At 43.2% G+C, this 71,526-nt stretch overlaps 2 protein-coding genes and 1 long non-coding RNA gene across 3 annotated transcripts; 1 reads left to right on the top strand and 2 right to left on the bottom strand.

Moving 5' to 3' along the window:
- Positions 1-6,152: 6,152 nt before the first annotated feature.
- LOC139155160 (uncharacterized) lies at positions 6,153-42,027 on the bottom strand. Its single transcript, XR_011557037.1, has 3 exons — positions 41,954-42,027; positions 7,531-7,614; positions 6,153-6,213 (listed from the first exon to the last, which is right to left on the bottom strand). It is a non-coding gene; the product is annotated as an uncharacterized lncRNA (long non-coding RNA).
- Positions 15,322-37,297, top strand: LOC139155159 (vomeronasal type-2 receptor 26-like). Its single transcript, XM_070730242.1, has 7 exons — positions 15,322-15,548; positions 15,985-16,281; positions 26,610-26,623; positions 27,245-28,017; positions 32,859-33,071; positions 34,580-34,706; positions 36,079-37,297. Exons 1-7 carry the CDS (start codon positions 15,322-15,324, stop codon positions 36,987-36,989), a joined length of 2,562 nt encoding a protein of 853 aa, XP_070586343.1. The 3' UTR covers positions 36,990-37,297.
- A 6,956-nt stretch (positions 42,028-48,983) lies between the features above and the next one.
- On the bottom strand, positions 48,984-58,592 carry LOC139155165 (vomeronasal type-2 receptor 26-like). The gene is made up of 4 exons (XM_070730249.1): positions 57,864-58,592; positions 52,925-53,137; positions 51,986-52,112; positions 48,984-49,894 (listed from the first exon to the last, which is right to left on the bottom strand). Exons 1-4 carry the CDS (start codon positions 58,590-58,592, stop codon positions 48,984-48,986), a joined length of 1,980 nt encoding a protein of 659 aa, XP_070586350.1.
- Positions 58,593-71,526: the final 12,934 nt, after the last annotated feature.

The following is a 71,526-nucleotide window of genomic DNA, read 5'->3' on the forward strand; positions in this document are numbered from 1 at the left end:
CGAGAAACCCCCATTGTCAAAGCCAACAACCGGGACCTCTCCTACATCCTCCTGGTCTCCCTCCTGCTTTGCTTCTTGTCTTCTTCTCTCTTCATTGGTCAACCAAGGAAAGCCACCTGCCTTCTCCGACAAATGGTTTTCAGCATCATCTTCTCAGTTGCTGTTTCTTCTCTCTTGGCCAAAACCATCATGGTGGTGCTGGCTTTCCTGGCCACAAAACCAGGAAACCGAGTGAAGAGATGGTTGGGGAAAAGCTTGGCCAACTCCATCATCCTTTCTTCTTCTACTGTACAAATTATCATCTGCTCCATCTGGCTGGGAGTTTCTCCCCCATTCCCTGAGCCTGACACCCACTCCCAACATGGAGAGATCATCCTGCAATGCAACGAAGGGGCTGTTGTCATGTTCTACGTCACCCTCAGCTACATGGGCTTCCTGGCTGCCATCTGCTTCACGGTGGCTTTCCTGGCCAGGAATCTGCCTGGGGCCTTCAACGAAGCCAAGCTGATCACCTTCAGCATGCTGGTCTTCTGCAGTGTCTGGGTGACTTTTGTGCCCACCTACCTGAGCACCAAAGGGAAATACATGGTGGCTGTTCAGGTGTTTTCCATCCTGGCCTCCAGTGCTGGTCTGCTAGGTTGCATCTTCATCCCCAAGTGCTACATTATCCTTCTAAGACCAGACCTGAACACAAAGGAGCATCTCACAGCCAGAACAAATGTAAAAACATGATATATAACACCATTGTGATGTTGGAAAAAATGTTAACATGACTTTTATTTGATTTCCATTTAGATAGTATGCAGGAGTCAAAGAAAGCCATATCTATATGTTTCAAAGAGGGAAATTGTTGAGCGATGAGAATTTTTGTAGTTCCGTCCACTTTCAATAAATCTTGCTAAAGTGATCTTTGTAAAATTTAGAGGAATTCAGCTGTTCAACAACACTACTGAATGTGAAAGCTTATAAAAATAATGTGAGCACTTATTCCTATTGACAGCAGCTAAATGTGTTTGTGAGAGAGAATGAGTAGGAAAAGAGTTCAGGACAAAGCTGTTGTAACCAAGTACCAGCCTGCTTGCCTGATCCTCTCTGTGAGAATGCCAGAATGATGTGAGTGCCATGTTTGATTGGTTCTCAACTTGGAAGGGAAATCTTCATCCCTCTTATATAGTTCTTTCTTTTCAAAAAAGTTTTTTCATTTTAATATAATTCTTCCTTAATTTTCTGATAAAACCTCCTTTGCAGAAAGTGTTCAGTAGAACAGCTGCTTGGAATTTCAGTTTCAGATTATTATTATTTTTGTTTCTGTACTTCGCACCAATTTTTTTTAAAAATAAAGTAAATTAAAAAAGCAATGTTTCTAATGAAATTTTCACTTTTTTTTCTTTCAAGCAGAGAAATAAAATAGCAGTTTTCAGGCCCTTTAATTTTCCACTCTACAATTTATGCCTAAAGCCTTTTCTCTGCTCCTCTTCCAAGCTTGTCTTGTCTGTGAAGGGCTGGAGAAGATGTCCAGAGAAAAAGGACCTTGAGACTCTTCCCAGGAGGAGATTGAAGGGATCCTGTCTAAAGGCAGATCACAAAAGTTCAATGCTGCATAATATTCATCCAGATCCAAGAAAGGGGTGAATAAGGGTGGAAACCATTGGGTGGATTCAAGTAATTTAACAATCTATTCTCTGCCCTAATGATTTCTTCTAACAACCACTTTGTCAAACTGCTCAGAAAGTTACCAACTGGTTCTCCCGAAGTGGTGCAAACTGGCTGAGTCTCATCACTGGTGGGAACATATAGATTTATGGAAGAGGCACCCATGGAAACTGTTCTGCTCTCCAACCACACATATTTCTGATCAATTGGGAATCAATGTTTAGGTCTCAGAATGGCTCCTAATAGCGAATGGAATCCCTTTGCAACTTCCATTTTAAGGGGATAAGAAAAGCTCTGATGGATCAGATGAAGGTCAGTCCAAGATGCACAGTAACCACACAAATACCTCTGGTTCTCCCACAAGCAGAAGGTGGAGACTTATGGTTTTGCCCAACATGGAACAGGCATTTTCCCTCGATTTCCCTTTCCTCCATCTCATCATACAGGATTGGACACTCAGCCATCTTACATTCAAGGAATCCCCAATTCTGGTATCCCACATTAATCTGAGAAATTTTTTGCAAGTTTCATACTCCCAATCAAAAAACATTAGGCGGAACTGGGATTCTGGAGTCTCCTGGTGATTGGTCCAAAGTCATCCAGGATGTTTGTATGCTAAGAGAGGATTAGAACTCTGAGTCAGATGAATTCATGACTAAGTGAGGATTAGATATTAAAGCACCCCAAAACGATCAAGGTGGGTAAGGATGAACGAAGGGGGAACGAAGAGGATTGTTAAATTAAGGGGCGTGCATAAGTGCACCAGTGTGCCTCCCGTCCCGTCCAATTGTCTCTCCTTATCTCATTTATCTTTTCTTCCTTTCAAATATGTTCCCCTATACTTTTATATCTTTTCTTCTATTCTTTTCTTTATTTATATTGTTACATATCTATTCTCTTCAATGTGTATTATGTATTGGACAAGATAGATAGATAGATAAATAGATAGATAGATAGATAGATAGATAGATAGATAGATAGATAGATAGATAGATAGATAGATAGATAAATAAAATTAGGTAGATCGAGTAATGAAATGATTTTTTTACCGGGTGTGTTTGTGTGGAAATGTTTTTGCTTGAAGAGTTTGGTTGATTGGGTCGCGTTTATTGTGCTCTCGCCTGGTTTTGCTTTCAAGAACATCTGAGCAAGGTAGCTTCCTTTCCCTTCCCTTCCTTTCCCTCTTCCTCCTTTCCATTCCTTTCTGCGGAGACAGAATAGCGCCCACTAGTGGCTGGCAAACCTCGCTAGATATAAGCAGCATTCTGTGATAAGCTCTCTGACCTGTATGATTCTTTGTCTACGTGATTTTGTGTAAGCACCAGATCAACAATTAGGCTGATACGTGACATTTCATACATTTCTCCCTCATGCTTCCTTATCAGTTGCAAGGAGCTCTGGAGGAGTCCTCCATAAAGCACATAGGCAATGGCTTTAAGGAACAACATCAATTGATCATTCACTGTCCACGAGGCAAACATGAGGCAACCCATGCATTGAACCAGCCAATAAGATTCTGTATTCTCTAATATCCAATTAGATGTAACTTGATGACTAATGGTACTGGATGATAATAAAAAGGAAGGGCCAGGTTTTGTCCTGGAGGGGTGCCTTCTCAGATGATACGATTTTTGCCTCCTGCCTTCTTATTGACGACATTTTCCTTTTCTTTTCTTTCTTTCTTTCTTTCTTTCTTTCTTTATTTATTCATTCATTTATTTATTTGTCAAACAAGTATAGTATAGTACATATTAACATAACATAACATAGCATAAGTAGAATGTAGTAATAGAAAGGATAATAAGACAGTAGGACAGGGACATTAGGCACATAAGTGCACTTACGCACGCCCCTTACAGACCTCATAGAAAAGGGGAGAGGTCAATGTAGATAATGTAAGGTTGAAGATTTTGGGGTTGGGGGAAGCAACAACAGAGTCAGGTAATGAGTTCCAGGCAGTGACCACTCTATTCCTTTCCTTTCCCTTTCTTTCCTTTTCCTTTTCCTCTTTATTCCACTCTTTTTCTCCCACCCTCTTCCCCCCTTTTTTGTTTCTTTACTACCTTTATTTTCTATTTTATGCGATGATAATAATAAAAAATAATAAAGGACCACTTTATTTTGTTTTAGGACCACTTCTTGTTCCACAGCTAGAATAGGCAAAATTTCGCTGGGGGGAAACAGGCAAAATTTCTTCCTGACCCACAAAGGGGGTGGGGAGCGTTTCCTTCAAATCTTGGGTTGTGGGGTGGAGAATCGGAAGGAGCCGGTTCCTTTAGATGTTGTGGGCAAGAGAGACGCCTGTTTCCATGAAGGAAATCGGGTTTGTCTCCCGTAAAGCGAACCTGCACATTTCCCAAGAGAGCCAAACACTCGGAGGGGGAGGCTGGGGGGAGGACCTGGCTGATCTAGGAGGGATCCCTGAAGATCCCCTCCACCTCCTCCTGATTTAGCTTCCCTTTGGATTGGGGGGTGTCTGTGACCTCCAAGTCCTCACTGGCTGAGGGGCTTCCCCTCCCCCCCCCCATCATCCAGTGCAATAACTTTTCCTTTGGCAGAATCTTCATCTGGGAAATGACACAGGTGTTTGTGTCTGTGTGTGCGTGTTTTTTTGTGTGTGTGTGTGTCTGTGTGTCCAGCCAGTCGCTTCCTTGATGTCCTTGGTGTCCTTGATCGCTTTGGGGTGATTTTCATCCGCCCTTGGTAGTTATCACCTACCTTCATCCCCTCTTTCTCTCCTTCTCCCACTCTCCCTCCTTCCCTCCATCTCACTCTTTTTCTTTCTCTCTTCATTCCTTCCTCTCTTTTCCTCCTTTCTCTCTCTCTTCCTTCCTTCCTCCCTTTCTTTCTCTTTTCTTTCCTCTGTTTCTTTCTCTCTCTCTCTCCCACTCTCCCTCCCTCTCTGTCTCTCTCTCTCTCTGTGTCACACACAAACAAGCACAAGCACAATTAGCAGCCTGTGGGGGGATATTTGGGGGGGGCGCAACAAAATCTGCAATTCCCCCTTATCTTGTTGGTTGGTTGGAGAAGCGAGGCAGGTGGAAGGGAAGGTCCTTCCGCAAAAAAAAAAAAAAAAAGGTCGCAGAGTGGCTGTAGTTAAACCGGACTCTGGACTGGAAAGCAGAGAGAGGGAGGGAGGCTACTCCCTCCCCTTCCTTCTCCTAAAAGCTCATACACACACAGAGGGGGGGAGAGGGAGGGAGGCTATAAAGCACAAGGAATGAAGAACGGGGTGGGAGGGGATGTAATTTTGTTTTAGAATGGCTGAACCAGAACAGATTCTATGAAGCTGAGAAGTTGTCTGGAGCCCTTCCCATCCCGGGGGAAAAGAAAGGCTGGCTCCAACTCCAACCTCCCCCAAATCTCCTGGACCACAAAACCCTTCACTCACACTTCAGACCAGCCTCCTCCCCCTCCCTGGGAAATCCAGGACTCCTTTCCCACGGGGGTGGGAGGGGCAGTCAGGCCCTTTGAGCAGCATCTTCGGGACTCCACCGCCAAGTCCCTGCCAAAGGGGAGACTCAGAAAGGCCCCTTGGTGACCTCTCTGCAGGTCCCCCCAAAGCCTCAAGCTGCTCCCCCAGCCCCTCCCCCCAGGGTTGGACAACAAGTACCACGGCGGGTGCAGAAGATGAATCTCAATGCCCCAGCCAGCAACAACAGCACCCGCACTAGGTGGGCCCAGAAAGTGCGGTCTTTTTGGGGGGGCCTTCCTGGAGGATTTCTTCCCGCTGGTGGCTTCCGGGCATGATTGACAGGGCGCCTCTGCCGTTGCAGCCTGTGGCAGTGGCTGTGGTCAATCCTGCAGGTGAGCCCCTAGCGGGAAGAAGGTGGGCCCAGGCTGCCTGTGGTAAAGCCCCTGCCTTTCTCCCTTCTTCCTTCCCCTGTTCTCTCAGGGTGGGTGGGCGGAGATACGGCCTCAGAACAAGGAACCCTTTTGGCTGCAGGCAAGAAATCTTTCTCCCAAACTCCCTCAGAAATGAGTCTTTGTGTCTGCGCAGCTTTCTCAGAACGAAAATGGAGAAGTGGTTGAGAGAAATTACAGAGACAGAAATAGAATTTAGCCCCGAAGGCTTCTTACTTGGAATCTGGAATAAAAAATATCCCGGACATATATTATATTTAGTCACACACATAATCACCCCAACTAGAGTAGTTTATGCCCAGATCTGGAAAAATAATAAAAATATACCCTCAGAAAGTCAAATTATCGAAAAGGTATAGATGTGCAGAATTGGATGAGATGGCAAGGGATATTAAAGGAAAATAATAATAATAATAATAATAATAATAATAATAATAATAATTTATTAGACTTGTATGCCGCCCCTCTCCCAAGATTCGGAGCGGATAAAGATAATGAAACCATTAAAATATGGGAGAAAGTGGATTCAAAAAAGATACGAGATAGAATGTTAACTTCAGACTATAGATGTAGCGAAATATTTAACAACCTTTTCTTCAAATGGCTTATTGTAAATACATATGTATATACTCACAATTTTTTTTTCTATTTTAATATACAGTATTTCTTTTTGGATTGAAGTAAGTTTCCCATTTTCTGTGAAGACAAATGATCATTGTATATTAAAAAAACGGGCAATGATCTGTAAACAGAAGTTTTCTTTACGTACCAAAAACAATAAATAAAACATTAAAAAAGAAAAGAAAATGGAGAGAGATTCCTTGCAATGCAGCGTGCAGCCAAGAGGGCCGTTGTCTTGGTGCTGGGCCTTAACGTGCACTCTCTCCGCCCCTCCGCCCGAGAGGTTTCTGCTCGGCGGGGATGGCTGAAGCCGCTGCGGATGTTGCTGCTGCCGGAGACTCCGGAAGTCCCTACCGCCCCCTGCAGGCCAAGCTCAGCTGCGGGGAGAGCAGCGTCTCTCAGGACTGCTCTCAACATGGCTGCCTGGCGCCTCGTTGGAGGAAGAGTAAGCGGAGCCCGGCGTGGGGGGAATCCAGGCAAGGGTCCCTGCGAGGCTCCCCTCCCCAGGAAGAGTCCACCTCAGTCGGCGTCCGCCTCTCTTCCCCCCCCCCCTCCAGTTTGAACTCCGGCTCTGTGGCTTCCAAACCCCCAGCCAGGCCAGCAGCCGATCTATGATTGCGCTTCCTTCTCTATGGTCAGTGGAAGCCCCCTCTTCTCTTCCCCCCCACCTCCTGCACCCCAACCATGATGAGGCCAAAGGTATTCTTTCCGGGGAAACGCAGACGCGCTCCTGGGCGGTGACTACTTCGGGCTACGATTTTGCGCATGCGCAGAAAACAAGTGTGGGCGCACGCGCTCCCCTCTCATCGTTCCAGTAAGGCCGCGAATGCCGATCCTAGGTAGAGGCAGATGTTGTGTGGTTGGAGGATTGGACCAGGTGATCTGCAAGGTCCCTTCCAACTCTCTTTATGTGTTCATCTGAACCGGCTGAATTGCCTGGCCCCTCCTTTGCCTGGCCCCGCCCTGCCTCCCCCCTCCCCCCAGAAAACGACCTGTCTCAAGATCCCGTAGATCCCTTTGGCTCAGGCAGTGGGATTCCCCGCCGGTTCCCCCTCTGTGCCAAGCGAAGGAATCGTGCAAAGGCTGCTGAGCCCAGAACGGGGCTTCTTCGAAATTAGGAATTGTGAGCATCCAGAAAACAGGAGGACCAATGGTAATAATGCCTTGTGCTGCGTCATCGGTCTCTGGGCAGACTCTCCCTCGACTTCACCCCCTGGAGGAGAGTTCTGCCCAGATAATAAGCCAAGATTCCCCCCTCCCTCCCCCTCCCCGTCTCTCCGCTTCTCTCTCTCCTCCTTCAGGTGAAGCCACAAAGGACTCTGCCCAGAAACCGATGACGTTCGAGCAGGCAGAATTCCCATTGGTGCTGCCCCTCGTTCTGGCTCCTCCCACCTCTAACGGCAGAGATAAACGGTTCTCCGCGACCGCCTCCCCTGCAGAACCTCGGATTCTTCCTCTGGGGCTGGAAGCATCTGGCTGCACACACACGCACACACAGACACACAAACGTTTCATTTCTGTCCTATCTTCTTCCCTTTCCTTTCTCTTTTTCTTTCCCTTCCCTTTCGTTTCTTTTCCACGTTCTTCCCCCTTTTCTTCCCCCCTTTTCCCACTTTCTCGTTCCTTTACTACCTTTATTTTCTATTTTATGTTTTGATAATAAAAATAGTAAAAAGGAGCCTTTTGTTTTAGGAGCGCTTTTTGTTCCAAGATTTGAATATGCAAATTTCCCTAGGGAACATCTGTGACATGAAATTTGTGTGTGCGTGTGTGTGTCTCAGGAGGCAAGGGAGGCCAGAAGGAGGGTCTAGGGACAGCCAATTCAGGCGGTTCAGATGAAAACATCAACAGAGCTGGAATGGGCCTTCAAGATCATCTAGCCCAACCCTCGCTGTCCAAGCAACGGAACCTAGATCTGCCTCTAGCTAGGATCGAACTCCCAACCTCCTAATCCGGGAGAGCCAGCTAAATCCCACCACTCCGCCTTTGCCTCTGCTTTCTCTCCCCCTCCTTCCCTCCTCCCTCCTCTCCTCCCCCCCAAGTAATTTTTTCCATCCATTCCACAGACTTTGCCTGGGACTCTCAGGGGGTCTCTTTCAGCTTCTGACTCCACAATTTAAAAAAAATATTGAACAGTTTTAAAACATATAAATACAAATGCATGTTTGAAAAGACACCACATGACATCACTTAACACAACACCTAAACAGTAAAAAATAATATTCATTTAGCAGTATTGTGTATTGGTATATTTCCTGTGTATCTGTAACACTTGTTTATTAACTTATCTATATTCACATAATTCTTTAAACTCCAACTCATTGCAATTTTTTCTGTCTCATAACATCTTCTCTAAATCTATCCACCTTGCACCTTATGTCCTATATACACCACTATCTATCTATCTATCTATCTATCTATCTATCTATCATCTATCTTTATATCTCTCTATCTCTCCATCTCTATCTATCTCTATCTATCTATCTCTCTATCTATATCTCTATCTCTATCTATCTATCTCTCTATCTCTCATCTCTATCTATCTATCTATCTCTATCTCTCTATATCTATCTATCTATCTATCTATCTCTATCTATCATCTATCTATCTATCTATCATATCTATCTATCTATCTCTATCATCTATCTATCTATCTATCTATCTTTATATCTATCTATCTATCTATCTATCTATCTTTATATCTATCTATCTTTATATCTATCTATCTATCTCTATCTATCATCTATCTATCTATCTTTATATCTATCTATCTTTATATCTATCTCTATCTATCTCTATCTATCTTTATATCTATCTATCTATCTATCTATCTTTATATCTATCTATCTATCTATCTATCTATCTTTATATCTATCTATCTTTATATCTATCTATCATCTATCTATCTATCTATCTTTATATCTATCTATCTATCTATCTATTTATTAGATTTGTATACCGCCCCTCTCCGAGGACTTGGAGCGGCTACTTTGTGTCTATCTTCCAACCAATTATACCAATTATTCCACATTTTTATAAAATTCTGTTTCCTCTTTATCGTGAATTTCCATGGCTAATTTACACATTTCCACGAATTCTAAAATTTTAGTTATTATCATTGTACTTGAAGGAATTGTTGCTGCTTTCCAGTATTGAAGGTATGTGATTCTGGCTGCTGTCATTACCGTATATATACCCTAAGATATCAATTATTGTTATTTATTTTCCCCTTTATAATTCCTAGTAATAATATTTCCAGTTTTAAATCTAGCCTCGGATTGGGCTCTGCGACTTTGGCAAGGGGGGTGGTGGTAAATTGGGGGTGGGGGCGAAAGAGAAAGAAAGGCTTCCTTGCTTTTCCGTAGCCTTTGTCCTGGTTGCCCATCAAGGTGGGACCCTCAGCCTCCCTGCTTAGCACCCGAGACGCTCCAGGCAAAACTGCCGGCCGAGCCCTTGAAGCCGCTCTGGGAGAATCTCCGCAGATCTTTGGCCGCTTGAACTGGTTTCTCTTGCGGCTCCTCCGCCGCCTTTCTGGGGCGCTTTGACCGCCCCTCACCTGCTGCTCCCACATTCCCTTCGGTTGCCTCCCGGGCTTTAAGCCCCCCTCCTCTTCCTCCTCCTCCTCTTCCTCCTCCCCTGCTCTCCTTCACCCACATGCAACACGCAACCACAGCACTACACCAACAATACCCCAACCACTCCTTCATCTTATGAATAGGGGAATCCCAGGTAGACACACACATGCACAAAACCAGGAGGGGGTACCCAAATGCCCCCCCCCCAGCCAGGCCCCCGCAGGGAACCCCCAGGAATGCCACCAGCAGCTTCTTTCCTGGAGGGAAATCCTGGGCTGGAGGGAGGGGAGACGGGGGCCACTCACCCTTTGCTTGGCGATGCTGGGGAGACCCCTTATAAAGGCCGGGTTCCTCCCTGGGGCTCCCAAAGAGCATCCAAACATTCCTGGCACCAAGTGGGAAAGAAATTCCCGCGCTGGCTGGGATTGTGGCTCGGAGGAGATAAGAAGCCCCCCCCTCCTTGCAAGCCCTCCCCCTCCCTCCCTCCCTTCCGTGGCTGCCTGCCCTCTGGTGGGACCCCTTTCCCGAGGATGCTCCTCCCGGCCCCTCCCTCCCGGCCCGGCTCCATCACAGCCTCTTGGTGGGGGGGGAGGGGGTGTCTCGGTGCAAAGGGTGGGGGGATAGGACGGACGCCGGGGGAAGCCTTTCCTCCCCACCCCCTCCGTGCCTGGGTAGCGAGAGAAACAGAGACAGATAAAAGGCGGACGCGCATGCTCAGTTCCCCTTTGAGGCTAAAGAGTTGCCAGGGATGCGTTCTCTGCGAAGAGAGCCCCCTGGTGATCGGCCACGTCCACAGCAGCCCCCCTTGCGAGCCGGAGGCAAGAGAGACTCCTTTGCCTCTTTGGCGCCGCAATCCAAGCGGGACTGGGTGGAGGGAGTGGATGACGGGTCACCAAGGGGCTCATTTCGGCTCACGAGAAAGGCCCGACGCCAACTGACACCGGGCAGTTCATGGACAGAGTCCGCATCATCTACGCCTGATGGAGGCGCAACGCAAGTGTTAACACCAGAGAGGTGTGAAGTCCTAGAGCGGAAAGGAGTCCCGACTTCCTGCCTTCCTTGTAAAAGATCCTCCCAAGTGGAATTTCTCCCCCGCCCCGCCCATCCAGGAACTACTGTGGGAAATGTTCTCTCGCATGTTCCGTTAGTCCTCTGACGCGGCCATTGTGCCCGCGAGGCTCCTCAGTCCTGGGGGGGGGGGGTTGGAAGTGAATACACGCCGTGGAGGGTGGAACAGGCAATCCGGCCAGGGAGATTTGGCGCCCCTTTTTTTCCCTGTTGTGAATTGCTGGGGCTATTTGGCGTGCAGGCACTGATGGGAGCTTTTTGCCAGGAACTGGAGGCTTTGGGGGTTGTTGCAGGGGGGGGGGGGGGTCATCAAGCGGTTTTTCTGGGTCTTCCCCCTTTGGCAGAGACTCTTGGGGGGGGAGTCCTAAAGATGATGCTAAAATAAGGTGACCAGATTTTCACATTGGTAAAGCAGAACACCATTGGTGTGTGTGTGTGTTGGGTTCCTTAATTAAAAATGTGTTCTATTAAATAAATAAGTTACCTAAATTATCTGAGATGAGTCAAGCTATTTTCCAAAGCACCTGAGGATAAGACTAGAAGGAATGTGTGGAAACTAAACAAGGAGAGGACTATGGAGAAAATTTCTGACAGAACAATGGATTAATCCGTGGAACAGCCTGCCACCAGAAGTTGTAAATGCTCCAACACTGACAGTTTTTAAGAAGATGTTGGATACTCATTTGTCTGTAGTAGTGTAGGGTTTCCTGCCTAAGCAGGGGATTAGACTATAAGGCCTCCAAGATTCCTTCCAACTCTGTTGATATTATTATTGTGTAATTTTTCCTTCCAAAATGGTTATTTCCTAAACCTTTCCATTTTTGGGCCTACTACTACCTCCCCTTTCTAAATCTCTTCCTCAATATCTTTTTTTTTTAATCCCTTCTTTTATCATAACTAAAAACCTCTAAAAATATCCTTAGGAATGTAATCAAATCTGTTATCTTCATTACAATATCATAATTTTCTTAATAATTGGGATTTCATATATTATTTCAAAACAATTGCTTAAATCAAACTTCCATGTGATAAATATTCATATTTTCCATTTAAAACATATTTCATAAGTTAAAATCATTACTATCTCGATAGATCAGTAAATAACAATTTGGGGTTACACAATATCATTAATTATAACATCTTTCTTCTACAAGATGATATTTATCTTGCATAAGGAGAAACCACACAATAAAGGTAAATATATTCTATTACACACACACAGGGTAATGGACGACAGATGGAGGGGTCCTTGGGAGGCAGAACCCACAGCCACTTCATCTTGTCAAAGTTGAGGTTGAGCCTGTTAGCACCTATCCAGACCCTAACAGCCTCCAGACACTGGCACATCACTTCCACTGCTTCATTGAGTGGACATTATTATACACTCATCCAGTGGTAGGCAAAGTTGGCTCTTCTATAACTTGTGGACTTCAACTCCCAGAATTCCTGAGCCAATCATGCTAGCAAACTTAAACACCATTAACTCCATTAAACCTTAAACACGACCTAAGAATAGCCCATAAAATCATCTGCTACAACGTCCTTCCTGCCAATGACCACTTCAGCTTCAACCACAACAATACACGAGCACACAACAGATATAAACTCAAAGTAAACCACTCTAAACTCAACTGTAGGAAATACGACTTTAGTAATCGAGTTGTTTATGCCTGGAACTCAATACATGATTCTGTAGTATCATCACCTAACCCCCCAAACTTTACCCTTAGACTATCCACAGTTGACCTCTCCCGATTCCTCAGAGGTCAGAAAGGATTCAGATGGTGGTTCTGGTGACGCAACACCCTGAACGCAGAGGCCAAACCATACACAGACCCCAAAGATAAAAATGTCACTTTCCAGGGTCTCCAAGGAACTTTGGTGGACTCTCACTGGATGGCCACACCAGTTCTCTTTTTCTTTATGTAAACATCAAACTATAATTTTATCATATCTATATTTTAAATTATTGCATTTTGTTCAATTTAATTTTAGAATGTATTTTATTCCAACTTCATCTTAAGCTGTATTTTATTCCAATTTCATTTTAAATTGTATTATATTCAATTTTAAATTCTTTTATCAAATTTTAATAATAATTTGTTTCTGGAACTTTGCACTTTGATATGGCCCAAGAGCTAATCAATAAAAATTTATGCTATGTCAAACCATGACCATTATAGAATATTTATTCGGAGGTGGGAAAACTGTTCAGAATTTAATATCAAATTCTGGAAGAAAAAATGGGGTTGCTATCTAAAAGTTCTCAGTGTTAGTTCCAAATTTTGCAGAGCTATTCCTTTTGTGCAATTAGTTGGAGATTTTTCTGTTGTGTTTCTTTCAATTACAAAGAACAGAGAGAAATTAGACTCATTGGGGTTTTTTTACTTGAAACTCTTAAATATATTAAATATAATTTCATGCATTAGTGTGCAATTGTGCATATAATAATTCATTTTTCCTATTTCTGCTATGATAATCAGAAGCTTCTCCTTACAGGGAAAAAAGGGTGCAATCATTTATCAGGTATATTAGAAATGCTCAGGGAAACGGACAGATCAGGAAATGTTTACATGGCCACATTTGTCAACTTTTTGATTGTTATTTTTCCACCTAAAAAATTTCAAATAGATTTTCAGTTAAATTGAATAGCTTGCTTGTTGTATTAAAGGTAGTGGTGGAGGGAGTGATTTATTTTGGTTTGTTTTTTTAATTTGCATCTCAGAAACATCTCTGCAGACTTTCTATGTCCACCATGAAGGGAGTCCTTGACTTGCAACCACAGTGGAGCCAAAATTATATGTTGCTAAGCGAGATTTTGTTAAGCGAATTTTGCTCCATTGTACGACCTATCCTGCCACAGTTGTTGAGTGAATCACTGCGGTTGTTGAGTGACTCACATGGGATTTGAAGTGAACCTGGCTTCCCCATTGACTTTGCTTGTCAGCAGGTCCCAAAAGGGGATCACGTGACTCCCAGACACTGACCGTCACAAATGTGAGTTAGCCGCAAAACCTCGGAATGTCAATCACATGACCCTGGGGATGCTGCAAGGGTCATAAGGGTGGAAAATGGTCCTGTGTCCCTTCTTTCTACAAACGGTCTCTGAGGGAACCGTCGTCAGTTGAGGGCTGCCTGTATTGATGCCCCCAAGGCGCCTCTAGACGGAAAGGCCTTTTCCTCACAGGGGCCACAAAAGGTCCAAAGCCCTTCAAGATGCTTCCCAGAGGGAGGGGGAGGGACAGAGGCAAAAGGGGGGAAAGGCCTCCCTTCTCCCCAATCATCTGTGGCCATCCTCAGACCCCAAAAAGTCACCACAGGCAGAAATAGTCAGATTGTATAGAGACATGTTTCTTTAAGACATTTTCATTGGGGGAAATGTAGTGAAATTGCACTCTGGGTAGTGTAGTTTTACATGTGCCCACATCTTCACATTCCTATATTTATTTATCTTAAAACAAATATGTTCAAAAGGCCTTGTGAGAATGGGCCTAAAAACACCATATAGGTCTTTGCCAGCTTTAGTTGTCCAACTCACTGCCTAAAGAGGCCAGTTATGATTTATAGGCCACAGCACAGACTGCCCCCTACAGGCAGTGAGAGGTACAGCTAAAGAATGAAAAGGCCCAGGGAAAGAAAGGCCCAGAGTGCTGACTGTGGAGTTTTGGGAGTTGAAGTCCACTCATCTTCAGGTTGCTAAGCCAGCCAGTTTTTTTTAATCTAACTTCTCTCTGATTTTTGTGCATGACTTTGTTTATGTGTGTCTGTGTTTGTGTGTATGTGAGAGACACAGAGAGAAATGTTTTTCTAAAACTGCAAAGTTTAAAAAAAGTTTAAAGTTCACTAAAGTTGCATCAGCCCTTTTGTGTGTGTATGTGAGAGACAGAAAGTTTTTTTAACTCTGCAAAGTTCTGGTAACTAGTGTTTCACTAAAGTTGCATCAGCCCTTTTGTGTGGAGCCTTTGAGGTTTAATGTTCAAAATAAAGTTAAATACATGTTGGCTTTAACTCAGCAGGCAGCTATTTCAGATCTGTGAGATGCTCTGGCATTAACTGGCCCCTGGGATTTTGTCTTCATGCCCACAAACTTCAGATTTATTTGATTCTTCAGCCACAGTTGTCATGTATTTCCTCCAGGGTCAGTTTCAAGCATGGAACTCTCAAACCTCTCAATTCTAGATGACTGATTTAATTCCATCTCTGCCACTGCCATTATATGCCATATGGGGATTCATTTCTCTCCAGAGAATTCCCCAAAGTTGAATTATCCAGGGATCTCTCCTGAGAGGGAGAATTATGATCAAAGTTTCAGCTCTGCTCTTTGACTTATTCCTCCAGGGGAGACTTTGAGCAGAGAAATATGGAGTTTGGGGACAGGCAGAATCTATGCTCTTGCATGCACGTCATTCTCCTTTCCAGGTGAATCTGGGTTTCAATCAAGAATGCAACTGGATCATATTCCACCTTCTGAGAATCCTTTGAATTCTTCTAATTCTTCTTTAGGAACAAGAAGGAGATTGATTGAGTCACTCCATGAATGATGGACCTCCTGCTTCTGCTTCTGCTGCTGCTTTTGTCCCATCCAGTCTCTGGGAAGCTGAGAAGGAAATGCCCACTGAGTTTGGAGCACCAGGATGGAAAACGACCACGGAGCTTTTACAGCCCAGGAGACCATCTCATTGGTATAATCCTCACTGGAAATGAAATATTGCACACAAAGTTGCTTTTCAACATGACTCCTTCTCTTCAGTTTGTTTTCTATGATCCGTAAGTCATTCAGGGAGATGGAGTTGCACTCCCTCCATTCTAACACGGTCCTTCTGTGGTTTTTTTTTCATTTATTCCTATACTGGGGAATATGTCTAATTTCCTGAATGATTTTGATTTCCATGGCTTCTCGCTTTTGTCTGATTTTGTGAAAGGGACTCAAATCCAAAAAGGAATCTGAGAAAAAGCTGAAAGGGCTGCAGATTATTTTCTTCTCTCTGTTTAATCTTTAATTTATCACTTGAATAATGAATTTTATTTTCAGTAGCAGTAGAATCAGTTGTAGGGGCAATACCTCAGCCAATTTCCATATTAGTGTAACTGATCGTTGATTTTGGTTCAATTCTGGTTTAAGACTCAGTAGGCTTGTGGAGGATTATATATTAAAAGAAGTATTTGTTGTTTCTATTGATTATAATAACATTTTTTACAATAGGGATAGTGATGGTTTTTCGCATGGCTTACTATTCATTTTGAACATTCAAATGATTAATAAGAATTCCCAGTTCCTGCACAACCTCACAATGGGCTACAATATCCATGACAACCATATGAGCACTTTCCACACTTCAGATGCCTTGCTGGACATTCTCTCCACTGGAGAAGCCAACGTCCCCAACTTCGGCTGTGGAAGGAAGGAGAAACTTCTGGCTCTTCTTGATAGAGCTGACAAGGAAATCTCCACCCAGATGTCAACAATAGGAGGCACCTACAAAGTCCCACAGGTTTCTGTGTGTTTTTCTCCATTTGGTAAAATTAAGTGGTGGGTGATGGTGAATGAACAACAGATGCAATCATGTCTTCAAGAGCTGTTTTTCTCCATATTAGCAAAAATGTGAATATTTTATCACATTATGTTCATCCTTAAATTAATCATAAAAGGCCTGAAATGCAAGCAATATATTCCCTGGAGAAGACATTCTACCAACTATTTAACTATAAAAAATATCCCTGGTTGTTGGAGCTTCTATGGGCATCTCCATTGACATATAAATGTGAATATATATATATATATATATATATAAACATATTTTGCCCTATCCACTGAGAATGAAGTTGGCAATAGTAGCATTTTATGTATCTAAAATGTGAAATAAAAAGGACTCTAGCAATTATAGACCAAATGGACTAGCATTGTTAATTTATTTATTTATTAGATTTCTATAATGTCCTTCTCCTTGGACTCAGGACAGCTCACAGAAAATTGTGGCTAAAATTTATGCCAGGATCCTCTTAGTTAAACTTAAATAAATAAATAAATAAATAAATAAATAAATAAATAAGTTATGTTCTGCCGGGCTCTGTAGTATGAGCCTCCCGAAAATTCAAGGGTACAAATTTCAGACACACACACGTTTGAAAATTCAAAACAATGTTCTTTATCACAAAATTCAAAAGAAAACAAAGCACCCTTTTTGTATTGCAAAGAGCACTGGTCCCAAAACAACCTTGTGGCCTGTACAATTCCCTTAATCAGTCCTTAAGTACTTAGCTAGCAGCTGTGAAGAAACATCACAGCCCTCCTTCTTCCAACGAAGTGAGACACACACACTTTGCTCTGCTTTGGCTTCAAAGGTGTGAAAAATCAACAAAGTCAGGAAAAACAGCAAGGCACAATTCCTGAAGATCTGCGATCAGATAATCTTCCACAATGGCCAAGCCCACACGCTGCTATTTGTATCAGCAGCTCTAATTACTGGAGCCCCACCAAAACACAGGTGGCCTCTCTTATCTCCTGTAATATGCCCTCAATTGGTCTCTTCTACGCATAACTCTGCGCCTGCGTGGGTCCAAGACTTCTGCATCCAAATTGACCGAAGATAATGGAGATTGGCTTCCTGGGCTGTGTGCCAAGCCCCCCTCTTCCAAGTCACTCCCACCTTCTTCTTCGTCCGAGGAAACTGCACTACCTGACTCCATCAGCAACAAAACAGGCCTATGACATGTTGATGTTTCCCCTGCATCCACCTCCACATTCCTTGGGGCAGGAGCTGGGCCAGAGCCAACCACGACAAGGTAATAATAATATATTGGCTCAAATTGGTCTTGAACTATCTAATCTATATCAGTGAGGTAAAACAAGGTTTGTAGGCTTTCTAGATGTTAGTGCAGCATTTGACTCAATGAAGAGAGAAATATAATGGAGAAAATGGATTGTCCTCAAAATGGAGCTCAGCCTGTTGGCCCTGATCCAAGCCCTTGTTTGAAAGGGAGGTTTGTGCTCAATGGTGCCATGAGAAGGACCTATGCTTACCAGGGGGGGGGGGGGAGGAAAGATACATATTTGAAACCTTATTATTCATTATAAATATGAATGACTTACTGGAGTAATGCAGGATAAAAAAAACAGATCATAAATAAATGTTATTTAATTTTTTGACCAAAATTACTAAATTTGTGTACCAGTGAAATGCAGTGCACATAGTATACAGTACTTGGATTTCAGAAAGTCTTTGCAAACTAAACCACAACCTATTTCTTGATAAGCTAAAAAATAAGTCACGCCCAGATGGAGTCAGCCTGTGGTCCTCAATGAATCTACATCTGCATGGAGGGAAACCAGCAGTGGGGGACCCAGGATTCCATTTTAGGCCCAGGACTCTTCAACATCTCCATGAATGATTTGGATGAGGGAAGAAATGGGGAAATCATCAAATTTGAAGACAACACTAAAGTGGCAGGAATAGCCAACACCCCAGAAGATACACTCAAGATCCAGAGGGACCTAGAGAGACTTGAATTCTGGGCTTATCTAACAAAATGTAATTCATTGTAGGGAAATGTAAGATTTTACACTTAGGCTAGAAAAACCAAATGTACACTTACAGATTAGGTAAAACGCAAAACGTAAATTGGATTTATTTTCAGAAGGGACGGTGATATTTGCTGGGGATTTTAATGTAGAAATAATGGCTAATAACAAAGAAAAGAAACAATTAAATTTAAATAGGTTAAGTATGACAGACCTACATGCTGATAATTTAAGTAGAGGAACATATTATTCTGTAAGACATAATAAGTTTAGTTGTATTGACTATATACTTATGAATAAAACAGGAAATATTCAAATTAAAAAAGCAGAAATTAAGAGTAATTGGATATCTGATCATGCACCCATAACAGCAGTCATAAAAATAGACTCCATTAGTAGACAAAGAATTTGGAGATATAATACAATTGTTTCAATAAGCAAAAAAAATAAGGAAAAAATTCAGAGAGATATTCAGGAATTTTATAATATAAATGAAAATGGTGAAATGAGGCAATCAATTATTTGGGACATGAAGAAAGCAGTTATTAGGGGTAATTTAATTAGTATGGAGTCTTATATTTAAAAAAGTGGGGGAATGGAAAGGGAAAAAAGAATAAGGGAAATAGAAATAATAAGAGAAGATTTAAGAATAACAAGAAATAAAGAATGGAATGATTTGTTAAAACTTAAACAAAGACAATTAAAGGATATAGAGGAACAACAATGGAATAATATGAGGATGACAGTAAAACAGAGAATAGAAATATGGGGGGGAAATTAGCAAAACAAATGGCGAATTATCTCAAAAAGAGAAAAGAAAAATTAATAATAAATGGTCTAAGAAACAAAAATGGAGTAATGAAATATAGTAATAGAGAACTAGAAAGTGTAATGAGAGAATTTTATGCAAAATTGTATGAAAAAGAACATGTTATGTTACAAGATATAGAGGTCAAAGAAAGGTTGAATGAAGAAGAAAGACAAATGTTAAATGCAAATATAACAAGGGATGAAATAATTAAAGTGGTAAAAGGGTTAAAACCTGGTAAAGCACCAGGCCCTGATGGATTTACAGGAGAATATTACAAAATGTATATAGAAATTTTGCTACCGCATTTGGAGAGATTGTATAACAATGTTCTCACAACTTTAGATGTTCCATAAACATGGAAAAACTCTGAAATTGTAACAATTCCTAAACCAGATCGAGATTTAAAAGAACCCGGTTCCTACCGCCCAATTAGTCTACTAAATCAAGATTATAAAATTTTTATGAAAATTTTAGCAAACAGATTGGAAAATATACTACCAAGAATAATTGGAAAGGATCAGTATGGATTTATAAAAGGAAGAAGAATATATGAACCCATTAGAAATATAGTGAATGTGCTCCACCATGCTACTGGGACTATTAAAGTTAGATGTTTATAAAGCTTTTGATAAAATAAATCATGATCATTTATTCCAATTATGTAATAGTTTGAATATGGGGAAAAGTTTTGTCAAGTAATAAAAGAAATATATAAGGAAAATATAGCCTATGTTAGAGTGAATAGAAATAGAACGGAGAAGATAGAAATAAATAATGGAATCAAACAAGGATGCCCCCTATCCCCGATGCTTTTCGCAATGGCAATTGAAACATTAGCTAATAAAATTAGAAAAGACAAACAATGGAAGGGATATCGAATAGGGAACATGGAATTAAAATTAAACCTATTTGCAGATGATGCTATAATAATTACAGAAACACCAGTACATATGATTAAGAGAATGATTATAATACTTCAGGAGTTTAAAGACAAATCAGGGTTATGAGTAAATATGAAAAAATCAGAAATCATTTGTTTAAATACCGGGCCTAAAGAACAAATTGAAATACGGAAGGTATCAGGTTTAAAACTGGGGAATAAGAAAATGAAATATTTAGGAGTATGGTTACTAAAGAACCCGGGAAAAATGGTGGAATTTAATTATAATTTAATATGGAAAAAAATTCAGAAACAAATCAAGAATTGGGGAAATAAAAATTTGAGAAGATTGGCTAGAGTAAGAGCATTAAAAATGCTGATTATCCCAAAAATGTTACATATTTTACAGGTAATGCATGTAACCTTCCCAATAAGAAAAATAAAAGAATGGGATACTAAATTAAATGTTTGGATAGAAGGTAATAAAAGATCAAGAATTTTAAAAAATGGTTGATAGCCATGGAAGGCGAAGGAGGTTGGGGAAATCCAAGTCTGGAGTACTATAGGGATGCATATCAAATAGATAGATGAATGGAATTACAATTATTAGAAGAGAAACCATGGGTAGAATTAGAAAAAGAAATCAATGATATTAAGAATCAGGAATTATTATTTAGGAAATGGAATAAGATAGAAATAAATAGATTAATAGACCCAACTAAAGTGATTATAGAAAGTTGGATGAAATGGCAAGGTAAATTAAAAATGACAAATTCTAAATTAGCAACGCTGCATGTGATAAATATAAAGAAAGTAAGTAACCTCACAAAGATAATATGGAAACTAAGGGAAAAAGGTACACAGAGAATAGAACAGTTATATGAAAAGAATGGAAGGATCAATAGAAATAAAAAAAAAGAGATGCCTTGGACAACAAAATTGGTTACAAGTTAATGCAATAAGTACGTATTTAAGTAAAAAGGAAAATATAGAAATATTTCTCAAACAAGAAACAAATTTAGAGAAGATATTAAGGGAAAAGAGTAAGAATATAAAAGCACAAGCAGGTAATATATAGAGAGAATTATTACAAGCAGAGGAACAAGTAATAAAAGGACTGACGAAATATTGGCAGAATGAATTAGAAATTGATGAATGGGATATGGAAGGCATAATTGAAAATATTAAAAGAATTAAAAATACAAGGATAAGAGCGATGAGAAGAAATTTTTTACATAAATGGTATTACAGTGATCCCTCTATTATCGCGAGGGTTCCGTTCCAAGACCCCTCGCGATAATCGATTTTTCGCGATGTAGGGTTGCGGAAGTAAAAACACCATCTGCGCATGCGCGCCCTTTTTTTCTATGGCCGCGCATGCGTAGATGGTCGAGTTTGCGTTCCCCGCCGCCCACGCAAAGGGGAAACCCCGATTCGGCTCCTCGCTGCTGCTGCGCTACCGAGCAGATCAGCTGCTGGGCGGCCGAAGGAACCTTCCCTGGGTCTTCCCCCTCTTGCTGGCGGGTGGGCGAGCGGCGGGCATCAGCGAGGAGCCGGGGTTTCCCCTTTGCGTGGGCGGCCGGGAAGACCCAGGTTGGGAGTTCGTGGGGGTGCTGGGAAGCCCCCCAGGCCAGCTGCGACCTTTTAAAACAGCCGCGCCGCTTCCCAGCTGACTCCCGAAGCCAAACGCGGAAGTGGTTTTTTTTTAATTAATATTTTTTTAAAAATCGCGATATAGCGTTTCGCGAAGATCGAGATCGCGAAACTCGAGGGATCACTGTATACACCAGTACAACTAGCACACTTTCAAACGACGATGAAAGGAAATTGTTGGCATGGATGTAAGGAAAAAGGAGTATTTATGCATATGTTTTGGGAATGCAGTAAAGTCCAAAAATTTTGGAAGCAAATACAAACGGAAGTGAATAAAATTACGAATAGTGACTGGAAATTAACCAAGGAAGCAGCATTATTGATTAAAAAATAGTGAGGTAAAAGAATATGAAGAAATTAAAATTGCAGCAATAGAAAGTGCCCAAGCAACTATAGTGCTTGGGTGGAAAGATGCTAATAAATGTATGATAAAAAATTGGTGCAAGTACATGGTGGATCACATTCACTACGAAATTATGGAAATTAGATTACATGATTATAATGAAGAAAAATTAGCAGCAACAATGAGGCGGTGGGAAAAGGTTAAAAATCATATATTAATATTAGTAAGGGATGCAAATGTAAAAAATAAAATTCAATCACTCTATAAAGAATGAGCAATGTAACCCGGAGCTGAGGTAAATGAAAGATATAGAATTGAACAGAGTCTTACGGAACAATCACTTTAAAATGGTGTGGCACCAGCCAAAAAAGACAAAACCATTTGCGTTAATAGATGGATAAAATCACATGAAGTATTCCTATCGCTTTACAAAGTCGTGGCACAGTGGTGGGCCTGACCCTGAACAGTGGGGAATGCAGTTCCGGTGGTGGCAATGTAGCATGTAGCCTAGCTCTGGTGGTGCCACTGGGTGTGCATGTGCCACTGGTGCTTCCCTGGACCTATGCCTGCCTTCCCCCCTGCGAGCCCCTTGCTCACGTCTCGCACTGGCTCCCCCCGAACACCCACACTCGCATCGGCTTCCCCCATTGCCTGTGCTGCCACCATTCGCCCCGAGAGTGAGAGGCGAACGAGGAAAATGGCGGCAAGTGGGCGGTGGGGGGGGGACAAATGGCGGTGGGCAGCAACGACTGGGCACTTACCTGTTTTCCCATTTCTGGGTTCCTTTGCGCAGAAGCAAAAAAACCCCGGAAGTCATGCTCACGCACGCAGGAGGGAAGTAGGGGCGCACTCCTGGCCTGTTCTGGTAGGGCCAGAAATGATAGTCTGTCCCTGCCTTGGCAAGACCACACTTGGAATACTGCATCCATATTATAAAATAGATGTAGAGACTAAGATGATTAAGGGTCTGGAGACTAAAACATATGAAGAACAGTTGTAGGAATTGGGTATGTCTAGTCTAATGAACAGGACTGGGGGTGCCATAATAACACTGTGCAATATTTCAGGGGCTGTCAGAAAGAATAGGGGCTGTCAATCTACTTTCCAAAAACCAGAAAACAAGAGAAGAATCAATGGATTGAAAGTTGAAATTAATCAAGGAGAGAAACAAACTAGAACTAAGGAGACTTTTCCTAGTACTTAGAACAATTACTGTATTTTTTGGGGTATAAGATGCACCTTTTTAATTGAAAAAAGTGATTCAAAAACTGGGTGCATCTTATACACTGAATGTTGCCGAGGCTGTCAAGCAGCCCTCGCCGGGAGGCCGATGCCTCAGCCCTTGGGATGTCCCTGAAGGCAGGAGATTGGAGTGGAGCTGATGGAGCTGAGCCCCTTCCCACTGGACAATCAGGGCCGCACTGCGGGCCTCCTCCACCAGCTGGATATGCTGAGGGAACACCCTGCCCACTTCTCTGGAGCTGCATTCCAGAGGCTCGTTCTGTAGCCAGCAGCAAAGCGTTGCATTCCAGGCGGCTGTCGGGCCTCCAGGTGGCAGGAACAAGGGTTGCGCCCCACTGAGTTAGCCAAGGAGCAGCAGCACCGGGAATGTCAAGTCCACACCCCAGGTCCCCACCACTGCCACTGTCTCCACCGGCACCAGCTAACATTCCTTGGCGCATCTTGGGGGACAAAGCCTGGCCAGAGAGAGGAAACAATTTCATTTCATTTCATTTTATTGGATTTGTATGCCGCCCCTCTCCGTAGACTCGGGGCGGCTAACAACAGTAATAAAAACAATGTGCGACAATCCAATACTAAAAAGCTAAAAACCCTTATTTTAAAAACCAATCATACATACAAACGTACCATACATAAATTGTGGAAGCCGAGGGGGAAAGAATATCTTAATTCCCCCAAGCCTGACGACACAGGTGGGTTTTAAGAAGCTTGCAAAAGGCAAGAAGGGTGGGAGCTATTCTAATCTCTGGGGGGAGTTGGTTCCAGAGGGCCGGGGCCGCCACAGAGAAGGCTCTTCCCCTGAGTCCCGTCAAACGACATTGTTTAGGTGACGGGACCCGGAGAAGGCCAACTCTGTGGGACCTAATTGGTCGCTGGGATTCGTGCGGCAGAAGGCGGTCCCGGAGATAACCTGGTCCGATGCCATGAAGGGCTTTATAGGTCATAACCAACACTTTGAATTGTGACCGGAAACTGATCGACAACCAATGCAGACTGCGGAGTGTTAGTGTGACATGGGCATATTTGGGAAAGCCCATGATTGCTCTCGCAGCTGCATTCTGCACGATCTGAAGTTTCCGAACACTTTTCAAAGGTAAGCCCATGAAACAATCCTGCTTGGCCAGCTGTAAAACCAGGAAGTGGTGCAGAAACCGGAGGATAAGCTCAGAAAAAGTGGGGTAGGCTGCTGGCTGGTCCCCAGAGAGTCAGAGATGGAGGGAAAGGGCGGAGGATGAGAGGGGGAGAGAATGTGAGAGTAAAGGAGAAAGAGAAAAATGAGAAACTGATGGAGGGAAAGAACGAGGGAGAGGGAGAACAAACAAATGAGAGAGAGAAGGAAAAAGAGAGTGAGAGAGTGAGAGAGAAATGAGAGAAAAAAGGGGAGAAAAAGAGAGAAATGAGAAAGTGATGGAGGCAGAAAATAAGAGGAAAGAGAGAGAAACAAAAGAGAGAAATGACTCGATTTAAATCATATGGTAAAAAGCACCCAAAGAAGAGAGAAACCCCCCCCAGCCCACACCTCTTTTTGGAAATGGTTCATGAGTGTATACACACACACACACACACACACACACACACGAGGGGGAGGATACAGGAACAGAAAAAGAGCAGGGGGAGGTGAGTGGGGGAGGGGATAAGTGAGAAAAGGGAAGAGAGAGAAATGAGAAAATGATGGAGGGAAAGAATAAGGTAGAGGAAATAGGGGCAAATGAGAGAGGGGGGAGAGGGAAACAAAAGAAAAATTGAGAAGGGGGAGGGAGAAGAGGGAAACAAATGAGAGAGGGAGAAGGGAAGAAAAAGAAAAAGGGAGAGGGAGATAAAAGAGAAAAACAAATGAAAGTGAGAGAAATTAAAGCAAAAAAGGGGGAGAAAGAAACAAAAGAGAGAAAGGGGGGAGAGGGAGAGGTACACAGAAATGAGGGAGACCTGGAGGGAGAGAATGAGAGAGAGGGAAAAGAGTGAGAGAGAGAGAAGTGGAGAGAAAGTAAGAAAAAGGAAAGAGACAGAGGGAAAGAGAGATGTGGAGAGGAAGGAAGGAGGGAGGGAGGGAAGGAGTAAAGGAAGGAAGGAAAGAAGGAAGGGAGACATTTCCCACAGAAAATACTGGGAGCCACAAACCCACCCCCTCGTGGTTGGAGAGGTTACTATTACTATTACTATTTAATAGTACACCATTTGGTTCAGAATACTTTTTTCCTTGTTTTCCTCCTCTAAAATCTAGGTGCGTCTAATACAGCGGTGCATCATATATACTGAAAAATAGTGGAATAATTTGTCTCCAGAGGTTGTGTGCGCTCCAATGCTAGAGATTTTTAAAAATAGACCAGACAGCTACTTGTCTGGAATAGTATATGGTCCCCTGATTGAGGAGGAGGTTAGACTACATAAAGACATATGTCATTGCTCACGTCATGACTTATGGGAGTGTTTGGTATACTGGGAGTCACATATGTATTGTCGATTTGGTATAAAAATGGAGGTGTGAAGATGTCAATTGCCTTCTTCAGGGGTGATTCTCTACCTGAGTTGGCCTCTCCTTGATTAAGGAGATAGTAAACGTCTGTTCCTGTTCACCTGACTCCTGTGTCATTATTTTTCCTTTTCTCACAGTGACCTAATAACAGTGTGAAATATTTGGCTGCCCCAAAGAATAGGGGGGATGGGTTGATCTATTTTCCAAAAACTGGAAAACAAGACAAGAAACAGTGGATTGAAACTAATCACGGAGAGAAACAATCTAGAACTAAGGAGAACTTTCCTGACACTTAAAGCAATTAATCAGTGGAATAATTTGTCCCCAAAGTTGTGCGTGCTCCAACACTGGAGATTTTAAAAAAGAGACCACACCGCTACTTGTCTGGAAGAGTATACGGTCCCCTGATTGAGAAGGAGGTTAGACTAGAAGACCTCCAATGTCCCTTCCAAATCTTTTATTCTGTTTTAAGTTCTGTTATAGGTACACATGTTGAGCATGCTAAATACCTATTGGAACTCACTAATTTACACTAACAAAATGATATTATCATACTTACACATTGGATTGTATACCCTGTGAAGAAGACTTGGATTCTTTTCTCATAATAATTATCTGATAATTAATCAAGTTCAAACGTTATGGTCTTTGGCAAATGACATGGTAGCCACAGTTGGTCAGCCAATAGAGCGTGTAACACCTTTCCTTACCAGGGGTTGTTTTCTCTGAGACTGAATCTGGGACCCTCATCATCAAAGGAGCTCAGTTAGAGAAAGGCCATGAGTGAAAGTGGTGCTTAAATGAAAACCTCAGAGCTCTCCAGCTTCCTCAGCAACAATTATCAAAGTATCAGAGGTCAAGGTTTCCCCCATGTTCTTACATCCATCTGATGTTTGGGGCTTCAGAGAGAAATCACTAGCAGTTATTGGGGTCAGTAAAAGGACTCCAGCTGCTGCCCTCACAGTTGTATTGGAAATTTACACAATTTCTGCTTTGTCTAAATTCAGAAAATATGGATATTGTTATAAAATTTAATCTATGTAAACTGACAGACTCCGAAAACAAGTTCAATTAAAGAGAAATCTTGGATTATACAAGTGACAAATCGTATTAGGAACTGAGGCCTCCCTGTATCTTGTATAACTGGAGAAGAAGCTAAAAAGAAGTCCTCCAGAAAAAAAATCTGGGATACAGAAACAGAAAAAGATGCACCAATCCTCAAAAATTATAATAGGCCCTTTATTTGAATATAATATTTCAGTCAGCATTTCAATGTGTTAATCTAATTATGGTAAATTGGAGATGTGATACAGTAATTTTATTCACATTGTTTATAATTTTTAAAAGTAATTATTTTTCATTTTATTATACAATCTTGCTAATATTCTGTCTTTAATATTTCAAACAATTTCTAACTACAAATTGTTCTAATACATTCATGGGAATCAGGTTGGGTTTATTAAGATCTAATATTTTGGATTTGATTGGACTCCAAATATAACACTGCATTGCTTTTTCAGATCATTTATTCAACCCCTCCAGAGGCTCTGAGTGATAAAAGCAAATTCCCCTTTTTCCACCAAATGGACATCAAAGAAGGGTTCCAGTACCCAGCCATTGTCCAACTGCTCCTCCATTTCAGATGGACCTTGATTGGCCTCTTTGCTTCAGACACAGAGAAGGGAGAGAATTTCATGAGGACTTTCCCTCCTGTGCTTGTCAGGAATGGAATTTGTGTGGTTATATCACAACAATTCTCCACAACTGAACCTACAGCCTCCCTCAGGGATGCCCTCTCTCAGTGGAGACAAGTCAATGTCTTTGTTCACTTCATGGAATTTGATCCCCTTTTTGACAGAATTCTTCCTTTCCATGAAACACTTCTGCACTTGCCGGGACTCACTGAAGGGAAAGTCTGGATCCTCACAACTTTTGCAGTGTATGAAATAGACAATCACAGACTTCTCAAATACGTCCACAGTATTTTGACATTTGGTAATCAGTTCAAAAGAAGGCCAAAAGATGAAGCCTTTGAATCCAATTTATTTGTTGAAGAAAAGTTTCAAGATCATTATTTTCTCTGTTCTCTTTCAAAGAACGTCTTTTCTGTCAAAGGCCGCAGAAGATGCACCCAGAAAGCCCCACTGGAGACCCAGGAGAAAAGGAACAGAAGACGGTCCAGAAATCAATATGACCATTACAGCCACATGAAGACTCTGGCCCAGGCCTTGAATGCCGCCTATTCCTCCAGACTGAGGAGGAGAAGGAAGGAGGGAGAAAAGAGGTCGGGGTCTCCAAGGCTGCAGCCATGGCAGGTATGGGGTCCCGATATGGATCCATTAATTTGAGATCCTTTGGAGGAGGAATCCAGAGGAGAAGGAGGGGAACCACCTCAACAGACTTGTCCAATTTAATTACTCAGGGAATAACTGTTCCAAAGAAATTGTTCCTAATATTTTTACTACCACTCTGTGGGCGTGGCTTATTTTGTGGATGTGGCTTGATGGTCATGTGACCAGGTGAGAGTGGCTTATCAGTCACGTGACCAGGTGGGAGTGCCTTTGTAGTTGTGACTGGGTGGGAGTGGCTTCATGGTCATGTGATTCAACAGGCGAGGCTCAATAGTCATGTTAATTGGGTGGGCGTGGCCTACTCAATGTCACTCAGGTCAAGAGGTCCCTCACCTGGCCCCTCCCCTCCCAGGTCTTCCTTGTCACACCCAGCCTCAATGAATCTGCCCATTGTTCAAAACAGTCATTAGTGTGATGGCTGATGTGGCTGAACATGGAATGGAATAGCACATTAAGCTGGGCTTATGCAACCTGATGTGCAGCATAAAGACACCCATATTCATGCTCTGGACTATAAACACTGAATGCACGGAAATCCCTGAAAAATATGTGGTAGCCCTGGAGAAAAGAAAGGCAGTAAAATCACTATCTGTAAATAGTGTGTATTAACACATGATAAATAATGGAACAAGTAAAAATAATAGCACAGAATTTTTCTCTTTCTATCTTCTTTTTGTCTTTCTTTCTCTTTTTCATCTATTTCTTCCTTTCTTCCTTCCACCTCCCTTCCTTCATCCTACCCACCCATCCATCCAGCATTCTTCCTCTTTCCTTCCCTCCCTCCGCCCTCTCTCTTTCCATCTTTCTTTCTTTCCTTCCTTCTTTTCCTTCTTTCTTTCTTTCCTTCCTTCTTTTTCTTTTTTCTCTCCACCTCTTACTTTCCTTCCTTCCTTCCTTGCCTCCCTTTCTTCCTTCCCTCCCTTTTGTTTCTTTTTCTTTCTTTCTTGCAGCTCTTTTTTTCACATCCCACCCACCCAACCTTCCTCCTCCTTCCTTCCTTCTCCTCCCTCCCTCCATCTCTTCCTTTATTTCTTTATCTTTCTTTCTCCCCCTCTTTCTTTCTCTCTCTTTCTTTCTTTCCTTTTTTATTTTCCTCCCTCCCAACCTTCCTTGCTTTCTTCTCCTCCCTCCCTCCTTTCCTCCTTCCTTCCCTCCCTCTTCCTCCCTTCCCTCCTTTTCCTCCCTTCTTTCTTTCTTTCCTTCCTTCCTCCCTTCCCTCCCTCCTTCCTTCCTCTCTTTTGTTTTTTTCTTTCTCCCCGCTTTCTTTTTTCACATCCCACCCACCCAACCTTCTTCCTCCCTCCCTCCCTCTCCCTCCCTTCCTTGCTTGCTTCCTTCCCTCCTTTTCCTCCCTCCCTCCCTTCTTTCCTTCCTCCCTTCCTATCCCTCCCTCCCTCCCTTCTTTCCTTCCTTCCTTTCCCTCCCTTCTTCCTTCCTCTCTTTGGTTTCTTTTTCTTTCCTTTCTCCCCGCTATCTCTTTTCACATCCCACCCAACCTTCTTCCTCCCTCCCTCCTCCCTTCCTTCCCTCCTTTTCCTCCCTCCCTTCTTTCCTTCCTCCCTTCCCTCCCTACTTCCTTCCTCTCTTTTATTTCTTTTACTGTCTTTTTCTCCCCGTTCTCTTTTTTTCACATCCCACCCAACCTTCTTCCTCCCTCCCTCCTCCCTCCCCTCCCTCCCTCTTCCTCCTTTCCTTGCTTCTTTCCTTCTTTCCTTCCTTTCTTCCCTTCCCTCACTCCTTCCTTCCTCTTTTGTTTCTTTTTCTTTCTTTCTCCCCGCTCTTTCCTTTTTACACCCCACCCAACCTTCTTCCTCCCTCCCTTCCTTCCTTCCCTCTTCCTCCTTTCCTTGCTTCCTTCCTTCTTTCCTTCCTCCCTTCCCTTCCCTCCCCCCTTCCTTCCTCTTTTGTTTTTTTCTTTCTTTCTCCCCACTCTCTTTTTTTCACATCCCACCCACCCAACCTTCTTCCTCTCTCCCTCCTTCCCTTCCTCCCCTTTTCTTTCCATTCCTCCTTTCCTTTCCTTCCATTCCTCTCCTTCTCCTACTACAACAGAGTGTATAAGGAGTTGAGAAATTGAGGGGACTGCCATACCAACAAATCAACTAGCCTAAACCCTCCCCCTCCCTGCCCCGTTTTGGGCCTAGGAAGTTTTTCTATACCCCCCTGGGAGCCAAAAGGGCATGGGGGACTCTGGAAGCAGGGGTGGGTTACCAGTTTGCATCCTCCAGGAGACTGGGAGATAAAAAAACAAAGCCAAAAAACAGATGGCAGCCACATGCAGTGTTCCCTCTAAGGTGCGCAGTGCGCTATAGCATGCTGTTTTTTAACACTCAGCGCAGGAATTTTAAATTCCCGTGCAGAGGACCTTTGACCGAGGCTGCATCTGGGGCCAGAAACAGCAGAGCTCTACCTAAGTCCTCCTGCCTCTCGATGTCCTCCACCCTTTGTCACAAGGTCTGTCCTGTTAGACTGGACTGATAAAAGTCGAAGCAAGAATCTGTATAGCGTCTCTAAATATGTGGTTAAAGCTTAATTTTTTTCCGCAAGGTCTTGCTCCGTTAATCCTTCATGATGAATTTTCCTCCTCATGGATTAAGGCCATCGAGTTCAATCTTCACAAATTAGGCTTCTCCCCAGTTTTAATACTCGAGATGAACTATGATCTAGCAGGACAGACCTTGTGACAAAGGGTGGAGGACATCGAGAGGCAGGAGGACCTAGGTAGAGCTCCGCTGTTTCTGGCCCCAGATGCCACTAGATAGGTTGTGGCTCCTGCCAGATACCTTGGACAGCTGGAGGCAGCAAGCCACCAAAAGGCATTTGCTCTTGTACGGTGCCGTGCGCTTCCATTGCTGCCTCCGTGTGCCCCATTTTCCATCCATTCAGATCCCCACTGCCCAGGAAATGGAGCGTGCAGAGGCGGCAATTAATAGATGCCCTTCAAATTTTAATTAGGATCTTTTCCAACAACTACATTCCACTCCCCAAAGTCATAGGACCTCCTGTAAATTGAAACATGGCAACTCTTAAGATTTGTTTTCCAGTTAAATATGAGAAGTCCATTCCCCCGTCTCCCTCAGTCTTCTTGAAAGGATTCATTTTATCAGTCATCAGTTCTCTCCTCTCTAGCTATCTCCAAGCAGCCTGCCTTCAAAGCAGATTCCTTTTTCAGGGATGCCAGCAGCAAATTAAGTTCCAGTTCATTTGGCCATCCATCTGTCCATCCCTCCATCCAATTCAACAATTGTTGCTTGCTTCTAATTATCATTTTTAAAGTGATTTAAAACAATTGTTATTATATAAAACTTTTAAAGTGAAGTTTCAAATAAGGCTTGCAAATTAAGAGGCTTATATTTTTAAATCACATCAAATTAGCTTTAAAAATTGACCAATGGCAAATTGTTATTTATAACATTCAGGTTTTATAGGAAAAGTTAAGAAAGATTAAACACCATTTCAGTATTATTTTGAAGACAGTTCTTGTCCACTTAGTTATCATAGCATCCAATCTTCAGGTTTCTAATCACATCACACAATTGTTTGTGAGTCCTTTATTGAAATCCAGTTCTATCACCAGAGTTCCCATAATCTAATATTTTTTGCACCAAGATTTCAAAGAGGTAAGTAAGAAAAAGGTTTTGCCTCTGCTAGCCCCCAGGAGCACTCTGCAGACCTCCCAACCCTCTGCACACCTGTTTTCACATGGGGCAGGGCTTCAGGAGGTCCAAAATGGCTGTGTTCTGGTACAAGCTCAACTTTTCCCAGTCAGATAACTCAGCACAATGAGGTATCACAGATCATTTTATTACAGGCATTCTCACAATAACTCACAGTTACGATGTGATTCTTCTGCAGTATAATCTTTCCCATTGTGCAGGTAAAAAGAGGTTGAATTGACCCAGGCTCTAGGTGTAGCATCTACATGCTGGCTGGCTTAGTGAGTGAAGACAAAAGACCCACTCTAATGTTCTCTCCAATTACCCCTCATCCCAAGTCAGAGCTAATAGGAATACACAAATGTGGTCACATGTAAAACTACATTACCCAGTATGCAATTTCGCTACATTTCCCCTAATGCAATATCTTAAAGAAACATGCCTAGATACAGTCCAACTATCTCTGTCTCTGGGGACAGCACAGGCTGTATTTGGTGTATATGATGCACCAACATTTCCACCCTCTTTTTTTGGGGGGGGGAGTGCATCATACTTTGAAAAATATGGTATTTATATGATAGCTGAGAATGACTTTAGGAATGAAGAGAAGAGAGGCTGCCTAGGGAAAGATCAGATCAGAAGGGAGAATTCTGCAGCTGCGTAATGGGAGAGAAGGAAACTCAAATAGGATTCTGGCTAACGTTTCAGTCTGAAAAGAGTTGGTGGGAGATTTGTTCTTTCAGACTTGCAACATTTTGTTAATGGCGCATTCCAATTAAGTAGAATTAACACATCAAAAGGTGTTTTCCATCAGGATGACCAGGGAGAAGATTAGCCTGACATCTTTCTTCTTGATAAACCCATGTTTTCTGGGAATCTACCTTTGTTTTCAAAGAGTTTATGAATCATCTTTTTCCCCCTATCTATTCATTTTATTTGTCATCTGCTCTAGAATGTTCCCTATAATTGACCATTTGTGTCAATTATCTATATTTTGCCAGTATATGATTGACAATTTTTTCTCAAACTTTCTCATTCACTTTTGAATATTTAACCATATTTGCAAATTAGATAATTGTAAAACAAAGATTCAATGCAGGATAAGAAACAGTTTTCTGTATTTCAAATTCCTGGATGTTCCCATTCTAGTTTCATCCCTTTCTGGAGAAGAATGAATATTGGAATATTTCTCGCTGGAAACTGTACTTGGACCAAAATGGAGAGAGAAAAGCAGATCTGGTCATTGTCTACTACTTGGTTCTCCCTAAGGAGGATCCCAGGAGAGAGAATCTGGCATATTTTACAAGACAGAGATTTTCTATTGAACAAGATGCTCTTTCACGGCTAAAGTTGCTTAATAAGGTGGGAGAAATTTTGCTGTCTTGTCTCTGTTTTCCAAAGCCTGAGGTCCCATTTCAAGTGGGGAAAGCCTAGAGTCTCCAGGGTGGTTGGCCTTCCATGCCGGTTGGTGTCATCCAGTGACACCAGACAGGACCTAAGTGGAGCAGCTTTGCCATGTTTTATGGAAATCTTTCAAGATCTTACTGGTCAGAGGTTTCTTTCTTCATCACAGTTTTAGTCTACATTAAAAAAAAAGAATGAAATAAAAGTTTCCTAAATCTTTTACAGTAAACTTTATTCTCAATTTTAATATTGGGTGTCAACAGACTCAAACTCAACTGTGGGTTTTGCCTCCCAAGGACAATTCCATCTGTCCGTCCATCACCCTGGGGGGGGGAACTATTGACCCCCTCAGAGAGGGTCCACAACCTGGGCGTCCTTGATCCACAGCTCACATTAAAGAACCATCTTTCAGCTGTGGTGAGGGGGGCGTTTGACCAGGTTCACCTGGTACAGATGCGGCCCGATCTGCACCGGGACTCACTGCTCACAGTCACTCATGCCCTCATCACCTCGAGACTCGATTACTGTACTGCTCACTACATGGGGCTACCTTTGAAGAGTGTTTGGAAAATTCAGATCATGCAAAATGCAGTTGCGAGAGCAATCATGGGCTTTCCTAGATATGCCCATGTCACACCAACACTCCGCAGTGCACTCTGCATTGGTTGCCGATCAGTTTCCGGTCACAATTCAAAGTGTTGGTTATGACCTATAAAGCCTTTTATGGCATCGGACCTGAATATCTCCGAGACCGCCTTCTGCCGCGCAAATCCCAGCGACCAGATATGTCCCACAGAGTTGGCCTTCTCTGGGTCCCGTCAACTAAATAATGTCGTCTGGTGGGATCCAGGGAAAGAGCCTTCTTTCTGGCGGCCCCGACCCTCTGGAACCAGCTCCCCCTGGAGATTAGGATTGCCCCCACCCTTCTTGCCTTTCATAAACTTCTTAAAATCCACCTCTGCCATCAGGCATGGGGGAATTGAGACATCTCCCCCAGGCTTATATACTTTTATGTATGGTATGCCTGTGTTGTATGTTTTTAAAATAATGGGGTTTTAGATATCTTTTAAATATTTGATTTGTTATATACTGTTTTATTGTTGTTGTGAGCCACCACGAGTCTGCGGAGAGGGGCAGCATACAAATCTAATAAATAAATACATAATTAATAAATAATATGAAGATACCATCATACTTAAACCTTTTTTCTGCAATTCCATCCCTTCAGATTTTATTAAATTAAAAATTACTTTATTGTAATGATAAATTCCAAAAGCAAAAAGGAGGAATTAAATGAAGAATCTGCCGGTTGTTATACCTCCTGCATCTGTTTAGAAGAAGTCAGAGATTTCATATTAACCTCAATAAAGACAAGAGGCTAATTGTCTCCATCCATTTCTATCTCTGTTTTCCATGGATGGAGAGTCCTAACATATTTCCTAACACATTCTCTTTTTTCTGCTCAGTCTCTGCCTGAGTCCAAATGTGTGGAAAGTTGTCATCCTGGATTTGTCAAGAGGGCTCGAGAAGGAGAGCCAGTTTGCTGCTACAACTGCGTTCCTTGTCCGGAGGGGACCTTCTCCACTCAGGATGGTGGGTGACCCTGAGGAAAATGGGAGGCTTTGTGGAACTGGATCCTTCCAGAACCTTTTCATGAAAGTACAAGTTAAAAGGCAGATTGGAGCAAACCTGGTTTTTTCCCCTTATTTGTAACCTACACAATTTCTTATCTAAAAGGAAGCAAATCAAAAAGACTTTGAAGGAGGGTTGGGAAGAGACAGGTGGAAGGGGTGGAAGACTGGACAAGCTTTACTAACAGCAGAGGAAATATCTCTTTTGCTTTTTAGTTTGGAGAAGTGCTGCTAAGTTTACCTTTCTATGAACATCTGAGATCTTTGAAACTTGATGAATTCTTTCAGGTCCACCTTCTGAAAGACCTTGCAATTCATTCGATATTGGCCTCCCCTTGAGGATCACTGAGAAGGTCCATAATATGGTGTTGTGGATGGTAATGGGAGGAATTTATTACACAAATACTCTGCCAGTCATATAGATCAATTGAAAAATCAATATAGAGCAGTAAGGGAGCTTAGAGGTCTTCTAGTTCAGCCCCCTGCTCAAACAGGAGAACCTATACCAGTGATGGTGAACTTTTTCAGCACAAAGTGCCCAAACCAGAACATGCAGATACACATGCTTGAGCATTGGAAACTCAAAGACTAGCTGGCCAGTATTGCACATGCCTGTGTTGGCCATATTTCAGCCCATTTTCTGGCTAGTTTTCAGGTCATTTTTGGTCTCTTTCTTTTGGCTGTTTTCTGGACCATTTTTCAGACTGTTTTCAGACTGTTTCCCAGTGCTCCAAGACTGGCATGTGCACTGAAAATCAGAAGAGCCGCTTGCAATGGCCCATTGCCCACAGTGAGGGCTCTGCATGCCCACCTTTGGTACCCAGGCCATAGTTTGCCATCATGGGCCTATGCCATTTCAGACAAGTGACTATCCAGTCTCTTCTTTAAAACCTCTAACATTGAAGAACACAAAACCTCTGGAGGACAGCTGTTCCACTGGTTAATTGTTCTGTTTTAGGAGGTTTCTCCTTAATTCCATATTGCTTCCAGATGTTACAGGATACTGTAGGTCTCCTCAAAGTCCCTTTAACTGCCCTAGGGCAGGACTCTAGATATTTGCCTAAATAGATGTTAGGATTCATTATTAACCTCTAATCATGTAGCTTCCCATAAAGATTCTACACATTGCACAGAAAATAATTAACATCCTATGACTCCCCTCAATTTCATATACTTAGCTACGTTTTTTAAAATATCCTTTTTAGCTCTTTTTAATGGAATTGTTTAGAAATATATCTTGGAAAACGTTTCTGAAATTAGGTGCTGTCCAAAAGAGGTATTTCTTGTAATATTGAAACACAAAATATTAAGGAAAATTGCTTTTTATTTTTCAGATACTGAAAAATGCACCAAGTGTCCAGATGATAAATATCCTAATGAGCACAGAGTCCAATGTATTCCCAAAGTTATAACCTTCCTGTCTTATGAAGAACATCTGGGCATCATCCTGGTCTCTTTTGCTCTACTCTTCTTTCTAACCACTGACCTTGTTTTAATCATCTTCATTAAGTACAAAGAAACTCCCATTGTCAAAGCCAACAACCGGGGCCTCTCCTACATCCTCCTGGTCTCCCTCCTGCTTTGCTTCTTGTCTCCTTCTCTCTTCATTGGTCGACCAAGGAAAGCCACCTGCCTTCTCCGACAAACGGTTTTCAGCATCATCTTCTCAGTTGCCGTTTCTTCTCTCTTGGCCAAAACCATCACAGTGGTGCTAGCTTTTCTGGCCACAAAACCAGGAAACCAAATGAAGAGATGGTTGGGGAAGAGCTTGGCCAACTCCATCATCCTGTCTTGCTCTGCTGTCCAAATTGTCATCTGCTCCATCTGGCTGGGAATTTCTCCCCCCTTCCCTGACTCTGACCTCCACTCCCAGCATGGAGAGATCATCCTGCAATGCAACGAAGGGGCTGTTGTCATGTTCTACGTCACCCTCAGCTACATGGGCTTCCTGGCTGCCATCTGCTTCACGGTGGCTTTCTTAGCCAGGAATCTGCCTGGGGCCTTCAACGAAGCCAAGCTCATCACCTTCAGCATGCTGGTCTTCTGCAGTGTCTGGGTGACTTTTGTGCCCACCTACCTGAGCACCAAAGGGAAATACATGGTGGCTGTTCAGATCTTCTCCATCCTGGCCTCCAGTGCTGGTCTTCTGGGCTGCATCTTCATCCCTAAGTGCTACATTATCCTTCTAAGGCCAGACCTGAACACAAAGGAGCATCTCACAGCCAGAACAAATGTAAAAACATGATATATAACCCCATTGTGATATTAGAAAAATTGTTAATATGACTTTTATTTGATTTCCATTTTGATAGTATGCAGGAGTCAAAGAAAACCACATCTATATGTTTCAAAGTGGGAAATTGTCGAATGATGGGAATTCTTGCAGCTCCATCCTCTTTCAATAAATCTTGCTAAAAGATCCCTGTAAAATTCAGGGGAATTCAGCTGTTAAGGAACAGCTACCGAATGTGAAAGCTTATAGAAAATAATGTGGGCACTTCTTACTATTGACAACAGCTAAAAGGGTTTGTGAGAGAGAATGAGTAGGAAAAGAGGTGAGGAGGAAGCTGTTGCTACCTTGTACCAGCCTGGTTGTCTGATTCTCTCTTTGAGAAGGCTGGAATGATGTGAAATGACATGTTTGATCAGTTCTCAACTTGGAAAGCAAATCTTTAATTCCTCTTATATATTTCTTTCCTTTTTATTTTTATGTAATTCTTTCTTGATTTCCTGATAAAACCTCCTTTGTAAAAAGTGTCCTGCAGAATAGCTGTTTGAGATTTCAGTTTGAGATTATTTCTTGTTTCTATACTTCACACCAAAATTAAAAAAAAATAAAGTAAATTTTTAAAAAATAAAGTTTATGATGAATTTCCACTGTGTTTTTTTCTTTCAAGCAGAGAAATAAAATAGCAGTTTTCTGGCCCTTTAATTTTCCACTCTACAATTTTTGCCTAAAGAATTTCTCTGTTTCTCTTCTAAGCTTGTCTTGTCTGTGAAGGGCTGGAAAAGATGTCCAGAGAAAGGGGATCTTGAGACTCTTCCCAGGAGGAGATTGAAGGGATCCTCTCTAAAAGCAGGTCACGAAAGTTCAATGCTGCATAATATTCATCCAGGTCCCAGAAGGTGATGAATAAGGGTGGAAACCAGTGGTGGGATTCAAGTAATTTAACAACCTGTTCTCTGCCCTAATGATTTCTTCCAACAACCAATTTGTCAAACTGCTCAGAAAGTTAACAACTGGTTCTCCTGAAGTGGTGCAAACTGGCTGAATCTCATCACTGGTGGGAACATGTAGATTTCTGGAAGAGGCTCCCATGGAAACTGTCCTGCTTTCCAACCACACAGGTTTCTGATCAATTGGGAATATATGTTTAGGTCTCAAATTGGCTCCCAATAGCAAATGGAATCCCTTTGCACCATCCATTTTAAGGAGATAAGAAAAGCTCTGATGGATGAAATGAAGGTCAGTCCAAGATGCGCAGTAACCACACAAATACTTCTGGTTCTCCCACAAGGAGAAGGTGGAGACTTATGGCTTTGCCCAACGTGGGAGAGGGGTTTTCCCTTTATTTCACTTTCCTCCATCTCACCACACAGGATTGGACATTCAGCCATCTTAGATTCTAGGAATCCCCAATTCTGGTATCCCACATTAATCTGATAAATTTTTTTGCAAGTGTCATACACCCAATCAAACAGCACTAAGGCGGGACTGGAAATCAGGAGTCTCCTAGTGATTGGCCCAAAGTCATCCAGGACGTTAATATGCTAAGGGAGGATTAGAACTCTGAGCCAGATGATTTTCATGCCTAAATGAGGATTAGACATCAAGGTGGACTTTGGCTGAACTGCAAAATAGACTGGAAAACACACAAACGTTTGAATATGTATCACGCTTTACACCCACAAAGTGACATTGACAGGTTGTACCTGCCAAGAAAATAGGAGGCAGAGGGTCTTGCAAATCCATCAAACTGTAGAAGAAAAATGAAGTTTGAATGATTATGTGAACCAAAGTACAGAAAAAATGCTGCAAGCTGTGAAAACAGAGAACAGTATAAAAACAACAGGCAGAATAATAAAAAAGCAGCTGGTTTTCAGATTAAATAGATGGAAAACCAAGGCTTTGCATGGACAACACTTGAAAAACATTGAAGGAAAATGTGATGACAACCTTACATGGCCATGGCTTAAGATGGGAACCATCAAGAAAGAAGAAACAGAAGGTTTAATATTCGCTGCTCAAGAACAAACACTACAAACTAAGGCCATGAAGGAAAAGATACAGAAGTCCACCCACAATCCAAACTGCCTAGTTTGCAACAACAAAGTTTACTGAAAATGAGATGGTGAAGATCTGGTGGGACATTTGAATACAGATGTATTGTCATTTGGAACACAATACATATAATCTGAACAATTGCTACCCTTTTCTATAAGATATGTTTTATATGAAATTCGTATAACTTATAAATTTGACTTAATATTGAAAAGATTTACATGATTATTGATGTTGTAGGAATGATATAAGATCTGTATAATTAATACTTTAAGGGTCTCTCTGTATATAACTTATACATTGGGGTTTTTTTTATTATGTGGAATTTAGAATGTCCAATGGATGGAATGCTAATGATAAGGATCACATTTGTTTAAATATACATACAGAATGGGTTAAAGTTGTATAAAATTGAGTTAGAAAGTCAGAAGAGAAATATTTAGGACACTTAGAAATGATGGAAGTAAAGAAAAGAAATGATGAGTAAAGATACTAATTGAGGAGAGGGAAGAAAACAGGCTAAAATTAAGAGGCATAAGAGATAAAGGGAAAGATACAAGGTTAAGAAATAGCTCCAAAGTTAGAATGAAGTTAGGGTTTTTGAATTATTAGCCTAACCATAGAAATGATCATGATTAGATGTACTCAGGGAAGGTTAAATGGGAAGAAGTGGAAGTAGATAGGAAGGGGAGAGGAAGAGGAGGGAAGGAGGGAAGAGGGAATAAAGGAGAGATGGAAGAGAGGGAGATAGAGGGAGGGGAATAGTGTGAAATATAGGAGGAAAGCAGACTACAGATAAATGTATAAAAGGAACAATTCAGGAGGTTATATTATGACATTTTGGATAGAAATATATCACAATGCGTGTTTTGATGATATGGTACATGGAGAGAGAGAGGAGGGAGGAGGGAAGGAGGGAGGGAAGAGAAAATACAGGAAAGGGTATAGTGGATCTCCCTGGCCCAGGAGGTTGCTAGACACAGATGTAGGTTCCGTTGCTTGGACAGAGGGGTTGGACTAGATGACCTGCAAGGTCCCTTCCAACTCTGTAGATGTATTCATCTGAACTTAAGTAGAAATAAGAGGGAAAATATTAGCCACTTTTATCCTGTCCAGTTATTTTTATGCCCTATTTGGACAAAACCCCAACCCTAAGGTTTGCCCCCTTCTTTCTTCCTTTTAATATTTTTAAAGATATCCCTACTTCCTTTTGCGATTTTTCTTTATCTTTCTATATTTCATCCCTTGTCCACTATTTCTCCCCTGTCCCTTGAAGAATTTGTTTTATTAGGATCCTTATTAAACAGTTCTCAATTCCTCTGGATTTCTGCTTCCCTAAATGCTTGACTTTTATATGTATGATCCAAGTTTTCTGACTTTTCATTCATCATAGGTTTGCTTTAATAAACAATTTTTAAAATACTGTATTTGTAATCTTTTATGTCCTTAGTTTTAGTTTTCAAGTTTTCCTCAGTTCTCTCAGCTCATTATCAAAAAGATCATATTTGCATACAGCATGCAGAATATAGGGTATTAACACTTTGTTTGCATAAACAGAAATTATCCAAATAACATTAGCTTTCAGACTAATCCCTAGCCTGATCTACTGCAAATAGTTGTGTAACCTAAAAACCAAAAATTCCTATACTAGTATAGGCTATTTTATATTAAGGAATATAAATAACATTAGGGAAATATGACCTGGTTCATCCACAGTTTTTATAGATAGGTTTTAGAAAAATTAAAAGATGTCAGGTGAAAAGATTTTTTTCTTCTTTTCTTAAATATGGATTTCTTTTCTTTCCCTTCATTTTTTAAAGGGAATGCTTATTTTCCCCAAATCAAATGGGGTTCTCCAATAGATCAACATGCATGCATACATACATATTGTATTTCCCTGAAAATAAGACCTTGTCTTGTACTTATTGAAACCTAAAATATGCACTTGGCCTTATTGCCATGCACTCAAAAGCCCAATTGGCCTTATTATCAGATGTCTTATTTTGGGGAAAACATATATAAAAGAGAGAAAATTGAAGGCTTAGAGAATTCTGAGAAAAGTCCATAAATATTGCACTTTCTTCTAATACTAGAACTTGAAGCATTGTATAATGATTATAGTATCTTATTTATTCAGTTTGATTTATGTGGCCATCCTCTAGTTATACAACTTTGGTTAATTAACATCCAGTTAAAAAACAGATTAAAACCTATGAGCTGTAAAAATTGGGGCTTGTTTTAAAGGTGTATTTTTATGACTTAATTATCCTGCCTCCAAGCATTTGAGGGCACATTGAAAAGACTGTCCATTAAAAACCCATAATTACTGAAAAGCAGTTGTTTACGTTCTAAAATTTAAAATAAAAATAAAAAACCAAGCAAAACCGCCCACAGGTTTACTGCTGGCACAGTTGTATCTACATCTGGAAGAGTTTTGAGGCTGCTACCAAAATAGCTGTCAAGTAAACTAAACATGAGACTCAAATTATTGCCTTGATTGCTTTTGATTACTTTTATTTATTTATTTATTTATTTATTTATTTATTTATTTATTTATTTATTTATTATTTAGATTTGCATGCCACCCCTCTCTGCAGACTCGGGGCGGCTCACAGCAAGAACACGTCACAAAAATTCACCTCACAAAAGAGTGACGGAGAAGAGAGGGCACCTTCCCACGCATCCCCTCTCCCTCCCCGGCGCTCCTGTGAGAGACCCCACCCCACCCTGTCGAAGGGAATCACCCCCCCCCCTCAGAGTTAAGCAGGGCCCCTCTCTCAGGTTTGAGCGGAGACGGGGGAAGGCAAAGCTTCCAGGCCGGCCCTCCCCCGTCTCCTGAAGAAAGTGGTGCTGCCTCTAAGCGCGGGCACAGCGCACACCGTTCCAACCCACCCACCCACCCCCAACTGTCTGTTGGGCCAACTGACCTGGGAAGATGGCGGCTGATGGTAAACCGGAAGCTGGCAACGCCATGTCTGCCTCAGGGTCCCCCTCTCCAAACTCTCTTTCCGGCAGCGCTGTGGGAGGCCTGGCCGGCGGCGGAGAGCGTCTTAAAAGACGTGCCAAGCTAGCGCACAGGCCAACGGCGCGACCAGAGGAAACACGTCTCTGAGGCGAGGGGGTCCGCGAGGGGGACGTAGGGATCCCTCCTGCCTCATCGAGGAGGCCTCCATTGAGCTCCCTTATAAAAGGAGCAGCACCAGTGTTGGGACAGAGTGGATAAAGGCACTCCGATTAAAATGGCATCACTAGGGTCTTGTTGGCTATGATGGGGGGAACGAAAGGCTTGAGCTGCGCGGGCCTCATGTTTCTCAAGCGACCGAAAGACTCCCCGCCCGGTTTGCCCAAGGGGGGGGGGCTTCGGTGTTAACCAGCGCGAATTTTCCATGTCATATATCCCCGAAACGCAAAAGTTTCTCCGAGCTTGTGTGAAGCGACATTGCTCCCACTCCCCTCTTGATATCGGACGGCCAAATCCCAGAAGAGAAGAACAAGAAGCGATAAAGTGTATTGTGGGTGGGGGCTTTAAAATCCTGCCTTGGAAAACGCCGATGCGTGCCGATTTCTCCGTCCAACACAACAGCCTCGTCTTCCAAAATACAAGCCAGGTTTTGTCTCGGACCTTCTCTGCCCGCCTTTAGCCCAACGGAGCCCGCCCCTCCTCCCGGGACGTTTCTCTGCCTTCGTTGTTTCGGTTCCCGCCGCCGGCCAGGCGCCCTTCGAAGCCTTCCAGGCGGGCCACAGCGCCTCCTCCCCACCCGCCGCTGCAGTGCAGCCAACGGCAGAGACCTGGCAAGCGGACGGCTTTGCAAAAAAAAAAAAAAAGCTTCGGACATCCCTCCCAGTTGTTTATGTCGTTGCGGGGGTGGGTGGGGGTCTCCCTCCTTTGAGGGCTCTCTCTCTTTTGCAAGGGCTGTTTCCCGGCTGTGACCATCCGCTCCTCCCCCCAAACAACCTGACAGGAATTTTTTTCTGTCCCCCCTCCCATTTTTGCCCCGTCAAGCGCGTGATAGCGGCGGTTGCACCTCTAAGAGAAGGGAGGGGGCCCTGCTTCTTTCGCCCAGAGAGTTCACGGCATCATACGGGGTTTTGCATCCACTGTGACAGGCAGGGCAGGCAAGTGAAGGCCCAGCCAGCCCAGCCAGAGCAAGCCGCCCATCCACCCCTTCCCCCTTCCGTGACCCTCCGTCTCCATCTCCGAGACCCAGTCATGGGCTGCTGCCCACACGAGGGTGGGGAGCTATGGGCGAAATGAAAATTTTAGCTGACTGACACAGGACCACATTTTTTTAAGAAACATTTTAAAAGTTATTTATTTATTTTAATCATTTGCGCATGCGTTGCTGTGCTAGCCAGCAGATCTAACCAGGATGGGGAAAATTGAGGGCGAGGAGAAGGCTGTGTAGTTCAGAGAGAATCAAACAGGCTGCTGTGGCCAAGCAGCACCGCCTTCCGGAGCTGCATAAAGCAAACGGCCAGCGAGCAGCTAAGGAGCTTTTTTACTTTGGAGGCAACCGAGAGCTTAGGATCCACTGCGCCTCTCAATTGTGCTCTCTTCCTGGACTGGGAGCAGCCGTGCATGGGCGATACAAGTTGCCTTCTCTTTCCTCACCCCCCCCCTCCGTTTCTCTCTTTCTCTTTTTTTTAAACCCTCCCCCCCATCACCAGTTAGGGCACGCCAGCTAAGATAAGGCTTTTAAAGGAAACACCTGTTTCCCCTCTCAACCCCCGAATCTATGCATTCTTCCTGCAGTGGGGCAAATTAATTAATTAATTGATTAATCAATTAATTAATTAATTCAATTTTTATGCCACCCTTCTCCTTAGACTCAGATACTGTACTTCCAGCCCCAGAGGAAGAATCCGTGGTTCTGCACGGGGCTCGCGGAGAAGCGTTTATCTCTGCCGTTGGAGGTGGGAGGGGCCAGATCGAGGGACAGCACCAATGGGAATTCTCCCTGCTTGAGCGTCTGGGCAGAGTCCTTTGTGGCTTCACATGGAGGAGGAGAGAGAGAAGCGGGGAGAGTTGGAGGGGGGAGGGAGGGGGCATCTCGGAGACCGATGACGCTGCAGAAGGGAGAATTCCCAAGGACGAATCCTAAGGACGGCGCAGAGTTTCTCCCCGCCCGGCTTCTCTGGCTCTGTCTGGGACCGCCGTTGTGCGCACCCACCTCCCCTGTGACCTCAGAAGAAGGCAGAAGATTGGGAGGGGGAGGCTGATGGAGGCCAGCCCCCTCGTGCCAATCAAGGCCGCCCTGCGGGCTTTCTCTAGCGCAGCGTTTCCCAACCTTGGCAACTTGAAAACATTTGGACTTCAACTCCCAGAATTTCCCAGCCAGCATTTGCTGGCTGCGGAATTCTGGGAGTTGAAGTCCAAATATCTTCAAGTTGCCAAGGTTGGGAAACACTGCTCTAGCGTCTGAATATAGAGCGCCGAGAGATGCCTTTCCACTTCCCTTCAGTTGCCACCGCACGCGCCTTGTCACTTGCCCGGCATTGGGCGTTTCCTGCGGGGTCCTTGCCGGCATCCCCCCACCTCGGTTGGATGGGGGCGGCTAGTCACAATGGGCAGCCAAAATGGCGGCGCTTCCGGCAGGTATCCCTTGAGAAATGCCCGCCGCTGGACAAGTAACAGGATGCGCGCGGTGGCAACTGAGGGGACGCGGAAGGGCGTGTCCCTCAGTGCTCTGTATCCAGACGCTGGAGAAAGCCCGCGGGGAGGCCTTGATTGGCGTGAGGGGGCTCACTCCATCAGCCCCCCCCCCCCAATCCTGCAGCCCGAGAGATGAAAGCGGGAGAAAAACAGAAATGAAGGTGACAGAAATAATAAAAGTAATAAATAATAATTGTCCACCCGCTGAAGTTCAGCCGAGTCTCCTCCCCACCCTGGCGCTGGGCCAGGAACGGGGTCTTGGAGGCGGGGGTGGCTCTGGAAAGGGGCTCCCCCCAGCTGGCCCTCCTTCCGGCCTCTCCTCAGACCAGAAAGGGGCCACCAGCCCCGAGGCCCCCTCCGCAGCCGCTCTCTGCCTTTGCTGCCTCTGCATCGAAACGGGAAAGGTGCTGATTCCAGGCAGTTCCGGGGCTACGTGGAGCGGGCCCTGCAGGGCCCTCCAGAGTCTCCCGTTTGCTTTCACCAATGCTGCCTAGCAGGTTCGGGGCTGCCCTGGCATTTCAATGACCCCGTAGTGAAGACGGGGCTCCACAGAGCGTCTGCTAAAGTTTCTTCTCCCGAGCCCCTTCTCCCACTTTTAAAAAGGATGCTGGATCACAAAGGGGCTTTTATGGGGTTCGTTTACTGGCAGTTACTGTTAACATTGACACATTTTCTACTCCAGATTGTTCGGTGGTATTTTAACTTGATAAGTTCTCTCTCTCTCCTTCTCTCTTCTTTCCCAAGTCATTTAGCCCAACATCTTTCCAAGGCTTTTCACTCCCCAGTTTTTCTATTCATTCCACAGACCTTTAAAAAAAATAAAATAATAATTTGGATTATGATTAATGATTCGCCAAAAGAAAATCAAAAAGAAACTTTGACATTGTTTAAGGGAACAAAAAAGAGACCGGAAAGGAAGGAGTGGCTATCGTGGTATGTGGGTATTTGGTTTTCCACCTATTTAATCTGCCCTCCAGCTGTTTTTCCTTATATTCTGCCTTTGTTTCTGTTGCTTTTATAATGTTCTCTGTTTTCACAGCTTGCAGCATTTTTTCTGTACTTTGGTTCACATAATCATTCAAACTTCATTTTTCTTCTTCTACCACTTGATGGATTTGCAAGAGCCCTCTGCCTCCTATTTTTCTTGGCAGGTACAACTTGTCAATGTTATTTCATTGATATAAAACATGGCACATATTCAAAAGTTTGTGAGTTCCCACCAGTGGTGAGATTCAGCCAGATCACATTCCTTCAGGAGAACTGGTTTTTAACTTTCTGAGCAGTTTGACAAACTGGTTGTTGGAAGAAATCATTAGGACAGAGAACCGGTTGTTAAAATACAGTGATGCCTCTATTTAAGAATGCCTCTACTTAAGAACTTTGCTAGATAAGAAGCGGGTGTTCAAGATTTTTTTGCCTCTACTTAAGAACCATTTTGAACTTAAGAACCCAAGCCTGGAAATATTTCCCAGGAAATTTGAGAACGGCACGAAGGTCCAGCCAATTTCCTGCCATTCCCCCTTTAATCCCGGCCATCTCGGGCTTTTCTGGGCTGACAGAGGAGCCTTTCGGTGGCACTTAGAGGCTTTGGCAGCCTAGAGCGAATGGAGCATTTTCCTTTCTCTGGGTGCTTGGAAAGGAAATAAACCACTTCACTGTGGTGACTCCCTTGAGCTGCCTCCCATACACCCAGAGCAAGGTTGCCTCCTGGAGTGTCTGGGCGCAGAAAGGCAAAAGGGGCCGCTTCACCACGGCCAGATCAACTTGGCTTCAGCCAAACTGAGGAGTCACCACAGTGAAGTAAAGGCACCGGCTACCAAGCGAGCGAGAGAACAAGAGGAGAGGGGAGCCCTTCAGCATGGGAAGGAAGAGCAGCAGGTAGCAGCAGCAGCAGCCAGGGTATGGGAGGCAGTTTATGGAAGACAGCCTCGTGCCTGGTGTATGGGAGGCGCATGCCCCTCCTAACTGCCTCAGAGTCTGTCCTTTTTTTTTAAGCCTTAAAGTTTCGGATTTTTTTTATTCCCCTTGCCTCACCTACTTCCTTCAGCAGGGACTGTCCTCCTCTTCTCCCTCCTCCTCCTCCCACCCAAATTCCGAGCTTTTATTTCTTTCCTAATGGGTTTGCACGCATTATTTGCCTTTACATTGATTCCTATGGGAAAAATTGCTTCTACTTAACAACGTTACTACTTAAGAACCTGGTCACGGTTCTTAAGTAGAGGTACCACTGTTCTTAAGTAGAGGTACCACTGTACTTGAATCCCACCACTGATTCCCACCCTTATTCACCCCCTTCTTGGACCTGGATGAATATTATACAGCATTGAATGTTTGTGACCTTGTCAATGACGCAGCTGCCTTTAGACAAGATCCCCTAAACTGCCTCCTAGGGAGAATCTCAAGGTCTCTTTTCTCTGGACATCTTCCCCAGCCTTTCACAGACAAGACAAACTTGGAAGAGGAACAGAGAAAATGCTTTAAGCAGAAATTGTCGAGGGGAAAATTAAACAATCTGAAAACTGCTATTTTATTTCTCTGCTTGAAAGAAAAATAAACACAGTGGAAATTTCATTAGAAACTTTATTTTTTAAATTTACTTAATTTTTTAAAATTTTGGTGTGAAGTACAGAAATAAAAAATAATAATGCCAAATTGAAATCCAAAACAGCTGTTCTACTGAATGCTTTCTGCAAAGGAGGTTTTATCAGCAAATCAAGAAAGAATTACATAAAAAGAAAAAACTTTTTTCAAAACAAAATAATTATATAAGAGGAATCAAGATTTCCCTTCCAAGCCGAGAACCGATCAAACCTGGCATTTCACATCATTCTGGCATTCTCAGGGAGAGGATCAGGCAACCAGGCTGGTACTTGGAACCTACAGCTTCGTCCTGACCATTTTTCCTACTCATTCTCTCTCACAGAAACTTTTAGCTGCTGTCAAGAGGAACGAGTGCCCACATTATTTTGCATAAGCTTTCACATTCAGTAGCTGTTGCTGAACAGCTGAATTCCTCTGAATTTTACAGAGATCTCTTTAGCAAGTGTTGTGAGCGCTCCTTGTCCACCTCTGGCAATGTCAGATTCTGAGGAGGATGAGCCAGGCCCCTCTGGATACCCTGGGACAGTGGGGGTTGCCAGCTGATGTAGAGAATGGGAGTGAGGGAGAAAGTGACCTGCATGAACCTGAGGAGCCACCAGAGGGCGTTGATGTACCAATGGGGGAGTGGTCTCAGTTGGAGGGTGAAGAAGACATTAGAGGGGATAATTCACTCTTAGATGCCAGATATCAGAGGTTTCTGAGAAGACAACAGGACTTGAATAGCAAAAGGAAACAAGCTTGCATTTTTACCTCTTAGGGGGTTGATGCCAATCTCAGCTAGTATAAAAGCAAAGTAATTTGGAAAATTCAGGCTGGAGTTTCAATGTCGCTTCATGGAAGCTGTGTTAGAGTTGGGGTGTTTGAAAATGCCCCCCCGAAACCTGATTCCTGCCTTGCTAAAAACTCTTTGCCAGACACTGCTTGACTGATAGAAACCGGTGAGCTGATTTCTCTCCTCTATGATGAATTTCCCTTTCTAATTGCAATGGAATGCCATTAGACCAAAGATGGCACCTTTCCCAGAATTTTATCTGCTTTTCTCCTCAGAGACAGAAAATACTCCGACATTCTATTCAAGTGGCCTCATTTTCTCTTGTAATAATCCTTCAATTGTTCTCTCCTATACATCACTCTACGCATGCGTGGATCTGTTATACATTCTTGTTCAGAATCCAAGGATGATTATGATGACTGATCTCCTCCTGGGCTGTCTGCCAAATTCCCCCCTTCCCTGCTACTCCCACTTCCTTCGTCAGAGGAGCCTTCATCGGGAGATTCTATCGGGAGCAAAACAGACCTGTGGCATGTGGATGTTTCCCCCACATCCACCTCCATATTCCCCCACATCCACCTCCACATTCCTTGGGGCAGGAGCTGGGCCAGAGCCAACCACAACACCTTCAGTGACGTTTTATTCAGATGGCTTTCTGCTTTATACTGAATTTCATAATAAAGAGTGTGATTTTAAACTTAAATAGTGGAGTTTTAGTAGGTGGTTTCACTCTGAAAGTCCAGCAATAGAACAAGATTTATTGAATTTATTCAAGATTTATTGAAAGGGGATGTAGCTGCAAGAATTCCCATGGTTCAATAATTTCCCACTTTGAAACATATGGTTTTCTTTGACTCCTGTATACAATCTAAATGAAAATGAAATCAAAGTCCCGTTAAAAAATTTCCCAATATCATAATGGTGTTATATATCATGTTTTTACATTTGTTCTGGCTGCGAGATGCTCCTTTGTGTTGAGGTCTGGCCTCAGAAGGATAATGTAGCACTTGGGGATGAAGATGCAACCTAGCAGACCAGCACTGGAGGCCAAGATGGAGAAGACCTGAACAGCCACCATGTATTTCCCTTTGGTGCTCAGGTAGGTGGGCACAAATGTCACCCAGACACTGCAGAAGACCAGCATGCTGAAGGTGATCAGCTTGGCTTCATTGAAGGCCCCAGGCAGATTCCTGGCCAGGAAAGCCACCGTGAAGCAGATGGCAGCCAGGAAGCCCATGTAGCTGAGGGTGACATAGAACATGACAAGAGCCCCTTCGTTGCATTGCAGGATGATCTCTCCATGCTGGGAGTGGAGGTCAGAGTCAGGGAACGGGGGAGAAAGTCCCAGCCAGATGGAGCAGATGACAATTTGAACAGCAGAAGAAGAGAGGATGATGGAGTTGGCCAAGCTCTTCCCCAACCATCTCTTCACTTGGTTTCCTGGTTTTGTGGCCAGAAAAGCCAGCACCACTGTGATGGTTTTGGCCAAGAGAGAAGAAACAGCAATTGAGAAGATGATACTAAAAACTGTTTGTCGGAGAAGGCAGGTGGCTTTCTTTGGTTGACCAATGAAGAGAGAAGAAGACAAGAAGCAAATCAGGAGGGAGACCAGGAGGATGTAGGAAAGGTCCCGGTTGTTGGCTTTGACAATGGGGGTTTCTCGGTACTTAATGAAGAGGATTAAAACAAGGTCTGTGATTAAGAACAACAGTAGAGCAAAAGAGACCAGGATGATGCCCAGATGTTCTTCAAAAGACAAGAAGGTTATAATTTTGGGGATACATTGGACTCTGTGTTCATTTGGATATTTATCATCTAGACACTTGGTGCATTTTTCAGTATCTGAAAAATAAAAAGCATATTTCCTTAATATTTGGTTTTTTAACATTATAAGAAATACCATTTTTGGACAACACCTAATTCCAGGAACATTTTCCAAGACGTATTTCTAAACAATTCCATTAAAAAGAGCTAAAAAAGGATATTTTTAAAAATGTAGCTAGGTGTATGAAATTGAGGGGAGTCATAGGATGTTAATTATTTTCTGTGTAATGTGTAGAATCTTCATAGGAACGTACATTATTAGAGATTAATAATGAATCATATAATCTTTATAGCCAAACATCCTGAGTCCTGCCCCATGGCAGTTAATATATGGGACTTGGAAGATGCATAGAGTAGTCAATACATCTGGAAGCAATGTGCAATTAAAGGGAAACTTCCTAACTGTGAAAAATTAACCAGTGGAACAGCTAGCCTCCAGATGTTTTGGGTTCTTCAATGTTGGAGGTTTTTAAGAAGAGACTGGACAATTATCTGAAATGATATAAATCTGTGATGGCAAACTATGGCACGGGTGCCAGAGGTGGCATGCAGAGCCCTCACTATGGGTACATGTGCCATTGCCAGCCGATTTTCTGATTTCAGTGCACCTGCCAGTCTTTGCAGGAACTGGAGCACTGGGAAACAGCCTGAAAATGACCTGGAAAATGGTCCAGAAAACAGCCAAAAGAAAAACAGTTTGCAGGTGATTTTTTGGACCTAAAATAAGCTGAAAAACAGCCAGAAAATGGACTGAAAAATGGCCAAAACTGGCATGTTTGCACTGGCCAGCTGGTCTTTGAGTTTCTGATGCTCCAGCATGTGTATCTGCATGTTCTGGTTTGGGCACTTGGTGCCGAAAAAGTTTGCTATTACTGGTATAGGTTGTCCTGTTTCAGCAGGGGGTGGGACTAGAAGACCTCCAATGTCCTGTCCAGCTCTATTTTGATTGATCAATTGATTGATATGACCGGCAGAATATTTATGTAAGGAGTTCCCCCCATAACTATCCACAAAACCACATTATGGACTTTCTGAGTGATCTTCAAGGAGAGGCCAATATACAGTGAATTGCCAGGTCTTTCAGGAGGTGGACCTGAAAAAATTCATCAAGTTTCAAAGGTCTCAGATGTTCCTAGAAAGAAAAATTTAGAAGCACTTATCCAAACTAAAGAGTGTAAGAAGTGCCCAGCCTCCCACCCCCTCCTCCCATCTGTTCCCAGTTCTCCTTCAAAGTCTTTTTTTAATTTGTTTTTTATTTATTTATTTTGTCCAGTACACAATAATACACAATGAAGGTTGTAGAGGATATAGTAGAGAAGAAATGTGAGATATAGGAGAGACTATAGGACAGGGGACGGAAGGCACTCTAGTGCGCTTATGTACGCCCCTTACTGATCTCTTGGGAATCTGGAGAGGTCAACCGTCGATAGTCTAAGGGTAAAATATTGGGGGTTAGGGGATGATACTACAGAGTCCGGTAATGAGTTCCACAGTTTGACAACCCAATTACTAAAGTCATATTTTTTACAGTCAAGTTTGGAGCAGTTAATATTAAGCTTGAATCTGTTGTGTGCTCTTGTGTTGTTGTGATTGAAGCTGAAGTAGTCTTTGACAGGCAGGACATTGCAACATACAATCTTGTGGGCAATACTTAGATTATGTTTAAGGCGTTGTAGTTCTAAGCTTTCAAGACCCAGGATTGAAAGTCTAGTCTCGTAGGGTCTTCTGTTTCGAGTGGAGGAGTGAAGGGCTCTTCTTGTGAAGTATCTTTGAACATTTTCAAGGGTGTTAATGTCTGAGATGCAATATGGGTGTCAAACAGATGAGCTGTATTCTAGGATGGGTTTGGTGAAAGTTTTGTAAGCTCTCGTAAGTAGTGTGAGATTTTCAGAGCAGAAGCTACGTAGGATTAGATTAACAACTCTTGAGGCCTTCTTAGCAATGTTGTTGCAGGGGGATGATTTACTTCCTTTTAGATAAAAAATTCTGCAGGTCAAAAAAAAAACAAAACAGGTTTGCTTCAATCTGCCTTTTAACTTGCCCTTTCATGAAAAGGTTCTAGATGGATCCAGTTCCACCAAGCCTCCCATTTTCCTCAGTGTCACCCACCTTCCTGAGTGGAGAAAGTCCCCTCTGGACAAGGAACGCAGTCGTAGCAGCAAACTGGCTCTCCTTCTCGAGCCCTCTTGACAAATCCAGGATGACAACTTTCCACACATTGGGACTCAGGCATGGACTGAGCAGAGAAAAGAGAATGTGTTAGGAAATATGTTAGGACTTCCATGGAAAACAGAGGTAGAAATGGAGGGAGACAATTAGCCTCTGGTCTTCACTGAGGTTAATATGAAATTTCTGACTCCTTCTAAACAGATGCAGGAGGTATAACAACTGGCAGATTCTTCATTTAATTCCTCCCTTTTGCTTTTGTCATTTCACATTACAATAAAGTACTTTCCTATTTCATAAAATCTGGAGGGATGGAATTGCAGGAAAAAATATTGTAAAAGGTTTAGGAAACTTTTATTTTATTCAGTTTTTTTAATGTAGAATAAAACTGTGATGAAGAAAGAAACCTCTGACCAGTAAGATCTTGAAATATTTCCATAAAACATGGCAAAGCTGCTCCACTTAGGTCCTGTCTGCTGAAGAACTTCTATTGGATGACACCAACTGGCATGGAAGGAAGGCCAACCACCCTGGAGACTCTCGGCTTTCCCCACTTGAAATGGGACCTAAGGCTTTATTTTGTTTGTTTGTTTGTTTATATATGTATTTATTTATTTATTTGTCATACAAATATAGTATTGTATTGTAGCATGTTTATACTTATATTATATTATATTATAAAATATTATATTATATTATGTATGACAAATAAATAAATACATACATACATACATACATACATACATACACAAACAAACAAACAAACAAACAAACAAAATAAAGCCTTAAGTAGAGATAGAAGAGATAAAAAGACATCAGGACAGGAATGGTAGGCACAAAGGAAAACAGAGAAAACAGAAAAGACAGCAAAATGTCTCCCACCTTATTAAGCAACTTTAGCTGTAAAAGAGCATCTTGTTTGACAGAAAGTCTCTGCCTTTCAAAATACGCCAGAATCTTTCTACTGGGATCCTTCTTGGGGAGAACCAAGTAGTGTAAAATGAACACATCTGCATTTATCTCTCCATTTTGGTCTAAGTACAGTTTAAACTGTGAAATATTCCAAAATTCATTCTTCTCCAGAAATGGATGAAACTAGAATGGGAACATCCAGGAATTTGAAATACAGAAAACTGTTTCTTATCCTGCATCGAATCTTTGTTTTACAATTGTTTAATCGCCAAATATGGTTAAAAATAATACTGCCACTATCTTCAAAAGTGAATGAAAAAGTTTGAGAAAAATAGTCAACTATATACTGAGAAAATATAATTGACACAATTGGTCAATTATAGAGAACATTCTAGAGCAGATGACAAATAAAATGAACAAAGAGAAAAAAGGTGATACATAAACTATTTGAAAACAACAGGTGGATTCCCAGAAATCCTGGGTTTATCAAGAAGAAAGGTGTCAGGCTAATCTTCTCCCTTGTCATCCTGATGGAAAACACCTCCAGATGTGCTCATTCTTCTTGATTGCAATGCAACATTAACCAAATCTTGCAAATCTGAAAGATCAAATCTCCCACCAACTTTTTTTCAGTCTGAAAAGTTATCCAGGATTCTTTCTGAGTTTCCTTCTCTCCCATTATGCAGCTGCAGGATTCTCCCCTCTGATCTGATCCTTCCCTAAGCAGCCTCTATTCTCCTCATCCCTAAAGTCATTCTCAGCTATCGTTACACTTCCTAAAAACCATATTTTTCAGAGTGTGATACAGTTCTCCCCGCAAAAAAGAGGGTGGAAATGTTGGTGCATCATATACACCAAATATAGCCATTTTGGCCTTCCTACGGCCAGCTCCATGTGGAAACAGATGTGCAAATATTCAGCTGGCATATGCCATACGCCTTCAGTTACAGGGAAATTGAGACAAGCAGACACAGACACAGGAGAGAATGCAATTAAATGTTCTTTATCCCAACTAAAGAGAAGCAAAACTCCCTTTTAAACTTTGAAGGGATTTCTTGTACAAACAAGGCACACTTGAAATACAATCAGATAACGAAGTCCAGCAATACTTCCAAGCAATAAACCAGTAACTGTGAATTTTGTCACAGCTACTGTTTTTCAGATGGTGATAAACACAATGAACTATAGTCCAGAGTCCGGGAATCCAAACAAAGTCCTGAGCTGAGCTGGGCTGAGCCTGTCCGGCTTTTAGGAAGGGACCGAATCCCAGTGGCCGATAAGGTCCCACAGAATTGGCCTTCTCCGGGTCCCATCAACCAAACAGTGTCATCTAGCGGGCCCCAGGGGAAGAGCCTTCTCTGTGGTGGCCCTGTCCCTCTGGAATCAACTCCCCCCCAGAGATCAGCAATAGAGAGAGAGAAAGAAAGAAAGAGAGAGCAAGAGAGAGAGAGAGAGAAAGAGAGAAAGGGAAAGAAAGAGAAAGGGAGAAAGGAAGAGAGAGAGAAAAAAGGAGAGAAAGGAAGAGAGAGAGAAAGAGTGAGAGGGAGGGAAGGAGGGAGAGAGAAAAAAGACAAGGAGAGAGAGAGAAAAAAGAGGGAGGGAGGAAGAGAAAAAGAGGGAGAGAGAGAGAGAAAGACACAAAGGAAAGCAGAGAGAGAAAGAGGGAGGGAGAGAGAGAGAGAAATAGAGAGAAAGGGGGGAGGAAGAGAGAGAGAGAGGGTTTTTTGCTAATTCTTTTGGCTAAACCTTTTTTAGCTCCCCCCCCAATGGTGTCCCTCCCAATCTTAAAATATGGTCACTTTACCCTAAGGACCAGTTCCAGGTGGGGTGACATCCCCAGCAGGCCACTACCAATGCACCAGGAGTGGACCAGTAGGATCCCGCCCATGTTCCAAAGACTAGATACCATGGCATTTCAATTTTAAACAATGTTAATTGAAAATATTTATTCTTTTTTAAAATAAAATCCTGTATGTATAGATTTGTGATTAGCATTGTGGAATTTTATCTTTATCAATCTAGCCCAACCCCTCCTCTTAGCAGGAATCCCAGTTAAAGCTTCTCTGACTGATGGCTGCTCCGTCTTTGCAATCAAATAACAAATGTGGCCCCACCCACCCACCGGCCCCCACCCTTTGGCCTCACGCCTCCCAGCAATTGGCCTTCTTGCCGGTAAACAGCCAGTTTGATTCCAGTTGATTCCAGTGGGACAGGGCCACCACAGAGAAGGCTCTTCCCCTGGAGCCCGCCAGACGACATTGTTTAGTTGATGGGACCCGGAGAAGGCCAATTCTGTGGGACCTTATCGGCCACTGCGATTTGGTCCCTTCCTAAAAGCCGGACAGGCTCAGTCCAGCTTGGCTCAGCCTGTGCACCCTACCCACCTGCCGCTTTCCCAGCCTCTCTCCCACAGCAGCAACATACAGAGAAGCGCCGTTCACCTCAGACCACCATGTTCGTGAGCTACCTGATGGAGAAAGAGAACCCCTCCTCCATGTACCTCCGTTCCATGTGCCATGCGGGGCGGGCTGAACTTGAGCACCATGCAGAACTTCGTGGGCGCCCCACAGTACCTGGACTATGGCCGCTACCATATGCCCGCTGGGCTCAGGGTGGACAATTTGGATGAGTAGCCGGGCTCACCCTGGCTGGCTGCTTATGGGATGCCCCTGCGAAATCACTGGTACAGCTAACAAAAAGTTGTGAGACTGGAAACTGAGCTTCCTTCTTCATGGCTTCCAAGTTTTTTCCGGGCACCGGTGATAGAATCTGCCAGGGGAAAAACTTGAAAGCCACGAAGAAGGAAGCTCAGCTTCCACACTGCCCAAAATCGGCTGATGTGGAGGTCAGCAATCTCCAGCCAGGGGCTTGTTTCAAAAAATTGGCACTTTAAAAAAAATAATCGGGAGGGAGGGTGGGAGGGAGGGAAGGAATTTAAAAATTGCTAAAAAGCGGGACGTCTGGTCACCTTACCTTAGCCCACCCCTGCTTCCAGAGTCCCCCGTGCCCCCTTTGGCTCCCAGGGGGATATAGAAAAACTTCCTACGCCCAAAACGGGGCAGAGAGGGGGAGGGTTTAGGCTAGTTGATGTGTTGGTATGGAAATCCCCTCAATTTCTCAACTCCTTATACACCCTCTTGTAGTAGGAGAAGGAAAGGAATGGAAGGAAAGGAAAGGAGGAAAGGAAAGAAAAGGGGAGAGAGGGTGGTAGGGAAGGAAGGAAGCAAGCAAGGGAGGGAGGAAGAGGGAGGGAGGAAGAAGGTTGGGTAGGTGAAATGTGAAAAAAAGAGAGAGGGGGGAGAAAGAAAAAGAAACAAAAGAGAGGAAAGAAAGAAGGAAGAAGGAAGGAAAGGTGGAAGAGGGAGGGAATGAAGAAAGGAGGGAGGGAAGGGAGGGAGGAAAGAAGGAAGGAAGGGAGGAAGGGAGGAAGAGGGAGGGTAGGAAGGAGGGAGGGAGAAGAAGGTTGGATGAGATGTGAAAAAAGACAGAGCAGAAAGAAAGAAAGAAAGAAAGAAAAAGAAACAAAAGAGAGGAAGCAAGGAGGGATGGAAGGGAGGAAGTAAAGAAGGAAAGAAGCAAGGAAAGGAGGAAGAGGGAGGGAAGGAAGGGAGGAGGGAGGGAGGAAGAAGATTGGGTGGGATGTGAAAAAAAGAGAGAGCAGGGAGAAAGAAAGAAAGAAAGAAAGAAAAAGAAACAAAAGAGGAAGGGAGAGAAGGAAAGAAGGAAGGAAGCAAGGTAAGAAGGAAGGTTGGGTTTGGAGGGAGGGCAGGAAGGAAAGAAAGAGAGAGAGGGAGGGAGGAAGATAGGTAGGAAGAGGGGGAAAGAAAAAGAAAAAAGAGATGAAGGAAGGAAGGGAGGGAGGGAGGGAAAGAAAGTAAGGAAGGAAGGAAGGTTGGGTGAGAGGGAGGGAAGGAAAGAAAGAAAGAGAGGGAAGGAGGGAGGGAGGGGTAGAAAGAAAGAAAAAAGAAAGAAGGAAGGAAAGAAAGGTAAGACAAAGAAAGAGAGAGAAAGAAAGAAAAAAGAAAGAAAGAGGGAGGGAGGGAGGGACGGAGGGAGGGACGGAGGGAGGGAAGGAAGGAAGGAGGAAGAAGGTTGGATGGGTGGGTGGGTGGGTGGGTAGGATAAAGGAAGGGAGGTGGAAGGAAGAAAGGAGGGAGGGAGGGAGGAAAAGGAAGGAAGGAAGGAAGGAAGAAATAGACGAAAAAGAGAAAGAAAGACAAAAAGAAGAGAGAAAGAGAAAAGCTCTGCTATTATTTTTAATTGTTCCATTATTTATCATGTGTGAATATTTTATACACTATTTTAGAGATAGAGTGATTTTACTGCCTTTATTTTGCCCAGGGCTACCACATATTTTTTAGGGATTTATGTGCATTCAGTGTTTATAGTCCAGAGCATAAATATGGGTGTCTTTATTCTGTACATCAGGTTGCATAAGTCCCGCTTAATGCGCTATTCCATTCCATGTACAGCCACATCAGCCATCACACTAATGACTGTTTTGAACAATATGCAGATTCATTGAGGCTGGGGGTGACAAGGAAGGCCTGGGAGGGGAGGGGCCAGGTGAGGGACCCCTTGACATGAGTGACATTGAGTAGGCTACGCCCACCCATTTAACATGACTATCGAGCCACCCAGTCACAACTATAAAGCCACCCCCACCTGGTCACATGGCTGATAAGCCACTCTCACCCGATCACATGACCATCAAGCCACATCCACAAAATAAGCCACGCCCACAGAGTGGTAGTAAAAAAATTAGGAAACACACCCACCCGCCGCTTTGGAACCATTATTCCCTGAGTAATTATATTGGGCAGATCTGTTGAGGTGGTTCCCCTCCTTCTCCTCTAGATTCCTCCTCCAAAGGATCTGAGATTCATGGATCCATATCGAGACCCCCTACCTGCCATGGCTGCAGCCTTGGAGACCCCAACCTCTTTTCTCCCTCCTTCCTTCTCCTCCTCTGTCTGGGGGAATAGGCGGCATTCAAGGCCTGGGCCAGAGTCTTCATGACGCTGTAAATGTCATAGTTATTGAATATCCTTCTGTTCCTTTTCCACTTGGTCTCCAGTGGGGCTTTCTGGGTGCATCTTCTGCGGCCTTTGACAGAAAAGACATTCTTTGAAAGAGAACAGAGAAAATAATCATCTTGAAACTTTTCTTCAGCAAAGAAACGGGGTTCAAAGGCTTCATCTATAGGTCTTCTTTTGGGCAGATAGCGAAACATCAAAATACTGTGGATGTATTTGAGAAGTCTGCGCTTGTCTACTTTAAGAGCTCTAAAAGTTGTGAGGATCCAGACTTTCTCTTCAATGAGTCCCGGCAAGCACAGAAGTGTTTCATGGAAAGGAAGAATTCTGTCCCAAAGGGAATCATATTCCGTGAAGTGAACAAAGACATTGACTTGTCTCCACTTAGAGAGGGCATCCCTGAGGGAGGGTGTAGGTTCAGTTGTTGAGAATTGTTGTGAGAGAACCACACAAATTCCATTCCTGACAAGCACAGGAGGGAAAGTCCTCATGAAATTCTCTCCCTTCTCTGTGTCTGAAGCAAAGAGGCCAATCAGGGTCCATCTGAAATGGAGGAGCAGTTGGACAATGGCTGGGTAGTGGAACCCTTCTTTGGGATTCATCTGGTGGAAAAGGGGGAATTTGCTTTTATCACTCAGAGCCACTGAAGCAGGTAAATAACTAATCTGAAAAAGCAATGAAGGATTTTGTGTTATATTTGGGGTCAGATCAAATCCAAAATATTAGATTTTAATAAATCCAGCCTGATTCTCATTAATGTATTAGAATACATTTGTAGTTAGTCGTTGTTTGAAATATTAGCAAGAGTGTATAATAAAATGAATAATAATAAAATTTAAAAACTGTAAACAATGTGAATAATATTACTGTATCACCTCTAACATTTACCACAATTAGATTAACACATTGAAATACTGCCTGAAGTATTATAGTTATAGTTATAGTTTATTAGATTTGTATGCCGCCCCTCTCCGAAGACTCGGGGTGGCTCACAGCATAGCAGTAATACAATACATTACAAATCTAACAATAAAATATTAAATCCATTTAAAAGACATTAATAACATAATAAAACTTCTAACTATGCAGTCACACACATTCAACCTAATCTATCATGCAATAAGGCCAAAAATATAATAAAAAGGGGGAAAGATGGTAATTATCCTCACGCCTGGCAACAAAAGTGGGTCTTCAGCATTTTACGGAAGGCAAGGAGGGTGGGGGCTATTCGAATCTCTGGAGGGAGTTGATTCCAGAGGGCCGGGGCTGCCACAGAAAAGGCTCTTCCCCTGGGTCCCGCCAGCCAACATTGTTTGGTCGACGGGACCCGGAGAAGGCCAACTCTTTTGGAACTAATTGGCCGCTGGGATTCGTGCGGCAGGAGGCGGTCTCGGAGATATTCTGGTCCGATGCCATGTAGGGCTTTATAGGTCATAACCAACACTTTGAATTGTGACCGGAAACTGATCGTCAGCCAGTGCAGGCCGCGGAGTGTTGGTGAAACACGGGCACATCTTGGAAGCCCCACGATGGCTCTCGCAGCTGCATTCTGCATGATCTGAAGTTTCCGAACACTCTTCAAAGGTAGCCCCATGTAGCGGGCATTGCAGTAGTTGAACCTTGAGGTGATGAGGGCATGAGTGACTGTGAGAAGTGACTCCCGGTCCAAATAGGGCCGCAACTGGTGCACCAGATGAACCTGGGCAAACGCCCGCCTCGCCACAGCTGAAAGATGGTTCTCTAATGTTAGCTGTGGATCGAGGAGGACGCCCAAGTTGCGAACCCTCTCTGAGGGGGTCAATAATCCCCCCCCCCCCAGGATAATGGACAGACAGATGGAATTGTCCTTGGGAGGCAAAACCCACAGCCACTCCGTCTTGTCAGGGTTGAATTTGAGTCTGTTCACACCCATCCAGACCCTCACAGCCTCCAGGCACCGGCACATCACTTCCACTGCTTCACCGACTGTACATGGGGTGGAGATGTATAACTGGGTATCATCCGCATACTGATGATACCTCACACCATGCCCTTGGATGATCTCACCCAGCGGTTTCATGTAGATATTAAATAGCAGGGGGTCAAAAAACTATAAACTAACAAAGTCAGCAGCGTATAAAGAAAATCTATACAAGATGTACTATAGATGGCATCTCTCACCGGCAAGGCTAGCACAGATGTACCCCAAACATATTATCATGTCTGGTGGACGTGTCCAAAAGCCAAAAATTTCTGGCGCAAAATACAAAGATGGTTAGAGGAAATTCTTAAAATTAAAGTAACATTGAAACCTGAATCAGATTTACTAGGTATTATTGATCAAAAATTAGGAAAAGACAAATATTACTTGATAATACATATCCTAACAGCTGCTAGGATGGCTCTAGCACAATGTTGGAAACAACCTGAAATACCGAACGACTCACTCATCATTAAAAAAATGTTAGAATGTGTGGAAGCGGATGCATTAACATTGAAACGAAGAAACAATGAAGACACCGATTACTATAAAATTTGGAATGATTTTTATAATTGGTTAAACAAAAGAAAAGGAAATTAAAATAATAAGATAGACAAGAATAGGATTATTGTTTCTTTTCTATTTAATATTCCATTTGAGAAATTACAGTGAACTTAAGTATATACACATAAATACTTTATGTACAGAAATGATAATTTATTTTAAGTTACTATTATTAATAGATAATCTTAACATAAGGCGGTAAACAAATTATAAACATATAGATAAACTCTTAATTAACCAAAGAATGATGGAATACCGATAATTCATTAGCCGAACGACAAATGAAATTTAGACTTTGTCTTTTGTCACTAATTTCTTCTTACTACCCATAAATTATGAAATAAGTATAATATGTATCTTTGGTTTAATTCCCCCCTCCCCTCCCCCCTCTTGTTGTATTGGTTGGGTTTAAGTTGGTTGTGGTAATTGTTGTTGTCCTTCTTTGATGGTATGTTACATGTTTTGTTTAATGGAAAAATTCAATAATTTTTTTAAAAAAAAAATAGCAGGGGGGAGAGGACCGACCCCTGAGGTACCCTGCAAGGGAGAAGCCTCGAGGTCAACCTCTGACCCCCCACTAACATCGACTTCGACCGACCAGAGAGGTAGGAAGAGAACCACTGGAGAACAGTGCCTCCCACTCCCAACCACTCCAGCTGGCGCAGAAGGATACCATGACCGATGGTATCGAAATCTGCTGAGAGGTCAAGAAGCACTAGGACAGAGAATAAACCCCTGTCCCGGGCCCGCCAGAGATCATCCATCAATTATATTCCAAAAAAGGGCCTATTATAATTTTTGACAATTGGTGAAACTTTTTCTGTTTCTGTATCCCAGATTTTTTCTGGAGGAATCTTTTTAGTTTCTTCTCCAGTTATAATAGAAACAGGGAGACCTCAGTTCCTAATACAATTTGTCAGTTGTATAATCCAAGATTTCTCTTTAATTGAAATTTTGACTGTTTTCGGAGTCTGTCAGTTTCCATAGATTAAATTTTATGTCAATATCCCAATACAACTGTGAGGGCAACAGCTGCAGTCCTTTTACCCACCCCAAGATACTCCTCAGAAACTGTTGTTAGGTTGGTTCTGCTAGTGATTTCTCTCTGAAGCCCCAAACATCAGGTTGATGTAAACATGGGGGAAACCTTGGTCTCTTATACTTTGATAATTGGGGCTGAGGAAGAGGGAGAGCTATGAGGTTTTCATTTAAGCACCACTTTTAACTTTAACAATACCTAAAATGTTCTGGTTCTTTTGCAAAGAATGGATTTTTCCCGAGTTTAACTAAGAGGATCCTGGCATAGATTTTAGCCACAATATCCGTTAGTCCATTTGGTCTGTAACTGACAGTTTTGCTAATATGGAGAAAAGCAACTTTTGAATTCCATGGAGAAGACATGATTGCATCACCCTCCATCACCCACCACTTACTTTTATCAGATGGAGAAAAACACATACAAACCTGTGGGACTTTATAGGTGCCTCCTATTGTTGACATCTGGATGGAAATTTCCCTTGTAGCTGCATCAAGAAGAGCCAGAAGGTTCTCCTTCCTTCCACAGCCGAAGTTGGGGACATTGGCTTCTCCAGTGGAGAGAATGTCCAGCAAGGCATCTGAAGTGTGGAAAGTGCTCATATAGTTGGCATGGATATTGTAGCCCAGTGTGAGGTTGTGCAGGAGCTGGGAATTCTTGTTGATCAATTGAATGTTGAAAATTAATGATAAGCCATCTGGAAAACCATCAACATCCCTATTGTAAAAAAAATGTTATTATAATCAACAGGAACAACAAATACTTTTTTAAATATATAGTCCTCCACAAGCCTACTGAGCCTTAAGCTAACATTGAACCAAAAGCAATGATAAGTATGGAAATCGGCTGAGATACAGCAACTACAACTGATTCCACCACTAAAATTTAAATAAAATTAATTACTCAAGTCATAAATTAAGGATTGAACAGGGAGAAGAAAATAATCTGCAGCCCATTCAGCTTTTTCTCAGATTCCTTTTTGGGATTTGAGTCTCTTTCACAAAATCAGACAAAAGAGAGAAGCCATGGATATCAAAATCATTCAGGAAATTAGACATATTCCCCAATATAGGAATTAATTCGGGGGGTGGTGGTGGTGGTACAGAAAATAAGAAGTGTGTGAGAACAGAGGGAGTGCAACTCCATCACCCTGAATGACTTACGGATCACGGAAAACAAGCTGAAGAGAAGGAGCCATGTTGAAAAGCAACTTTGTATGCAATCTTTCCTTTCCAGTGAGGACTATACCAATGAGATGGTCTCCTGGGCTGTAAAAGCTCTGTGGTTGTTTTTCATCCTGGTGCTCCAAACTCAGCGGGCATTTCCTTCTCAGCTTCCCAGAGACTGGATGGGACACAAGCAGCATCAGAAGCAGAAGCAGGAGGTCCATAATCCATGGGGTGAATCAATCAATCTCCTTCTTGTTCCTAAAGAAGAATTCAAAGGATTCTCACAAAGTGGAATATTATCCAGTTGCTTTCCTGATTGAAACACAGCTTCACATTGGAAGGAGAGAGAGTTACATGCAAGAGCACAGACTCTGCCTGTCCCCAAACTCCATATTTCTCTGCCCAAAGTTTCCCCTGGAGGATTCAGCCAAAGGACAGAGCTGAAACTTTGATCATAATTCTCCCTCTCAGGAGAGATCCCTGGATAATTCAACTTTGGGGGATTTTCTGGAGAGAAGTAAAAGGGAAATAATCCCAATATGGCTCATAATGGCAGGGGCAGAGATAGAATTAAATCGATCATCTAGAATTGAGAGGTTTGAGAGCTCCATGCTTGAAACTGACCCCAGAGGAAATACACGGCAACTGTGGCTGAAGAAATAAATAAATCTGAGATTTGTTGGCATAAAGATAAAATCCCAGGGGCCAGTTAATGCCAGAGCATCTCACAGATCTGAAATAGCTGCCTGCTGAGTTAAAGCCAACATGTATTTAACTTTATTTTGAACATTAAAGATCAAAGGCTCCACACAAAAGGGCTGATGCAACTTTAGTGAAAAAATAGTTGCCAGAACTTTGCAGAGTTAAAAAAAAAACTTTTTTTCTCTCTCTCTCACACACACAGCCACACAAATAGACACACACAAACACACACATAACCATAAAGAAGTTAGAAAAAAACTGGCTAGCTTAGCAACCTGAAGATGAGTGGACTTCAACTCCCACAATTCCACAGTAAGCACTCAGGGACTTTACTTTCCTGGGCTTTTCCATGCTTTAGCTGTTTCTCTCACTGCCTATAGGGGGCAGTCTGTGCTCTGGCTGTTAAGTCATAACTGGCCTACTCAGGCAGTGGGTTGGACAACTAAAGCTGGCAAAGACCCAAATGGTGGGTTTTTTTAGGCCCATTCTCACCTGGTCTTTTGAACATGTTTGTTTAGAGATAAATAAATAGATATAGGAATGCGCAGATGTGGTCACATGAAGAACTACATTACCCAGAGTGCAATTTCACTACATTCCCCCTAATGAAAATATCTTAAAGAAAAATGTCTCAATTGCACCTGACTATTTCTGCCTGTGGTGACTTTTTGGGGTCCGAGGATGGCCACAGATTGGGGGGAAGGGAGGCCTTTCCCCCCTCCTGCCTCTGTCCCTCCCCCTCCCTCTGGGAAGCATCTTGAAGGGCTTTGGGCCTTTTGTGGCCCCTGTGAGGAAAAGGCCTTTCCATCTAGAGGCGCCTTGGGGGCATCAATACAGGCAGCCCTCAACTGACGACGGTTCCCTCAGAGACCGTTTGTAGAAAGAAGAGACTCAGGACCATTTTTTCACCCTTATGACCCCAGGGTCATGTGGTTGACTTTCTGATACTTTGCGGTTGACTCACATTTATGACGGTCACAGTGTCTGGGAGTCACGTGATCCCCTTTTGGGACCTCCTGACAAGCAAAGTCAATGGGGAAGCCACGTTCACATCACATCCCTTGTGAGTCACTCAACATCTGCAGTGATTCACTGAACAACTGTGTAAGGAAGGTCGTACAATGGGGCAAAATTCGTTCAACAATGGTCTCGCTTAGCAACAGATAATTTTGGCTCCATTGTGGTTGCAAGTCAAGGACCACCTTCATGGTGGACATAGAAAGTCTGCAGATATTTTTTTGAGATGCAAATAAAAAAAATCAAACCAAAATAAGTCACTCCCCCCCCCCTCACTTTTAATACAACAAGGAAGCTATTCAACTCAACTGAAAATCTATTTGAAATCTTTTACGTGGAAAAATAACAATCAAAAAGTAGACAAATGTGGCCCAGTAAACATTTCCTGATCTGTCGGTTTCCCTGAGCATTTCTGATATACCTGATAAATGGTTGCACCTTTTTTCCTGTAAGGAGGACTTTCTTATTGTCATAGCAGAAATTGCAAAATTAAATTTTTATATGCACAACTACACACAAATACATGAAATTATGTTTAATATTATTTAATCTAAGAGTTTCAAGTAAAAAAAGGCCAATGAGTCTAATTTCTCTCTGTCCTTCATAATTGGCAGGAACACAACAGAAAATTTTCCAGCTAATTGTATAAAAGGAAGAGCTCTGAAAAAATTTGGAACAAAGTGAGAATTTTAGATAGCAACCCCGCCTTTTCTTTCAGAATTTGATATTAAATTCTCGACATTCCCTCCCCCCCCCTCCGAAAAAATATTTTATATTGGTCATAGTTAAGGTGACCAGACACGCTTTCCAATCATTTGTCCCGCGGGGTTTCCAAAATGTCCCAATTTTGGAATGGAAGATGGGGAGAGCCAGCGTCGGGAGGGGGCAGAGCAGGAGGGAAGGGGCATTTTTCAATTCTGCCCCTCTTCCTCCTCCTCCTCGGTAGCAAGGTCTTTTTCCTGCCCCCACCAAGCCCTGCTGACCGTGACTAAAATCAGGGCCACCGATAGACGGGTATTACTGGGAGGGGCGTAGCGGGCCCGGGAAAATTGAATAATGGGGGGGGGGACGGCGCTTCTCCTGCTGAGCCCAGTCCTCTCCTGGTGGCTTTCGGCTCCTCCCGTCCTCCAGTCCCAGAGTAAAGCGTGCGGCGCAGGTAGGAGCCCCTTCGGGGTGGCGGTTGCAACTTGCGCTTGTGTTAAATTTTGTTTCTTTCCTAAGCAGCCTTCTGTGTAAAAAAATCCATTTGGGAACGAGTCGTTCCCAAATGGATTTTTTTACACAGAAGGCTGCTTAGGAAAGAAACAAATTTAACACAAGCGCAAGTTGTAGGCTTCGCACGCGTGCGCCAGCATCCCCCAAAAGCCCCCCCCCGCGCACCCTTTTCCAAGGGCGCGCACGAAGCCGCAGCCGCCCCCGCCCCCCCACGCCTCTAGCGCCCTCGCGCCCCCGTGGCTACTCGCCACTGCCCTCGCCCGCCCGTCTGCTCCGCCTCTCTTCCCTGCAGGCATTCTCACAGCGGGGGCCACCGCGCTCTCTCCATCTCCCTGCTAGCCTGCCCGGAGCATTCAAAGTAAGAGCGAAGGTTTTTCTTACTTTGAATTTTCCGGGTTGGGCTGGCAGCAGGGGATGGGGAGAGCGGGCGTCAGTCCGCGCGCCCGACATTCCAGGCGCCGTCCCGGTGCGCCGTCCCAGAGACCCCTAACCCCGGTTTCCTGGATTCCTGGTGGCGGCGACCGAGCCCTGACCAGCGGGCTCCCGACCGAGCCCTGCCGCGGGAACGAAGCGAGCGAGGCGCTCCCCGCCCGGCTGCAGCTCTTGTAACTCGGCCCGGGATGGGTGTGACTCTACGGGCTGCCCTCGTCGGGGAAAGGGAGGGGAGGGGAGGGGAAGAGAGGGCCGGGAGGACACAGAAGGGAAGGAAGGAAGGAAAAATAGGGAGGGAAGGGAGGGAAAGACGGAGGGGAAGGAAAAGGAAGAGGGAGGAGAAGGAAACAGGAAGAAGAGATAGGTTGGTTGGAATGAAGGAAGAAGGGAAAGAAGGAGAAAGGTGAAGGGAAGGAAGGAAAGGAAAAGAGGGAGGGGGGAAAGGAAGGAAGGAGAGATAGGTTGATTGTAATTGAAAATTACAATTGAAAGTAATTGAAAATTACTTTCGCCAGCCTCCGGAGAACGAGAGAGAGTGAGAGCAATGACAGAACAAGATAGAGAGAAAGTGAGAGAGAGAGAACGAGAGAGAGAGAGAGAAATAGGGGGAGAGAAAGAGATAGCAAGAGAAAGAGAACGAGAGAGAGAAAGAGTGTGAGAGAGAAAGCAAGAGAGAGAGAGAAAGAAAACAAGAGAGGGAAAGTGAGAAAAAGAGAGAGAGAGAAAGGTGGAGAGAGAGAAAGAGAGAGAAAGAAAAGAGAGAGAGATGAGAGAGGAAGGAAGAGGGAGAGAGAGGGAGAAAGCAAGATAGAGAAAGAGAGAGAGAAGGAAAGTAAGAGATGAGAGAGGAAGGAAGAGAGAGAGAGGAACAAAGCAAGATAGAGAAAGAGAGAGAGAAAGAAAGAGAGAGAGAGGAAGAAAGCAAGATAGAGAAAGAGAGAGAGAGATGAGAGAGGAAGAGAGAGGAAGAAAGCAAGATAGAGATCGATCCATCGATCAATGAAAATAGAGTTGGAAGGGACCTTGGAGGTCTTCTAGTCCAGCCCCCTGCTCAAATAGGAGAACCTATATCAGTGATGGCGAACCTTTTTGGCACCGTGTGCCCAAACCAGAACATACAGATACATTGGAAACTCAAAGACTAGCTGTTCAGCGTGAACATGCCTTTTTTGGCCATTTTGGGGGCCATTTTCTGGCTGTTTCTGGCTGTTTTTCAGGTCATATTTGGTCCAAAAAACAGCATGAAAACTGTCTTTCTTTTGGCTGTTTTCTGGACCATTTTCCAGGCTGTTTTCAGGCTGTTTCTCAGTGCTCCACTGCCTGTATTGGAAATCAGAAGATCAGCTGGCAATGGCACAGATTCCCAGAGTGAGGGCTCTGCGTGGCACTTCTGGCACCCGTGCCGTAGTTTGCCATCATGGATCTATATCATTTCAGACAAGTGACTATCCAATATCTTCTTAGAAACCTCCAATATTAAAGGACACAAAACCTCTGGAGGCCAGCTGTTCCACTTGTTAATTGTTCTCAATGTTAGGAAGTTTCTCCTTAATTGCATATTGCTTCCAGATGTTATAGGATACTCTAGGCATTCTCCAAGTCCCTTTAACTGCCATGGGCCAGATTATATGATTTATTGTTAACCTCTAATAATGTAGTTTCCTATGAAGATTCTACACACTACACAGAAAATAATTAACATTGTATGAGTCCCCTCAACTTTATATACCCAGCTACCTTTTAAAAAATATCTAAGCTCTTTTGAATGGAATTGTTTAAAAATGTTTGATTGGAATTGTTTAAAATGGAATTGTCTTGGAAAATATTCCTGGAATTAGGTGTTGTCCAAAAAAAGATTTTTCTTGTAATGTAAAAAATATATAAAAGAAATATTGCCTTTTATTTTTTAGATACTGAAAAATGCACCAAATGTCCAGATGATAAATATCCTAATGAGCACAGGGTGCAATGTATCCCCAAAGTTATAACCTTCCTGTCTTATGAAGAATTTCTGGGCATAATTCTGGTCTCTTTTGCCCTACTGTTGTTCCTAATCACAGACCTTGTTTTAATCATCTTCATAAAATACCGAGAAACCCCAATTGTCAAAGCCAACAACCGGGACCTCTCCTACATCCTCCTGGTCTCCCTCCTGCTTTGCTTCTTGTCGTCTTCTCTCTTCATTGGTCAACCAAAGAAAGCCACCTGCCTTCTCCGACAAACAGTTTTCAGCATCATCTTCTCAGTTGCCGTTTCTTCTCTCTTGGCCAAAACCATCACAGTAGTGCTGGCTTTTCTGGCCACAAAGCCAGGAAACCAAGTGAAGAGATGGTTGGGGAAGAGCTTGGCCAACTCCATCATCCTTTATTCTTCTACTGTACAAATTGTCATCTGCTCCATCTGGCTGGGAGCTTCTCCCCCATTCCCTGACTCTGACCTCCATTCCCAGCATGGAGAGATCATCCTGCAATGCAACGAAGGGGCTGTTGTCATGTTCTACGTCACCCTCAGCTACATGGGCTTCCTGGCTGCCATCTGCTTCACGGTGGCTTTCCTGGCCAGGAATCTGCCTGGGGCCTTCAACGAAGCCAAGCTGATCACCTTCAGCATGCTGGTCTTCTGCAGTGTCTGGGTGACTTTTGTGCCCACCTACCTGAGCACCAAAGGGAAATACATGGTGGCTGTTCAGGTCTTCTCCATCCTGGCCTCCAGTGCTGGTCTGCTGAGTTGCATCTTCATCCCCAAGTGCTACATTATCCTTCTGAGGCCAGACCTGAACACAAAGGAGCATCTCACAGCCAGAACAAATGTAAAAACATGTTGTATAACACCATTGTGATATTGGAAAAATTGTTAATGTGACTTTTATTTGATTTCCATTTAGACAGTATGCAGGAGTCAAATAAAACCATGTCTATAAGTTTCAAAATGGGAAATTGTTGAACAATGGGAAATCTTGCAGCTCTGTCCCCTTTCAATAAATCTTGCTAAAGAGAGCTCTGTAAAATTCAGGGAATTCATCTGTTCAGCAACAGCTACTGAATGTGAAAGCTTATAGAAAATAATGTAGACATTTGTTCCTCTTGACAGCGTTTGTGGGAGAAAATGAGCAGGAAAAGAGGTCAGGAGGAAGTTGGGGGAACCAAGTACCTGCCTGGTTGCCTGATCCTCTCTGTGAGAATGCCAGAATGATGTGAAATGCCAGGTTTGATCGGTTCTCAGCTTGGAAGGGAAATCTTCATCCCTCTTATATAATTCTTTCTTTCTAAAAAGTTTTATTTTCATTTTTATATAATTCTTTATTGATTTCCTGATAAAACCTCCTTTGCAGAAAGTGTTCAGCAGAACAGCTGTTTGGGATTTCAGTTTAAGATTATTATTATTTTGTTTCTGTACTTCCCACCAAAATAAGAAAAACATAAAGTAAATTTAAAAAATAAAGTTTCTAATGAAATTTCCACTGAATTTTTTTTTCAAGCAGGGAAATAAAATAGCAGTACAGTAGATGGTTTTTTTCCAAAAAAGACAGAGAAACTGCACTCATTTGTTATTTCGATTTCTGCCTTGCTTCTAATCAAATTAAAATATAAAACTCCCGCTGCTCCTTCTCCTAAAAACACATACGCAGGCAGAGTGGAAGGGGATGAAAAGGAACGAATCCTCTGATTGGCTGACAGGAAAGTGTCCCCTGTGTCCAAAAGGCCAGGGCGAGAGGGTTTTTGAGCCCCTTCCATGAAAGGGCCAGGGAGAAAAGGCAGCCCCGAATGGCTGGAGGGGAGGGGGGCAGAAGGCTCGGGACGAAAGAAGCTGGGAGAAGTGGAGGAGGCAAAAAGTCCCATTCCGTCTCCAGCCACTTTCCTGATCAAGTTAGTGGAACTGCAGATGTATTGGAATAATCACCTCTGTATGGACTTTGGGAAAAGGTGCTGTGTCCGTTTAAATGCTGGCCTTTTCTAGCTAAATACCTCTCACCTGCATTTACTGTATTTAAGTACAGTTTTCTGTCTCTACCTTGTTGCTCTTCCCCCCCTCTCTCTCCTCCTCCTTACTTCACAGTCATGATGGCAGATTAGGTGCCCCCTTGTATAGAACGTTTTATTATTAGGTAAGGAACCCTCTTTCTTTGCACAGTTCCTTTGCTGTTGTCCAACAAAGGTAATGTGTATTTTATGGGTTTGCTTTTGAATAAACCTTTTAACTTTTGTATCAGAATTTGAACACTCAACAAGAGGGGCCATCACTATGAATTCATCTGGTTTATAGTCACCCCTAAGATGTCAGAAGCCATCCTATTGGGCCTAGCCTGTGTTCTGCCGGTGGGTTTCAACCGCCCGTAATTACAGGGTAATTAGTCCAGGAAGACACACACCACACGATAAAAGGAAAACCCAAAAGTTTTTATAAACAGAAAAACAGAAACAGCTCCCTTCTTAAATGTCAAAGGTATTTTCTGGTACACACAAGGCACAGATTAAATGCAATCCAATTGCTCACCCAATAACTGGGAAATTGAGTCCAATTCTAAAGTCCAGAGATTCCACATACAATCTTGAACAGCACAAAAATCATGATCTTGACAAAACAATGAATCAGATAAACTGCCATGAGGCTAGAACACCAAGCTGCACTTTTATCTGTAGCACTAATTACAGCAGCCCCGCCCAACCAAAGGTGGCCTCATTTTCTCTTGTAATAATCCTTCAGTTGTTGTCTCCTATGCATCACTCTATGCATGCGTGGATGTGTCATTAATTCTTGTTCAGAGTCCAGGAATGATACATATGATTGATCTTCTCCTGGGCTGTCTGCCAAACTCCCCTCTTCCCTGTCACTCACGCTTCCTTGGTCAGAGGAGGCTTCGTTGGCAGATTCCATCGGGAGCAAAACAGGCCTGTGGCATGTGGATGTTTCCCCCACATCCACCTGCACATTCCTTGGGTCAGGAGCTGGGCCAGAGCTAACCACCGCAGCCTGGTTGGAAAAATGGACCCCCATCATAAGGTGGGAGGTTGGATGCCAAAAGCTGACCCTGCCCATTGGCCCCATCCCTCCACCAGAAACCTGTGGGAGGAAACAGCCCCCTCAAGACACAGCAGAGGCCCCCTTTGCTGCTGTTGTGAAGGAGGCCATGCCCCTAGACATCATGAAGGTGCCACTTGAGTCCCAGGACTTGGAAGGAGTATTTAGTAAGGAAGATTGCAATGCAAAGAGTTTGAACCAGGGGTAACTCCCCAAATCTCAAATGTGCTCTATGACACCGAACGAACTGGAGGAACTGAATAAATACATAGATATGAATTTGGAGAGGAGTTTTATTCAGGCTGGGGAGTCAAGAGTGGGGAGGGAGGGGTGGTTGCATGGGAGGGAAAGACACTCGCCACAACACATTCTTTCCAGAGATTCAAGGTCATCCTTTGTTCAGCAGGCACAGAAGCAAAAAA

This window comes from Erythrolamprus reginae (assembly GCF_031021105.1).
Source record: "Erythrolamprus reginae isolate rEryReg1 chromosome 13 unlocalized genomic scaffold, rEryReg1.hap1 SUPER_13_unloc_2, whole genome shotgun sequence".
In the NCBI taxonomy this organism is placed as follows: Eukaryota; Metazoa; Chordata; class Lepidosauria; order Squamata; family Dipsadidae; genus Erythrolamprus; species Erythrolamprus reginae.

Coding starts and splice junctions, on each gene's coding strand:
- LOC139155159 (XM_070730242.1), top strand. CDS start 15,322: ATGGACCTCCTGCTTCTGCTTCTGCTGCTGCTTTTGTCCCATCCAGTC. Junction 15,549..15,984: donor CAGTTTGTTTTCTATGATCC/GTAAGTCATTCA, acceptor TTTTTACAATAG/GGATAGTGATGGTTTTTCGC. Junction 33,072..34,579: donor GGCTAAAGTTGCTTAATAAG/GTGGGAGAAATT, acceptor TTTTCTGCTCAG/TCTCTGCCTGAGTCCAAATG.
- LOC139155165 (XM_070730249.1), bottom strand. CDS start 58,592: ATGAATCCCAAAGAAGGGTTCCACTACCCAGCCATTGTCCAACTGCTC. Junction 53,138..57,863: donor CAAGGCTGCAGCCATGGCAG/GTAGGGGGTCTC, acceptor TTCCCATTCTAG/TTTCATCCATTTCTGGAGAA. Junction 52,113..52,924: donor AGCTAAAGTTGCTTAATAAG/GTGGGAGACATT, acceptor TTCTCTGCTCAG/TCCATGCCTGAGTCCCAATG.